Source organism: Lolium perenne, chromosome 5 (assembly GCF_019359855.2).
Source record: "Lolium perenne isolate Kyuss_39 chromosome 5, Kyuss_2.0, whole genome shotgun sequence".
Classification (NCBI taxonomy): Eukaryota; Viridiplantae; Streptophyta; class Magnoliopsida; order Poales; family Poaceae; genus Lolium; species Lolium perenne.
This window is the reverse complement of record NC_067248.2, coordinates 202,309,569-202,381,657: the sequence shown is the minus strand read 5'-3', so window position 1 is coordinate 202,381,657 and position 72,089 is coordinate 202,309,569. Positions and strand designations below refer to the sequence as shown.

At 42.9% G+C, this 72,089-nt stretch overlaps 2 protein-coding genes and 1 pseudogene across 9 annotated transcripts; 2 read left to right on the top strand and 1 right to left on the bottom strand.

Moving 5' to 3' along the window:
* Positions 1-2,218: 2,218 nt before the first annotated feature.
* On the top strand, positions 2,219-4,881 carry LOC127301479 (pectinesterase/pectinesterase inhibitor). Its single transcript, XM_051331737.2, has 3 exons — positions 2,219-3,429; positions 3,677-3,837; positions 3,935-4,881. Exons 1-3 carry the CDS (start codon positions 2,444-2,446, stop codon positions 4,633-4,635), a joined length of 1,848 nt encoding a protein of 615 aa, XP_051187697.1. The 5' UTR covers positions 2,219-2,443; the 3' UTR covers positions 4,636-4,881.
* Positions 4,882-19,590: 14,709 nt separating this feature from the next.
* On the bottom strand, positions 19,591-57,173 carry LOC139831721 (uncharacterized; annotated as a pseudogene).
* On the top strand, positions 51,319-53,116 carry LOC127298142 (pentatricopeptide repeat-containing protein At5g10690-like). 8 transcript variants are annotated; one of them, XR_011746054.1, is made up of 4 exons: positions 51,319-51,413; positions 51,516-51,699; positions 51,780-51,848; positions 51,940-53,115. XR_011746054.1 is itself a non-coding variant. In XM_051328084.2 (4 exons), the coding sequence occupies exons 1-4, from the start codon at positions 51,327-51,329 to the stop codon at positions 51,970-51,972; spliced, it is 351 nt and encodes a 116-aa protein (XP_051184044.1). In that variant the 5' UTR covers positions 51,325-51,326; the 3' UTR covers positions 51,973-53,116. The 8 variants fall into 8 exon arrangements, 4 of the variants coding, with proteins under 4 accessions (XP_051184044.1, XP_051184046.1, XP_051184043.1 ...); XR_011746055.1 differs by having other exon boundaries at positions 51,990-53,114; XR_011746053.1 differs by having other exon boundaries at positions 51,959-53,113.
* Positions 57,174-72,089: the final 14,916 nt, after the last annotated feature.

Sequence of the window (72,089 nt, the reverse complement as noted above, 5' to 3'; positions counted from 1 at the left end):
GGTCTTCTCGTTTATGAAACTTGCGCTAAGATAACTTTCTTAAATGGGGAGCTAGATGAGAAAAATTATATGGAGCAGCTCGGTCAATTTATAGTAGATGTTCAAGAGCAAAAAGTGTACGTGTAAGTTATTGAAGTTTTTGTATGGTATCAAGCAAACCTCTAAGCAGTGGCACGAGAAATTTTAAAGAAATTTAACCACTAAATGTTTTGTTGTAAACTAAGCTGACAAGTGTTTATACTATTGTCATGGTGGGGGCGATAGAGTTATTCTACATCTCTGTCTCGATGACATACTAATAACTAGGACCAATCTTGATGTAATAAAATAGGTGCGGAATTTTTCCCCGTAGTGGGTCAAGGAGTTCATGTCGTATATTTTTATGAAGACCTAGGAGTATCTGATGTAACCTTAAATGTCAAGCTGTTGTAGATGGCAATGGTGAGATTACTCTACTTCAATCTCACTATGGAAAGATATTGAGTGGTTTTGGGTATAGAGGTTGGAAGTCTTCTTCAACGCCTTATGGTTTGAGTGTGCTACTTTCAAAGGATCAAAGGATTTCTAGAGGTCAATTGGGATATTCTAAAATCATTAGCATACTTATATATTTAGCAACGCTATGAGGCCCGACATTTCTTCTGTTGAAAGCCATCTCAGTTGATTTGTGTAAAATCCAAGAGATGCTCATTAGATGCTCTTGAGAGAGCTTTGAGCTATTTGAAAATTGATGCGGGTTTTGGTATTCATTATACAAAGTATTTAAGGATATTTGATGGTTATAGCAACTCAAATTGGATATATGATACTGATGAGATTAAGACCATGAGTGGTTAGCTGTTCACACTTGGTTGTGGCGATGTTTTTTTGGAACTATTGCAAGTAGACCATCTTCACGCGGTCAACAATAAAAGCAGAACTCATAGTGCTAAACACGGACCCACTGTGTATGTTTTTTATGATGCCACCACATCGTATTGAAAATATATTATATAGCTATCACTAAGGAACTGAATTTTATTTCCATTGTGTACGAAACACTACTTTATTTTCATTGCATATGGAATAACTTTTTTATTGCGTTTGGCAAAATATTTTGTTTGCATCTCGTATGGAATAATATTTTATTTGTGTTGCGTACGAAAAAACATTTTCTCTCCTTAATTTTTGTTGCTTATTTTCTCGGTTGTACAATTTTCTTTGTATTTGAATATATTAGTGCATAATTTGATGAAGCTTTCATGAGGAAATTGAAGAAAGCACCACATTTTGGTGCTACTTTTCTGCACATCACCTACTATTCGAGTTTTAGCAAAAACCATCGGTGTAATTTATCGTAGATATATCCAAACATCGGTTGGTTAGTTGATTGGCCGGACTGCTCACATGGAAAATGACAAGTCACATAAATCCTCGAATGTGGCTGAATTTACATGAACGCCCACTTATTTTTGTTGATTTTGGTCAAGGCATCTTATATTTGGAAAAAAATATGCTCAACTGCAAGTTTTTCTTTTTTTTCAAAAATGCCAAAAGTAGGTCAAATTTAACAAAAAAATTGAGAAATACAATTAATTCTCTTTGATTATTATGGGAAATTATGTGACAATTTGGACTTGCCATTTAAAAGTGATACCGTTGTTTAACAAATTTGGCCAAATTTTGATCACAATTAAATCTTTTCAACAGTTCTAAAATCTTAAGTAATTCTAAAAATCTAATCATGAATATATTTTAAAAATTATTGACTACTCCTTTAAAGTTTGTACAGTTATTGGTAGATTTAGTAAAAAAAATAAAGTTCTAAAATTCCATTAGTTGAACTCAATTGCCTTATATTAGATTGTTTGTGCAAAATTAGCTCTGATAACATGAGCATTGCATGCAGGCCTCACCGGGCAGAATCGATGTGAAATGATCTGAACTGAAATCTTGACCTATCAACAAAAGATTACGCCGAAGATTCGTGGTTTTTGCAGCAAACCGTATTGCAAGTGCTCTGCACAAAAGCAACAGAAAAGGATTGTGGTCTTTGTTTTATGCAATTTCATCGCTTTCATCCATGGACAGATGAGCCGATTATTTACCCTCTAGTGATATGGAGGGGACAAATATATGCGGTAAACATGCCTGATAATTTGGAGCTATGGAGAAGCAAGTTAGAGGCCATTGTTTCATGGCGAGGCTACAAGTACTAATCAAGGAACAATGTAAATCCAAACATAGCCTCCACAAACGTCTCCCGGCCCTTCTTTCCTCGGAATCCCGCGGTGCCCAAATAAACAGTCGTTCTCCAATGCCTTCCGCCCCCTTTCTCCAATCCTCTCTGCCATGTCCGGTGTAAGGCAGAGAGCGAGAGAGAGGAAGAAGCTGTAAATAAAGGAGAGAGAGGAAAAAAGGCTTTCCTCCTCAAAAAGGAAAATAAACAGCTACTTCGTCGACCATGTCGTCGGCGTTCGGCGACTTCGGCCCGCTCACGGAGCGCCGCAAAGCCGAGAAGGCGCGGCAGACCCGCAAACGCCTTATGATCGCGGGCGGGGTGATCGCCGTCATACTCATTGTCTGTGGCATCGCCGTCATGTACAACAATAAAAAGGACGAGAAAGGCGGAGGGTCGGGCAGCAAGAAGGGCTCGTCCTCGTCCAAGGGCAAGTCCGGCGGCGGCGACGACTCCGACGCTGATTCCGACGGAGGATCTGGCTCGCCGGCGGACCTAAAAGCCGTGTCGAAGACCATCGCGTTTGTGTGCAAGCAGACGGACTTCCAGGACGTGTGCCAGGATAGCCTGACAAAGTGCGTGAACGCGAGCGCCTCGTCGCCCTTGGACGTGGTGCGCTCTGCCGTGCAGGTGATAGGCGAAGCCATCTCCCAGGCGTTCGACCGCGCCGACCTGATCATGAGCAACGACCCCCTGGTGAAGAACGCCGTGGCCGACTGCAAGGAGTTCTTTGTGTGGGCCAAGGACGAGCTCAACCACACGCTCAGTGGCATGGACAGCAAGGACAGCCTCACCAAGCAGGGGTACCAGCTGCGCATCTGGCTCAGCGCCGTGGTCGCGCACCAGGAGACGTGCATCGACGGCTTCCCCGACGGGGAGTTCAAGGACAAGGTGAAGGAATCCTTCGTCAAGGGGAAGGAGCTCACCAGCAACGCCATGGCGCTCATCGAGAAGGCCTCCACCTTCCTCGCCGGCTTCAAGCTCCCCAAGCGCCGCCTTCTCGAAGCTGAGGAGGAGCCACGGCGTGCCGAGCCGGTGCTCGGGGAGGATGGTATCCCGGAGTGGGTTCCCGAGAGCGAACGGAGGGTTCTCAAGGGCGGCGGGTTCAAGGCCGACATCAAGCCCACCGTGACGGTGGCCAAGGACGGCAGCGGCAAGTTCAAGACCATCAACGAGGCTCTCACTGCCATGCCAAAGACCTACGATGGAAGGTACATATACATTGTCCATGGGTCGTCCATCCGTGCATGTCCATGCTCCCCGAAAAGCGAAACAAAGGTTCAACCTCTGCATCAAAATGATACAGTATATAGAAACCATTCATTGCATAGTTTCAAATTCAGTTTCAATATCGAATATCACAATAAATCATGGATCACTCGAAGTTGTCACATAAATTAACCATCGAAAAATATCTATGCATCTTATATTCTTATGGGTTGCCGTCGTTCCTCCCAGATATATCATCTACGTCAAGGAAGGCGTGTACGAGGAGTATGTTACAATCACAAGACAGATGCCGAACGTGACCATGACCGGGGACGGTTCCAAGAAGACCATCGTCACCGGTAAAAAGAACTTCATCGACGGCATCACCACCTTCAAGACCGCAACTTTCTGTAAGCAAAATGTCGCCGTCAACTCAACACCCTCTCTAGCTTGTCCGTGGTAGCGCTTCGTTAATAATTCGTCGTCGGCAACCGTTTTTATTTGCAGCCGCGCTAGGCGACGGGTTCATGGCGATCGGGATAGGGTTCGTGAACACGGCGGGCGCGGAGAAGCACCAGGCGGTGGCGCTGCTGGTCACGTCCGACAAGTCCATCTTCCTCAACTGCAAGATGGACGCGTTCCAGGATACGCTCTACGCGCACTCCAAGGCCCAGTTCTACCGCAACTGCATCATCTCCGGCACCGTCGACTTCATCTTCGGCGACGCGGCGGCCGTGTTCCAGAACTGCATCATCACGCTCCGTCGCCCGATGGACAACCAGCAGAACATCGTCACCGCGCAGGGCCGCGCCATCGGACGGGAGGCCACGGGGTTCGTGCTCCAGAAGTGTGAGTTCAACGGTGAGACCGCGCTCACGGCGCCGGGGAAACCACCCATTAAGAACTACCTCGGCCGGCCATGGCGCGAGTTCTCGCGCACCATCATCATGGAGTCCGAGATCCCAGCCATCATCGACAAGGCCGGGTACATGCCGTGGCAGGGCGACTTCGCTCTCAAGACGCTCTTCTATGCCGAGTATGGCAACAAGGGCCCCGGAGCCGACACGGCAGGACGCGTCAACTGGCCGGGGTACAAGAAGACGATAAGCAAGCAGGATGCGACGCAGTTCACCTTGGAGAACTTCCTCCACGCGCAGCCGTGGATTGACCCAACCGGCACGCCGGCCAAGTACGACTTCTTCGGATGAAGGGACTGCAAGCACATGCCTTCGTGATGGGGCGATCGAGGAGGCCATAGGGGATTGGAGGAAGGGGTGCGGGGTACAATCTTGGTGGAATTGGATTATTGCCATGCATGTATGCGCGCTTGTTTTTGAGAGGTGTTTAAATCCGGCGATGCACGCGCGCATGTGTGTCTAGTTTTACTTTGTGTTTGTATACTGGCTCATATACGTGTTTCTTGTACTTGTACATGTATTTCATTTTTTTTACGATGACTATTAGCAGATTATTGTATCGAAAACAAACAAATCTCAGAACGCAAGGTCCGTGTCACACACATAGCTCAGGATGTAGGCGGAGACGTCCGTGGAGCGACTGTTGCCTCTGTGCACTAGCTAGCTTAGAGCAACTCTAACAGAGCCCCTATTTATCGGAACCGAAAAAAACGAGTTTAGTCTCCCGAAAAACAATTTGGCTGCGGATTTAGCGATGGCGCAGAACAGAAACCGAAAAGGTGAACCGAACTCGATGAAATCAAACGTCGCGGGAAACCAAATTTTGCAATCGCACTCGATTTCATCGAATGAAGCTAAATTCGTTCATAATTAAACTACAATTTGTACAATACTAGGCAAAATACATGCATATTGCACGTATATTACGATCTAGGGAGCTAAATTAAACTAGAATTAGTCCCCGGAGTGACTATACTGTTAGTTCAGTTCCGACGGGATTTACGGGCTCTGTTAAAGATGCTCTTAGAGCATCTCTAACAGCTTAACCCTTTACAGACGAAAAGAGTTCGTCACTAATACAAATCATGCTTTTAAAGCTCACCATGACACACTGAAGACATTTTCGGCGTGTGATGTGAAAAAATGCTCACGTCCAACAAAAAGTGGACCGTTTGCAAATGTTCCTTTCATTTGCTCCACGAAAAGAGGCGGTCGATAATACAAAACCTCATAAAATCCAAACAATTTTTTCCCAATGTGTTTGTAGGCCGTTTATTTCATACAAAGTGTCTGTGATATATTCCCGCTTGATTCCTGGTTTTCCTGTTGTCTTTCCCTTTTCCCATATATTGTTCTCGTCGTCTAGTTGCATTTGTACCTCCTGCGGCTCGTCTATAAATCTAGTGAGCGTCGCCAGTAGCTTACACCGGCTTCAAAATGGCCGAAAAACTATAGGAACAATGCCTCACAAGGAAGTATTGGCCAATCACAGAGTGCAGATGGGTGTGACGCTAACGGCTCCCGCTCAGTATGCACTGCCGCCTAGCCAAACGCATGACATTAGGTCCCGGCAGTCCTACCGCTTGACGGTGAAGGCGCGCCCCCTCCTCTACCCTCTACCCCCATTGAGTCATCCGTAGAGGTGCCAGACTCCTGGAGATCTTCTTCGTGTCGTGGCACCGTCAATTATGCCCATTGCATGGCGTGAAGGGATTCGATACTATGGGAATACATGCTATACCGAGTGACTGGAGCTCCAAAGAAGGCCATGTTGGAAACATGTCCTAGAGGCAATAATAATTTTGTTAATATCATATTTCTTGTTCATGGTATATGTCTATAGTTCATGCTAGAATTGTATTAACAGAAACATAATACATTTTTCTTTTATAAACAACACTATGTCGTAGTAAAGCTTCTACTTAGCTAGCTTGTTGGTTAGCCATGGTTATGATTTGGATCATATCACTGGAAGAATGATGTGATGATCAGACCCAAATAAGCAAAGCAATTAGACCACATCACAAAGTTCATATGGCTAAAGTTTTTTCATGTCAATTAACCTATTCCTTAGACCATGAGATTATGTTACTCCTTGGCATCGAAAGAATACTTTGCGGCATCAGCTGTCATATAATACCAGGGTGGTCATAAAGGTGTCTTTTAGGTACTTCAGAAGGTACTTGTTAGGTTGCATGAATGAAGATTGAGATTTATCCATCCATGTGAGGGAGAGATATTCTCTAGGCTCACTCAGTTAGCGTTAGGAAAAAGCCGGCAGTTGGATTGCAGAGTATAGTAGAGCCTTCGAAAAAAGATGGTAGCTAGGTAGTAAAAACCTGGTAAGTGTTCAGAATAATCTGATGGCTACCTTCTAAAGAATCTGACAGGTAGCTAGTCAGAACATGGTAAGTGTTCAAGATAATATGGCAACTAAATCTGAGAGCCTAGTAGCTTCCAAAGACTCCAGTAGCTAATCGACCAGAACCTAATAAGTGCATCAAAACAATCAGCCTACTGACTGACTAAAGGAAATCTAGTTGCTAGTGAGAGCCTCATAAGTACTCCCTCCGATACGTAATATAAGATGTTCTACAATTTTTCGACAACACCAAAAACTGCGACAATATAACAAAGTACACTCTTAACTGTCTAAACCATAATATGTGCATCTCCTAGGGAGTCGCAAGCCCAATCGATCCCTCTGGTAATCGATCACCGGCAGCTCACCCAGCACTTCGCCTCCTGATCTGCTCTCCCAATGATAGGGCAAAGGTGTCTGATCTTTTGATGAGATGCTGATACGTCGATTTGTTGGTGGAGTTCGTGTTTGACGATCCAACTACACGTGCAAAGCTCGTGCGCCAATGCAATTGTTAGAACAATCTCCGGGAGTTACTGATCTTGCGGATGCACGATCATCCTGACCAAAAGGTCTTAATTCCTACCTGAAATCGAGAACAGGTAAGAACTAATATTGCAATTAGAATATTGTGGATATTGATGAAAACTGTATTTAAAAGGTGGGATTCCGAATAGTCGGTCTTGTTCTGGGCGTTGGCCTCAAAAGAAGTACAAGAGAGTTGCAGCAATGGCTAACTTTTAGTCTAATCAAAATCCGAGTCTAAACGTGATGGGTAAGGAGGTATTTAAGAAGTAAAAGGAGAGGGTTTCGGTCAGCCCTAGGTATGGTGGCCGAACCGACCTCTAGATAGTCTTTCTCCTTCAATACGGACTCTAAAAAGTAGCTGACTTAAATCCTGAGAATTTGACATAGGCCTCGCCCAAAACTAAAGGTGACGCAAGACCATATCATACTTAGGACAAAATTATGAAGTATCATCTTGAATATTTCATCCAAGCTCTTCTTTCATCACTATGGAGGCTTCGAAGTTCTGAAATCTTCAATCGAAGCGTCCTCTTCAATCCTCACATGTTTGGTGACATCTCCATGCACGATCATGCTCCAAAGCTTGTCCCTCTTGTCCATGCTAGGTCCATCATTCCTAAGAGTAACAAACACATCTGATTTAGGCAGCATCATATGCTCATATACGCGAGGAATAGTTCCAAGAAATGAAAGTGCCTGATAGTTAAGTTATTTGCCACGAGCTCGAGTGATTGGTCCTTGTATTTGTGAAGCTGTAGGTACAGCAGTTGTATCAATAGATGGGATGTCCTTATCATTCTCCCCTTCTTGAATTGAAGTCGTCATCGACGCAATCTCATCTTTTTCACCAGAGTACAAATCTACAATGTTAAATGTAGGACTAACCGAACCAAAATCTGCAGGAAGCTCAAGTTATATGCATTATCATTTATTTTCTCTAACACCTTAAAATAACCAGAAGCGCATTGCATTAACTTAGACTTGCGCAAATCGGGAAAATGATCTCTGCGCAAATGCAACCAAACAAGATCACCAACATCAAACATAACATGCTTTCTCCCTCTATTCCCAACAATTTCATAGTTAGCATTCATGTGTTCTATGTTGTCTTTACTAGTCTCATGCAATTTTAATATCAATTCAGCACGTTGAGTAGCATCCACATTATTTTGCACCGAAGATGGCAATGGCAACAAATCAATAGGTGCACGAGGAATAAACCCATAGACAATCTCAAATGGGCAAATCTTAGTGGTAGAATGTTGCGAATGATTCTAAGCAAATTTAATATGAGTTAAATATTCTTCGACAATTTTAAGTTCTTCTTCAAAATAGCCCGCAACATATCTGACAAAGTTCTATGTACTACTTCAGTTTGTCCATCAGTTTGGGGATGGCATGTAGTACTAAATAGCAATTTAGTCCCCAACTTATCCCATAAACATCTCCAAAAGTGGCTAAAAAAACTTAGTATTGCAATTAGAAACAATAGTATTTGGCACACCATGTAAACAAACAATTTCACGAAAGAACAAACCAACAACATGCGTAGCATCATCAGTCTTGTGACAAGGAATAAAATGTGCCATGTTAGAAAACCGATCCACAATAACAAAAATGTTATCCCTCCCCTTATGTGTACGATGCAATCCCAAAATGAAATCCATTAAAATATCCTCCCAAGGTACTAGTAATAGGAAGAGGCATATATAAACCATGTCGATTAAGTCGAGACTTAGCTTTTGACAAGTAGTGCAGCGTGTCACGAATCTCTCAACATCTCGACGCATGGGTGGCCAAAAGAAGTGTGCAGCAGGTACATTTTCCATCTTCTTCACACCAAAGTGGCCCATCAATCCTACTCCATCTGCCTCCTGCAACAATAAAAGACAAACAAAACTATCTGGGATGCATAACTTGATAGCACGGAACACAAATCCATCATTAAGGACGAATTTGTTCCATGTTCTACCATCTCTACAATTCAGCAACATATCTTTAAAATCAACATCATACAAGTATTGTTCATTTATAGTTTATAATCCAAAAATCATGAAGTCAAGTTGAGAAAGCATAGTATAACGGCGCGACAAAGCATCAACAATAACATAATCTTTATCCTTTTTGTGTTTGATAACGTAAGGAAATATTCAATAAATTCAATCTAGTTTTCATGGCGGCGATTCAACTTAGCTTGACTACGAATATGCTTCAAAAATTCATGATCAGAATGCATAACAAATTATTTAGGCCATAAATAATGTTGCCAAGTTTCTAATGTCCGAACCAGTGCACATAATTATTTATCATAAGTAGAATAGTTCAGACTAGGTCCACTCAATTTCTCACTAAAATATGCAACAGGTTTACCCTCTTGTAATAACACACCTCCCAGACCAATTCCACTAGCATCAAATTCAAGATCAAAAGTCTTATTAAATTCAGGAAGTCAAAGCAAAGGAGCATGTGTTAACTTATCTTTCAATATCACGAAGGCTTCTTGTTGTGCATCTGTAGGGATTCGTTGCATAGAAAACAAAAAATTTCCTACCGCGAGAACGCAATCCAAGCCAAGATGCAATCTAGAAGATGGGAGCAACGAGGGGATAAACGAGACTAACCCTTGAAGATTTCCAAAGCCTATAAGAGTAGGCTCTTATTGCTGCGGTAGACGATCACTTGCCGCTTGCAAAAGCGCGTAGAAGATCTTGATCACGGTGCCACGATCGGGCAGCACCTCCGTACTCGGTCACACGTTCGGTGTTGATGAAGACGACGTCCACCTCCCCGTTCTAGCGGGCAGCGGAAGTAGTAGCTCCTCCTTGAATCCGGCAGCACGACGGCGTGGTGGCGGTGGCGATGGAGTTCTCCGGCGGAGCTTCGCTAAGTGTTGCGGGAGAGGAGGAGGAGTGGGGCGGCTAGGGTTTGGGGAGAGGGGGTGGCCGGCCACTTAGGGGTGCGGCCAAGCTATGGGCTTGTGGTGGTCAGCCCCCTCCCCTATGCCCCTCATTATATAGGTGGAAGCCCCAAGAGTTGTAGTCCAAGTCTTCGAATAAGACCCCAACACCAAAACTTCCCAAAGGTGGGAAACCTACTCAAGGGGGGAGTCCTACCCAAGGTGGGACTCCCACCTTTTCCTTAGGTGGGGTGGCCGGCCACCTCAGGTGGAGCCCACCTGGAACTCCTCCCTTAGGGTTTGGCCGGCCAAGCTTGTGGAGTCCCTCCGGGACTCCACCTTCCATAGTGCCTTTATTCCGGACTTTTCTAGAACCTGCCATAAATGCACCGGATCATTTCCAAACTTGGAATATGACTTCCTATATATGAATCTTATTCTCCGGACCATTCCGGAACTCCTCGTGATGTCCTGGATCCCATCCGAGACTCCGAACAAAACTTCGAACTCTATTCCATATTCAAGTTCTACCATTACAACATCAAACCTTAAGTGTGTCACCCTACGGTTCGCAAACTATGTGGACATGGGTGAGAACTCTCTCCGACCAATAACCAATAGCGGGATCTGGAGATCCATAATGGCTCCCACATATTCAACGATGACTTTATTGATCGAATGAACCATTCACATACGATACCAATTCCCTTTGTCACGCGATATTTTACTTGTCCGAGGTTTGATCATCGGTATCACTCTATACCTTGTTCAACCTCGTCTCCTGACAAGTACTCTTTACTCGTACCGTGGTATGTGGTCTCTTATGAACTTATTCATATGCTTGCAAGACATTAGACGACATTCCACCGAGAGGGCCCAGAGTATATCTATCCGTCATCGGGATGGACAAATCCCACTGTTGATCCATATGCCTCAACTCATACTTTCCGGATACTTAATCCCACCTTTATAACCACCCATTTACGCAGTGGCGTTTGACGTAATCAAATTACCTTTCCGGTATAAGTGATTTACATGATCTCATGGTCATAAGGACTAGGTAACTATGTATCGAAAGCTTATAGCAAATAACTTAATGACGTGATCTTATGCTACGCTTAATTGGGTGTGTCCATTACATCATTCATACAATGATATAACCTTGTTATTAATAACATCCAATGTTCATGATTATGAAACTAATCATCCATTAATCAACAAGCTAGTTAAGAGGCATACTAGGGACTCTTTGTTGTTTACATATCACACATGTACTAATGTTTCGGTTAATACAATTATAGCATGACATATAAACATTTATCATAAATATAAAGATATATAATAACCACTTTTATTATTGCCTCTTGGGCATATCTCCTTCAGTCTCCCACTTGCACTAAAGTCAATAATCTAGATTACATTGTAAAGATATAACACCTTGGCCTTCCAGTGCTTTATCATGTTTTGCTCACGAGAGAGGTTTTAGTCAACGGATCTGACATGCTCAGAACCGTATGTATTTTGTAATTCATTTGCGTCTCAACTCATCACTCATTTCCAAATGAGTCAGCATTAAATATGTTTGGTCTTCTGGTGGAACCTTAATTCCGCGGTCTGAAATATGTCACTAATATTGTCACACACAATATAGCTTCAAAGTTCTGACTCTGTCGGAACTACACCAAGTTCTAAAAGAACCTCTTGACTTAACATCCTTTGTCATTGTCAAAACAATGACATACTCTGCCTTCTTTTGTAGAATCCGTCACAATATTTAGAACTCTTCTAAATCTAACATAGACAACTTCTAACTCATCGTGCTACCTTTTAAACAACACTTAGTCTAATTTGAGATTGAAATTTTTATTTTCATATGTGACAAAACAAATATCGGTGCAACACCTTACAGTGATTTGTTTGTCATTTCTCCATACAAAACTATATATATATATCCTTGATTCTTCTTAAGAACTCAAGAATATTCTTACTGTTTTTCAATGATCATCACATGAATCATTCTGGTACATGCTCATAACATTTTTAAGAGCACATGACATCTGATTGTGTACATATTATTTGTGATCTATAATCACTCATGTGTTTTTACTCATTGAGTGTCACATACACTCAAGTCTTGTTAAAACTTCACATGACAAGAACATTTTCTTAATATTTCTATATTGAACTACTTCAATATCCATTCTATGTACTTTGACTTAAAACTTATTATGTGTTTCAATCTATCTTCATAGATCTTGACACTAAATATGTTTCAGTCCATATCCTTTCATTGAAGTTAATTTTCAATGAAACCTTTTAATCAAGTATATAATTACATCATTTATAACCAACTATATGTCATCTACATAAAGTATTATAAATATGTCTCAGTGCTCCCACTTAATTTCTTGCAAATGCAAGCCTCTTCATCGTTTCTGATGAAATCAAAAACTCTTTGACTATTTCATCTGGTGAAGATTCCAACTCCATGATAATCACTTCATCCAATTGTAGTTTGTATACCTATCTAATATTCCACGGACTAGCAAAACAATTGGTTGTATCTTGTATACACCTTTATTACATACGTCTGATAAGTAATGTATTTTGCCATCCTACTAGCATATCTCATAAAAAAATATGTAGTGATTACTAGAATAATCCACATAGACTATAAGCATTGCTACGGAAGATCTAATCTTATCATAGTCAACTCTTTGAACTTTGTCGTAAACAACTTTTCGACAAGTCAAGCTTCATCAATTTTTATAGATCCATTTACTTTCAAAAAGTATTCATCTATCTTGGATTTCATGGCGTATAGCCATTTTAACGGAGTCAGGGCCCATCATATCTTCTTTGTTTGTAGTTGGTTTATCATTATTCAAAATCAATCCTTTGTCCACAAATCATTTATTTGATCACAAAGTAAACCATACCTACAAGGTTCAATATGTACTTCGATCTCCATGGCTAAAACACTTTGTAGTCATGGGAGCCATGATCGTCGTGGCCACTTCCGAAACCAATTCCGATGTTGTGCTACTCTGATCATTATGCTCAGGTTCATAAACCTTATCAAGTTCTATTGTCCTCCCACTCAAATACTTCGCTAGAAACAATTTCTCAGAAATAAGAAACATTGACAAACACTTTTGTCTTTGTCTCCATAGTGGGAAGAATTCCCAATCAATTCTCTGGGATAACCAACAAAGACATTCATCCGATTTTGGTTGTAAACTCTTATTTACTTATGCTATGCATACCAAAATTTAAGAAAAGACTATTAGGGTTCATACCCATGCCATAACTTGTATGGTGTCATTTCAACGGATCATGATGATGCTCTATTTAGTATAAAAGCGATAGTCTCTAAAGCATAATCCACAAAAATATAATGGTATAAATATTTTATCTCATCATTGATCCAACAAAGTTTGGATACATCTCTTGGATACTTCATCATCACTATGATACTCCAAGAAACGTGAGTTGTAGAACAATTTCATAACTCTCTTAGATGTTCGCTAAAACTCATAATTCAAATATTTTCCCAATGATCCAATCAAAGATATTTGACTTTTCTATTACGATGATTTCCACTTCATGCTGAGATTTATTTGAATCTATTCAAATGTTTCAAACTTCTTCCTTATTGAATATATCCACATATATATACTCAATTCATTGTTGGAAGTTTTCATGAAGTAGAAGAATCTCCCGCACACAACTATGTCCAGTGAACCACAAACATCATCATGTATGTTTTCACTAAATTAGTTGCCCGTTCAACTCTTGGCCTATGAACGGTGTTTCAGTCATTATTTTTAGAAAAGATTTTGCAAGCGCCAAACGATTCAAAAATCAAATGACTCCAAAAATCCATTTGCATGGAGTTCCTTCATGCGTTCCTTTCCAACATGACCTAAATGGCGGTTCCACAAATAAGTGGAATTCAAATCATTTGCCTTATGGCATTTTAGCGTCAGTGTTACGTGTTGTGTGTTTCACCATTAAGATTTATAATAACTTATCCATCGTACATGGAGTAATGTCATAATTTAAACAACTCATTGTTTTTATTTGACCAGAGCAAAATAACAATTATTAAGTTCTTTATTATAAATCCTAAGGGCTAGATAGAATACCAACGACGAACATAATAACACTTTATTTTGTTCCAGACGTGTATTCCTATCATATTCCTTGTCAGTCACTTAGGCCATTGTATTCTTGTATTGCGTTGTTTTGTATGACACTTCATACCAACCAATATAGTACAAATACCCAAGAATTTCATTGTGTGACCAAACGAGGAATACATCCATAACATGTATATCATTTATATACACCTGAGCTAGACTTTCTAGTCTTTTCTTTCTTTATGCCAATAATCTTTTGTAGTTTCTCTTTTAGGTTTCCTCATTATTCAGAAAAACACTTCAACATCAATAACTTCTAGGTTTGTTGGTCAAATAACAATAACCTTGAGGTTCTTACTATGAAGTTGATCATCATATGACAAGTGTTCCGGATTTTACTATTAGTAACCTTGTAATATGATGAACAATTTCACTCATAATTTTATCCATTGTATCATGATGACTTTCTGAGACCATGTCTGTACATGCTAGGCTCATAAAGTTTAATCTTAGTATTCGCATGTGCAAATCTGGCTTGCACCCGTTGTATGCACACGTAGAATCTATAACACCCGATCATCACGTGATGCTTCGATACGACGAGTCTTAGCAAAGGTGCATACTAAGGATGATAACTTCATGGATATGCAAATATTATTAGTTCCCCAATAGTTGGAGGATTGGGACGCCTGGCGTCTTCAACCTTCATACATTCCCATAAAACTTATGAGTTTATGTAATCTCACCAAATTATATTCTATCATGTTGCAATAAGGTCTTAGATATCACATATATCTCATACCTTGACTATTTCTGAAAACTAAATTTTCAGCTCCTTACTTTTCAAACAGATTTGAACGGAGACAAGATAACTTTAGGTACTAATTGAAAACATAGCTCTTTGAATCAACAATGTGAGGTTTACTAAAAGTTTGCAATAGGATCTAATTAATTCTTGATTCTTAACAATACGGTACCAATCCGTAAAGTTTCTTGTCAGATTTTAACAGTATTTCTATCTCAATTACAAGACTAGCGCATTGTAGTAAACGGATGCCAATACTACAAAATTAATTCAAAATACTACTCAAACTAAGTTTATGATAATTAGTTCATGTTTTAATCTAATTACTAATGAACTCCCACTTAATACAACATCCCTCATAGTTGTTAAGTGGTACACGATCCAAATCCACTACACCAAAACCGATCATCACGTGAGATGATGTAGCTTCAATGGTGAACATTGTCATGTTGATCATATCATCCATATGACTCGTGTTCAACCTTTCGGTTTCTGTTGTCCTGAGGCCATGTCTGTACATGCTAGGCTCGTCAAGCAAACCCAAGTATTCCGCGTGTGCAACATGGCTTACACCCGTTGTATGTGAACGTTGAGTCTATCACATCCGATCATCACGAGATGCTTCGAAACGACGAACTGTACAACGGTGCATACAAGGGGAGAACACTTTATTATCTTGATATTAATGTGAGGGATCATCTTATAATGCTACCGTCGCGATCTAAGCAAAATAAGATGCATAAAAAGATTAACATCACATGCAGTTCATATGTGATATGATATGGCCCTTTTGTCTTTGCGCCTTTGATCTTCATCTCCAAAGCACAGACATGATCTCCATCATCTTCGGGCATGATCTCCATCATCGTCGGCGTAGCGTCAAGGTTAATGGCGCCGTCTTCATGGTTGTTCACCTCATGTAGCAACTATTACAACTACTTTGAAATACTACTCAACATGAAATTTAAAGACAACCATAAGGCTCATGCCGGTTGCCACAATACAATAATGATCATCTCATACATATTCATCATCACATTATGGCCATATCACATCACCAAACCCTGCAAAAACAAGTTAGACGTCTCTAATTTGGTTTGCATATTTTACGTGGTTTAGAGTTTTCGATAGAGATCTAATCTACCTACAAACATGAACCACAACGGTGATACTAGTGTTGTCAATAGAAGAGTAAATTGAATCTTCACTATAGTAGGAGAGACAGACACCCGCAAAGCCTCTTATGCAATACAAGTTGCATGTCGAACGAGGAACAAGTCTCATGAACGCGGTCATGTAAAGTTAGTCCAGGCCGCTTCATCCCACTATGCCACAAAGATGCAAAGTACTCAAACTAAAGACAACAAGAGCATCAACGCCCACAAAACCATTATGTTCTACTCGTGCAACCATCTATGCATAGACACGGCTCTGATACCACTGTAGGGATTCGTTGCATAGAAAACAAAAATTTTCCTACCGCGAGAACGCAATCCAAGCCAAGATGCAATCTAGAAGATGGGAGCAACGAGGGGATGAACGAGACTAACCCTTGAAGATTTCCAAAGCCTATAAGAGTAGGCTCTTATTGCTGCGGTAGATGATCACTTGCCGCTTGCAAAAGCGCGTATAAGATCTTGATCACGGTGCCACGATCGGGCAGCACCTCCGTACTCGGTCACACGTTCGGTGTTGATGAAGACGACGTCCACCTCCCCGTTCCAGCGGGCAGTGGAAGTAGTAGCTCCTCCTTGAATCCGGCAGCACGACGGTGTGGTGGCGGTGGCGATGGAGTTCTCCGGCGGAGCTTCGCTAAGCGTTGCGGGAGAGGAGGAGGAGTGGGGCGGCTAGGGTTTGGGGAGAGGGGGTTGCCGGCCACTTAGGGGTGCGGCCAAGCTATGGGCTTGTGGTGGTCAGCCCCCTCCCCTATGCCCCTCATTATATAGGTGGAAGCCCCAAGAGTTGTAGTCCAAGTCTTCGAATAAGACCCCAACACCAAAACTTCCCAAAGGTGGGAAACCTACTCAAGGGGGGAGTCCTACCCAAGGTGGGACTCCCACCTTTTCCTTAGGTGGGGTGGCCGGCCACCTCAGGTGGAGCCCACCTGGGACTCCTCCCTTAGGGTTTGGCCGGCCAAGCTTGTGGAGTCCCTCCACCTTCCATAGTGCCTTTATTCCGGACTTTTCTAGAACCTTCTAGAACCTGCCATAAATGCACCGGATCATTTCCAAACTTGGAATATGACTTCCTATATATGAATCTTATTCTCCGGACCATTCCGGAACTCCTCGTGATGTCCTGGATCCCATCCGAGACTCCGAACAAAACTTCGAACTCTATTCCATATTCAAGTTCTACCATTACAACATCAAACCTTAAGTGTGTCACCCTACGGTTCGCAAACTATGTGGACATGGGTGAGAACTCTCTCCGACCAATAACCAATAGCGGGATCTGGAGATCCATAATGGCTCCCACATATTCAACGATGACTTTAGTGATCGAATGAACCATTCACATACGATACCAATTCCCTTTGTCACGCGATATTTTACTTGTCCGAGGTTTGATCATCGGTATCACTCTATACCTTGTTCAACCTCGTCTCCTGACAAGTACTCTTTACTCGTACCGTGGTATGTGGTCTCTTATGAACTTATTCATATGCTTGCAAGACATTAGACGACATTCCACCGAGAGGGCCCAGAGTATATCTATCCGTCATCGGGATGGACAAATCCCACTGTTGATCCATATGCCTCAACTCATACTTTCCGGATACTTAATCCCACCTTTATAACCACCCATTTACGCAGTGGCGTTTGACGTAATCAAAGTACCTTTCCGGTATAAGTGATTTACATGATCTCATGGTCATAAGGACTAGGTAACTATGTATCGAAAGCTTATAGCAAATAACTTAATGACGTGATCTTATGCTACGCTTAATTGGGTGTGTTCATTAGATCATTCATACAATGATATAACCTTGTTATTAATAACATCCAATGTTCATGATTATGAAACTAATCATCCATTAATCAACAAGCTAGTTAAGAGGCATACTAGGGACTCTTTGTTGTTTACATATCACACATGTACTAATGTTTCGGTTAATACAATTATAGCATGACATATAAACATTTATCATAAACATAAAGATATATAATAACCACTTTTATTATTGCCTCTTGGGCATATCTCCTTCAGCATCGCCCCACACAAAGGGCACATCTTTCACATCTCAAAAAAGGGCACATCTTTCTTTGTAAGCTCATTCAGCGACGCAGCAATGTATCCAAAATCTTTCACAAAGCGCCTATAAAACCCAACGAGGCCAATAAAACTCCTCACTCGTGTGACCGTCTTGAGCTGCGGCCAATTCTCAATTGCTTCAATCTTGGCTGGATCAACTTCAATACCCTGTGCAGTAACAACATAGCCAAGAAACGCAACTCAATTTGTGCAAAAGGTGCAATTCTCAAGATTACCATACAAATGTGCATCACGTGAAGCATTGAAAACAGTACTAAAAGATCCAAATGATCCTCCAAAGATTTGCTATATATGAGAATATCATCAAAGTATACTACCACAAATCGTCCAGTAAAAGCACGTAAAACTTCGTTCATTAGTCTCATGAAAGTACTAGGAGCATTAGTTAAACCATAAGGCATTACTAACCACTCATATAAGCCGAACTTAGTTTTAAACGATGTTTTCCATTCATCTCCTAATTGCATACAAATCTGGTGCTAACCACTACACAAATCAACTTTAGAGAACATAATAGAACCAGTCAACTCATCAAGCATATCATCCAAACATGATATAGGGTGACGACATCGAATGGTAATATTATTAATAGCTCTACAATCAGTACACATGCGTGAGGAACCATATTTCTTAGGTACCAAAATAATAGGAACAACACATGGGCTAAGAGACTGACGAATGTAACCTTCACCTTGTAGAACCTGAATTTATCGTTGAATCTCTTTGGTCTCTTTAGGATTAGTGTGATATGGTGCACGGTTGGGCAGCGAAGCTCCTGGAATCAAGTCAATTTGGTGTTCTATCCCACGAATAGGTGATAATCCAGGTGGAACATCTTGTGAGAACACGTCCATGTATTCCTGCAAAAGGTTAGCAACCGCAAGTGGCAAAGAAGGAGGCATATTCTCAAATGAAAACAAAACTTTCTTACAAATAATTGCATAACTTTGAGTATTGTGCACATCAAGTTCAGCAATATCAGATTTGCTAGCAAGAAAACAAGGATTCTTCAAAGGAATTGCAGTAGCATGATTAGAATCAGATTTAGAAATATTCTTATGTGGTACAAAATCTGCAGCAACAATCTGATTTTCACTCTTATGTTTCTCCTCATTTTTACTCTACTAGCTCTAGCAAGAATTTCTTTAGGATTCACAGGTTTGAGACCAATTTTCTTTCCATCATGCATGATAGAATAGTGATTAGTTTTACAATTACGAACAGATTCTCTATCAAATTACCAAGGTCTACCAAGTAACAAACAACAAGCTTGCATAGGTACAACATCACAATCAACAAAATCAGAATATGTACCAATAGTAAAATGCACACGTGTTGTTGTTGTTACCTTGAGCTTACGAGAACTCTCAAACCATTGAATGTAGTATGGATATGGAGGTTGTCTTGTAGGTAGAGCAAGCTTCTCCACCATGTCAAGGCTAGCCAGATTATTACAACTCCCTCAATCGGTGATGATCCGTATAGCTCGATCTTTTACAACGCCTCTTGTTTGAAACATATTGTTGTGTTGATCATGCTCAGCTCAATTGCACACTTAACACACGTTGTGAAACTAGGCTCTTGTATTGATCAGCAGTTTCAGCTCCCATTACCTCCATCCCTCTTTTAGAATCATAATTGGCTCCATCACGTGCAGCAATAAGGGCCAATGTATCTTCATCAAAATCACTTGCGGAATCATATTCTACATCTTCACGCACTGATACGTCGCAAACGTATCTATAATTTTGATGTTTCATGCTTGTTTTACACCAATTACTATATGTTTTAAGGGACTAACCTATTAATAGTTGCAAAAGTGCACAAGTTCTTGGTTTCAACTTTGTTGTGCAGGAAATAGGCAAATATGGAAGGAAATAGCTCATTATGGTGAAATCTGGAATTTCCCGGAATCTGTCCTTGCTGAACACTTTTCCAAGATCGCTTCTGAACTCCATCAAAAAGACGTCCAATGAAAAAGTCTTAAACTACAAAGTTGTAGATAATTTCAAGCCGAACAATTTGGACATCTTATTCGTCCAGAACGGACAACGGATGCATCCGACAGAGCAGAATTAGTGCGGAGGTTCGTGCAGTCTCGGGACTCCGAAAGTTGGTGACGTATTTGACACAAACTCTTTCCATGCCTGGATATTTCGGCCCAGCCATGACTTGTGAGGCTCATGAAGGACATAGGGGAGTCCTAAGAAGGTTCTAGAGGTGCCCAAGAGCCCTTGGATCAAAGGGGCATCCATCCCATGGCCTAGATTGCATCTCCAACACTATATATTGATGGGAAACCCTATTTTTGGAGGCCCCCAAGTATTGTCACGAAAATCCTCCTCCTTGGCAGCAGCCAAGGAGGGGGAAACACTCATCTACACCAGCATCAACTCAAGTAAGAAGAAGGCTAAGGGGCGGCGCTCCCCCATGATGCCGGCGGCGGGGAAGAAGTCCCCCGCGCCGCCGCCGGCGCCGCCCACGCCTCCGCCTCTCGGCGCTCCTCGCTGAGCCCTCCAACGTCTTCACCGCCATCTCCATCACCAACTCCTCATTGTATTCAGTGGTCCATCCTCTCACAAACCTCTGTACCGCCCTATGTAAACATGGTGTTTGATGCTATAAGTTATAATCCTATGATCTATGTCATGTTGCCATAGTTTATTTGTTCTTTGATTGATTGGTTGTTTCTCTTTCGTTCATTAGAGTTGTATGTTGATATGTTACCGTCTTTGGTGCCCATTATATTTGTGTGCGCATGGATCAAGCACCATAGGGCTGGTAGTACTTGTATACTAGAAGGGGGAAGTTCTGCCGGAGTGACAGAAGCCTAAGGACGCGAACCAGATAGTTGCATGTATGGGAGTAAGAGGACCATTTACTTAAGGCTATGGTTGGGGAAACCTTAATGCTTGCTAGTATTTACGGATGTTTGCTAGCAAGCCAATCATATAGTACTTGCAATCCCGGAGGGAGAGCATGTATATTTAGCCTCTCCTACATAGAAAGCTGCATCGAAGACATTGAACCCAAGATCTTAATTAATTGATCTTGGACAAAGCCACCACTATTACCACCGCCTTTCCACACTCATGGTACTGTTAGTTTAGTTTGTTTTATTGCTGCAGCACTAACATTTATTCCGTGTATTTTATTGTTCTGCAAAGTCACCTCTCATACCCGTTATCGCTCTAGTTTTATTTCCTAGATATTGCAAACGCTTAGTGTGCGTAGAGTTGTATCAGTGGTTGATAGAACTTGAGAGAATGTTTATCCTACCTTTAGCTCCTCATTGGGTTCGACACTCTTACTTATCGAAAAGGCTACACGCGATCCCCTATACTTGTGGGACATCAAGACCTTTTCTGGAGCCGTTGCCGGGGAGCCATAGTTAGGTGAATATTTTCGTGTGCACTTGTTTGCTTTATCTCTAACTAGTTTTACTTCCTGTACCTAGTTATTCTCTATCTCTTGTATGGATAGGAAATGCGAATTACAAAAAAAAAATAGTTGTACTTCTTATATAAAAAAATAAAAAAAATGTTTTCAGAAAAGAAAAGTGATTGGAAAGATGAGTAATGGTGAAGTGGGGGTCGACCTTGAACACTTGTGTTCATGCCTGCGAAACCAAAACAATTCTTTACATGGAATCTTTTCATTAAAAACTTGTAAATAGTGTATATAGTGTATATAGTGTACATATCCCGCTGTAAATAGAATGTATAGATAACCCCTAGTTTGTTATGCAAGTTTGTCACTATGCTGCCTAGAAAACAGATTTCCTATGCTCCACTGTAGAAAATTTGAAAAATCACCAGAACGTGATATTGATCTAAAATTTCTTGAGTGCATAGTAGTGCTTCTATCTAACTTTCGTTAGTTCTGACTTTTCTGATTTGAGGTACGTAGACAGATCTAATAATTCAATCTTTACGGAATGATTCTGTTGAGACAGATTTCCTGTGCTGTGCTGCTATATTCGTGAAAAATCTCAGTATGGCATTTTGATATGAAATTTTTTGTGCATAGACCTGAGGTTATGATCTGTCTTTCATTAATCATGAGTTTTTCGATTTGAACTACGTAACTATCTCATTGAGTGACATCTTTACAGAGTGTTCAGTTTTGACTGATTTCTATTCTCTTTGTTTAAATATTGTACTTAGGATACAAAAAAGTTTCCTTCGTTTTCGACGTACGATTGTAATAATAAGAAACCTCAGTATTACAGTGGCTAAATATTTGATAGATTTTATAGAAATTAGGGATACTTGAACACTTATGGATTTTATTTAATGAGTACTAACCTACTAATGAGATTTGTGAAGCTTTATGTGGATGCAGTTTTTAAGTTCCAATCAATATGGTGATATGAGATGAGCAAGAGGATGCAAGAGCTCAAGCTTGGGGATGTGTAGATGGATCCCAAGAGAATATTCAAGAAGATGCAAATATCTAAGCTTGGGGATGCCCAAGGCATCCCCCTATTCATCAACCAACATGAGGTTGTCTCCTTCAAACTCAATATTATCCATCCACATGTAAGCATTGTATATAGATGCTTTTATTATCTTTGGTTTTATCCTATTTAGTTTTATTAGGTTCTTTATTTGGTTCTTGTTTCTTTATCAGTTTCACTTATAATTGGAAAACAACAAAAAAAAGGGCGTTTGAGAGCTCCATCAAATAATCATGCCCATCTTAAATGGCTATAAAGAAAGAGCTTTATGGGAGACAACCCAAGATGTTTATATTTCTGTTATTTACTGTTTTGTTGAGTCTTGGAAGTCATTACTACTGTAATAACATCTCCTTATCATGTTTTTTTTTGTTTTTGTGCCAAAAATTTAAAAAATGGGCCATTACTCCTGGTGCTATGTGAAAAAAATTGATTAGATGTGCCGTTTCGGCAATATATATGGTGTACTATGCAGTTTACTCTAATTATGAATTCTTCTGCTGGTAATATGTATATGAGTTTGAGTTCTGTTTATTCTACATTGCACTGTAAATTTAGTAGTATAATGTACGCTAATGCATTATTAGACAAATGTAGAATAAACATCGCCAATAGGGTGGTCTGAGAGGGAGATGAGATTGCAGATAAATCTGTCTTTCTCAGTTTTCCGCTATCTTTTGGAATGAACCAGTATGCCTCCTTTTTAAATTGGGAGACCCTAACAAATAGCTCTAGCCTCAATTTTCGGTTGCTAAGTTGTGCTGTGCTGAACATATTTTATAATCTGCTGTGGAAAAAAGCCATGGAAGAAGGAAAAAATTCACCACATTGCCAAATGGAGCACAGAGAGGTCGTAAAAGAGAGAATTTAAGCAGATAAGTTGGCTGTTAAGCCACTATCAATCAAAAGAGAAGGCTGTTTAAACTGGCCATGGGCTGCCTTTCTTGCAGTTTCGATATGAATGAATGATATAACTGAATGCTGACTTGTATAGTGGAAATAACAAAAGGAGATATCACTAAATAAATATGTACTTGGGTTTCGGGTATGTTTTTTCATGTTGCATCCGAAGTATAGTGGGCACTAAGTTTGATCAGTTTCTGGTAGATATGCTCATGTGCACGCTCTTGTTACAGTTTACGCTTCTTGGCCACATATTCTATGCATATCTGTTTACACTGGTGGAAAAAGGGCCTTTGGTCGCGGTTCGCAACTGCCATTAGTCGCGGTTGCGCAACCGCGACCAAAGTAGCGCGACTAAAGGCCCCCCCTTTAGTCGTGGTTCCTTACGAACCGCGACTAAAGGCCCGTCCACGTGGGCGCCAGGCGGCCGTCGGGGCGGAGGACCTTTAGTCGCGGTTCTTCTGCCCAACCGCGACTAAAGGCCGCCGCAGGTTTAGGGTTTTAGGCCCCCCCTAAACCTGCCCCCCCCCCCCCCCCCCCTAAACATATTTTCTGTTTAATTTGTATATTGTTTTATTTCTTTTGTGCTTTATTGTAATTTTGAAGGAGTTTCACATATTCTACGGTACTACATATATACATGCATATGAATGTACAATTTCAAACAAATTTGAAATTAGAACCAAAAAGAATTCAAGAGGAATATACAATATATATTCAATATCATCGGATGACCATATACAAGTTTGAACAAGTTTCCATACATAATTTAATGCATGTATAGTTCTACGTCCTCGCAATGGTGTTCTCCTTTAGGATCGAGGACTTCCCTCCTGAACCATCCAGCTAGTTCCTCTTGAAGTGGTCGGAAGCGAGCTTCTGGACTAAGCATCATCCGGAGGTTATTCCTCTGAGCATTGAGATCACTCGGAACGCGCTCAGAGGTGTATCTCCGGATCATCTCACAGACATAGTATCCACACAGATTGGTTCCCGGTGGCTGCATATCGCTACCATTCTTAGCCTTTGACCGCATGAAATTTAGCTCTTTTTTGAATTCACCGACCTTTGTATCTGAGAACCGTCTCCAAACCCTACGAGGCAAAGAAAATTAAATGAACAAGAGAGTTATTAGTTAATTACTTGAAGCCTAATTAGGAAATGAACGAAATAGGCCGATCGATATAGAGCGCAAATGAATGAAAACAATTACTTTTGAATCATTTGTCTCATGTCGGCCCACTCCGCCTTATCTATATTCAGAGAGTCGTGGACGATACATTCTGATTTGTCAACTTTAATTACTAGCAGAATCCAGTGGAACCTGCGGACACGATACATGCACAATACGTCATGCATAACTCATCGATTAGCCGGCCACATACCATGCATGGAGTAAACAAAAGAGAATGTACTCAAGACATAAACACTCACCCAAAATGGTAAGGAAATAGAATATCACTTTTGAGTTCCTGCTTATCAAGAAACCGCCACAGGTCTTTCTCCACGTCGGCGGGGTGATGCTTTAACGTATATCCATTAACGATGTGTGGGTCAATGAACCCAACATCATGGATGCTCCTTACTCTGCATTCCTTAATCTTCAATCTGCATGTATAATAGCGGACACAACAATATAGTTAGGACATATATATATATAGTGCAGGCAATATGAACGAGATGGGGTAGAAATAAATCACTTACAGAACGTAGCAACTGATGATAGATTTGTCGAGCTCGCGCAGATTGAAAAGCTGGAACAATTCACTCAGATGAATTTGTACAGAGTATTGTTTGAAGTGATGCTCATATCCAACTTCCGCATAAATATAATCTTTGGCGTTTTTATGTTTTATGTAACCCTTGTACCAGTTCAGCAGACCTTTCATTTGTGGAGGTAGATCCTCTTCCTGCGCAGGCTCGACGAGAGGCCCATTCTTCACATATGTAAGTACTACCTCCTTCACTGGCGCCTCATCAAGGCCTAACAGTTCACGAAGAGTAATACCTAAGTTGGCCGCTTGTTCTCTGGCACTCGTTACAGTCAATCCCTGTGCTGCCGCAGCTTCTATGATTTCGGGGGCATCCGGACCGGCGGCTGTCACTATAAGCGGGGCAATCGATTGTTTACTTTGTTCCCCGAGCTGGGCAACAACTCGTTTCCCGCTTTGTGCACTTTGTAATTCTGCTTTATCGGCCTCCTCATTCTTCTCCTTGAACATGCGTGCCTGATTCTTTAGTTCACGTGCATAGTCGTCAGGCAGATTCTTCGCGGCTTGGTACGGTGCATTCAAAAATGACTTAGCCCACTTCTTTTGCTCATCAGAATATACTGGCTTGGGCTCGGGCTCTCTTTTCTTCTTGCAGGCCGCCTTCCATTTCTCTAAATCAGCAGTCGCGGCCGCCTCGACTTCCTCGGCACTACGTTCCCAAGGCCTCGTGGGGAGAGGCTTCAGTGATGGCTCCGGTACCTTTGTTTTCTTAGGTACGTAAGGGTCCGGGTTAATAATCCAGGACTGCTGCTTCTGCTTCTTCGCCGGAGGTGGATTGGGGGGCGGCGTCTGCTTACCCGCCCGGGGCGGACTAGGGGGCGGCGGCTGCTTACCCGCCGGAGGTGAATTGGGGGGCGGCGTCGGCTGACGTGAAGGAGGTGTAGGTGAAGCACCACCACCACCACCGCCACCGCCGCCACCACCACCACCGTAGGGGGTGGACTTGTTGGCGCCTCGCCTGGAAACTTGATAAACTTCTTCTGCCATAGAATGAACTGGCGCTTGACATCTCCAAGTCTTGTCGCCCCTTCAGGTGTAGCAATGTCAATGTCCAGGTCCTCAAACCCTTGGACTATGTCCTCCACCGTGACACGAGCATAGCCATCTTGAATGGGGTTGTTGTGGTGGAGTGCTCCAGGTGGTAAAGCACTGCCGATGGCTACCTTCATGGACATGTTCCCGATAGGATAATACAGATGACATGCTTTCATCTCCTTTATATCGTCCACGAGGTAGCGAGGAGGCTCCGGTGCATTAATTTCGACCACCTGTTGCGGTCAGAAACCCACCGGCGAGCAACGACGGGCAACACAGTTGAGCCGGGAACAACTTAGGGCTGCGGCTGGCCCTGGTCCCTCCGAGCGACGGCCCGCAAAGCCTCTGGTACACACGTCCGATGCTGGTGCAAGGGCGTGCCACCTGACCTATACCTGGTCAGGAAGGTGATGGAGATGCCTCGCTTAGTTTCCTGCATGGCATACACGTAAACATTAAATACGAGCCTCGATCGGCTCTCAGGTTATCCTGTGAATCGGCTCAAAGAGCCGATCCACCCATGATTCGTACGAGGTGCACGAATATATGGTGGTCCTGCTTGATCAAGATAAAGCTAAAGCGATATACGATGATTTAGGGTTTTCACCGCATAATCGGATCATCCTACTCACGATTGGGCCTCGCGGTCACGCACGGTGATCGTAAGCCGGTCCTAGACAAGGCCTAAAAACCAACACGAGGTTGATCCCCGGAACATCCTGTCTAGGGCTAGCAAACGACACCCTACGCGTCGCTGGATCCTCCAACCCTTTGTAAGGCCTAACTATTGCAGATATTAAACTAATCCTTGAAGAACAAGGAGCAACCGTAACGGATCGGATCTACTAAATAATGATCAAGCGGGGTGCCGCCCCTACACCTAAGATAGGTGTAAGGGCGGCTAGATGCATAAGGGTTGTACTATGACAGCATATGATACGAAGAACAATACTAACCCTAACACATCTAAGATAACTACGTTGCTCGCCATCAAAAAGGCTTCAGTACGAGCAACGCATGAACAACGAAATAAGCTTGTGCTGCCTAGATCGCAAGATGCGATCTAGGCAGCATGATGCTTACCGGTAGAAACCCTCGAGACGAAGGAGTTGGCGATGCGCCGAGATTGATTTGTGGTGAACGTTGGTTGTTGTTTATTCCATAAACCCTAGATACATATTTATAGTCCAGGGGACTTTCTAATCTAGGCGTGCACCTAACCGTGCACGGGTCAAACTCTATCTTCTAATCTAAGATGCGATCTACTATATTACAGATACAAGGGCAAACTAGCCCAAACTTTGCATATAAGGCCGATTCACGTATTTCTTCCATGTATATTCTTCAAATCCATCTTGTTCGCGGCCCACCTCTGACTCGGTCAAATTCTGGTGATAACACATGCCCCCCTGGTTTTGGAATTGATAATTCCAAAATCACTCTGCTTTTTCTTCGTCGGGTCATGTTGTGGCAGAACAGAACCGTCGCAGTATTCTTCATCATGAGGACTTGCCTTCTCAACTTCTCTGCACGATTTGACAATTTTGGCTCCACCTCCTCGGAAACTGCTCGAGCAATAAATCTCTATTCCATCCCCTTTTATTTAAAGCATCGAACAGTTCACCTCTTCATCCTTCTGCTCCAAATTAGCCGTTAGCCAAAAAACCCTCTCCTTCCATAGCCATGTCGTCTTCTTCCTCCTCTTCCGTTTCTCTCCAATCCTCGTCCTCAAGCGAGTCGATTCCAGGGCACAACCAGATGGAGGCGCACAACAAGCGCGCTCCCAAGCATTGGGACGAACGGGAGTGGGACTTCGATTTCGTGCCAGAGGGCGAGGACCTCGTCTGGTCAGATGGGGCCATGCCCCTAACTGACGGGGAAGATGACCTCCGGTTCCTGATTGACGGAACACTGGAGGCGGAGAGCGACGACGACGACCCTCCCTTCCGGGGTAAATTCACCTCCGTCACCAAAGAAGAAGAAGAGGATGACGAAGACGAAGACATCTCCTCTGACATGAAGAAGGAACAGGAGGACGACACCTCCTCAGACGAACCGCCGCCAAAACGCATCCGGGGCTGGGCTTGGTCAGACGAGGACGATGATGATGACGAGGAAGAAGCCTCTGCTGAAGGTCACAGTAGCAGCAACGAGGAACTCGTCCACAGCAGCAATGACGGCAGCTACCCCAGCGACGGCGAAGACAGCAACAGCCCTTAGAGTAGGGATCCACTAGCATAGGATTAGCAGTAGTAATCTGTTCCCTTTTGTTGAACAATCGGCTTCTCTTTGTAAGAAATCTTATTATTAATGAAAACTTCCTTTGATTTTGCCGATGTCCTCTATGCTGATTTAGCCGACTCTTCCTCATCTGACTTTGTCGACTGTTAGCCTAATCAATGCTCAAGGACTGATGGCAACGCATCGGTCTCTCACGATAATCTGCGAAACAAGCCGATGACGACAGCACTTGGCACAGCCGATCGCAGCAGGCCTGCGATTTGGTCTTGAACAGGCGTCTTTAAGAGAAACCTGGAACTGTCGCTGAATCAGCTTGGATGCTGAAACTGATAACTCTGTAACAAAAGCACCACCCTTCAGGACAGTTGCGATGTAGAGCCAGCCGATTCCAACCAAATTGGCTCTCCAGGGCCAAGAACTTTTCGGGCGAGTTGCCCCCCAAGCCTCATCTAAGGCGAGAACAGTGATGAATCAGCCAAATGTGTTACCATCGGCCTCCAAGTTATAATGCATAACCAGCCGATTCCAACAAAATCGGCTCTCCAGAGCAAAGATTTTTCAGGGCGAGCTGCCCCCCGAGCCTCTTCAGCTCCCATCAAAACGTGGCAGGGAAGCTTATGCCCAAAGAACCGACGCACTGAAAGGGTTCGGAAAGATCAGCAAATTCATACCTTGAACTTAAGAAGTCTTAACATAATGGCTTTCCGACTCCCCCTAGTTCAATCCTTTGCGCCTTGCTGATCAGCTCGGCTCCTCATCTTTGGCAGACTGATGCAACTTCCGGTGAGGATGTTCTGAATTTCTGATACCCTCCAAGACTCTGGACGCAACAACCTCTGAAAGTGACATCGACCAAGCCGCCACCTTAACCCACGCCAGGCAAAAAATGCCATAGCCGCCTGATCCGTTATCGGCTGTGCTCATGCTTCTAGGATAGGTATGCTCCCTTTGTTGGACTCACCCTTAACCTGATCTGCATGCTTACACTGGCACTGCTGAACTTGAAGTCTTGCAGAAGGAGTTGGAGGTCTTGAGAAGGAATTCATCCAGTAGAGCCTCTCCTTGTAACTCAACCACTGCTCCATCGGGCTTCTGCTTATATCAGCTGTACCTCTTGAGTCGATGGCCATGCATCGGCTGGCCGATTTTTCTAATCGGCCCCCAATGTTTCACTGCACACTGCACACATGTTCATCTGACTAGGTGCCCCCCCCGAGCCGAATCTGTCAAGTAACTGCAGATATCGGCTCTGTAGTTTAGCCAAGGCACCGCATTTGCACGTCGGCTCTGGTAGGACCAATGTTGATTCTTCTTAACTCATCAGCCGACGTAAAACCGCTGCCAAGTAGATTGATGTTGAACACAAGCAGAACATGTGGTGAGGATAATTTTGGCCGATTGCTGGAATCGGCCTCCATATTGATCGAAGCGCTCAATGAAGGTTTCGTAACGTTCCTTCATAGATCTTTGGGGCCGATCCAAAGGATCGGCCTCGCCACATTTGCTCATCGGTTTGTTCTTGCTACATGGTCAGGCAAGTGGATAAGACTAGCCTAACTTTGCCCTTCGTCACGTCGATGCGCTCGCAGTCGTCCAAATTGATACCTGAGAGTGGCTCTTGGCCTGCTGCTTCCCAAGCGTTCATGCCAGCCGTTGAAATTTCAGCTGAATCATCGGCCTGGACGACCTCTACCTCATCTCCATCCCACTGTATTACGCATTGGTGCATCGTGGAGGGAATGCAACAGTTGGCGTGGATCCAATCTCTTCCTAGCAGAACAGCATAGGTGCTCTTGCTATTGACGATGAAGAACGTCGTAGGGATAGTTTTCCTTCCTACGGTCAAATCCACGTTCAGAACACCTTGTGCGTCAGACGCTTGGCCGTTGAAATCGCTCAATGTCACGTTGGTCTTGATCAGATCCGAGCTAGAGCGACCCAACCGACGTAGCATAGAGTATGGCATGATGTTGACTGCCGCTCCGGTGTCCACCAGCATCTTATTGACAGGCCTCACATCGATATAACCTCGCAAGTACAGGGCCTTCAGATGTCTGTAACTTCTTTCTCGTGGCTTCTCAAAGATAACCGGCCGGGGGCCGCAGTCAAGTTGTGCCACAGGTGCCTCGTCTAATCCTGGAGCACTGAACTCCGAAGGAAGGATGAACACCATGTTTGTGCCAGCCGATGTTTCATCATCGGCTTTCCTTTGCTTGGGGCGCCACACCATTTTTTGTGGTCGACCCTCTTCATCCAGGGTTTGCTGAATTTTCGCGGCCAGATCAGGCCGCGCCTTTCTTAGCGTGTGCAGGTATAACCTTTCGGTTTCCTCCAAGCCGCGCAATCGCTGAACCCTACGCTTTTGGGAACGGCTGAGTCCATCAGGGCACCACCTTGGCCGGTGGTACCTGTCTTCTTCTTCTTCTCCCTCGTCTTCCAGATCCTCGAGATCTTCCATCCGAGGGGACTCAGCGCGTTTGCTTCGAGGCGGGAGAGGCCCTAAGCGTTGGAACACGGACATGTTGGCTGCCTCCTTCTTCTTCTGGTTACATTCTGGGCAATTGCCGATTGTAGGCAATCGGCTCATTCCTGAATCCCAGCAGTGTCTGAAGAAGGGGCAGTCCCAGTGCCTATCTTCGTCGTCTTGCTCCCTTGATTTTTCTTTGGCACGGCGCTCGTACTCCTCCTCATCGCGATCATGCCGACGATGTCTCCTGGTGTCCCTAGCCAGACGGTCTCTATCATCATCGTCGCTGGATCATCGGCGTTGGCTATACTGACTGACGTACTTGTTGAGGAGGTGATCAGAGAGAGGTCGCTGATATCTTATGTTCTTCACTTCTCCCTCTGTGACGTAGCGCTTGCCATCGTGACGGAGCCGATCGCGTGGAGCGGCCTCCTCTGTGTCCTTGCTACGAGAGCAGCTGCCCTCGTCTCCATCCTTGCCAGAGTGGTGTCCAGGTCCTACCATGTTGATGCTGAACGAGGATCCTGGCTGGCAACCTTCAGGGTAAGTGCACTCCACCATGTTAACGGCGGGGAAGGGGTGGGTGTCGACCTTCATGGCGTACTGGTTGAAAATCAGACGTCCTTGTTCTATCGCCATTTGGATCTGCTGACGCCACACCCTGCAGTCGTTGGTGGCATGGGAGAGCGAGTTATGCCATTTGCAGTATGGCTTTCCGTTCAGCTCCTGTACCGTGGGGAATTTGAGGCCTTCGGGTATCTTCAACTGCTTCTCCTTGAGTAAGAGGTCGAAGATTTGCTCAGTTTTGGTCACGTCAAAATCAAACCCTCTGGGCGGACCTGGTGGCTTAACCCATTTGCAGGACACGGGGGTTGCCCCCCGAGTCCATTCAGCCACTGCTACCTCTTGATCTCCCACAGAGCCTTCGTCTTCATCCGCCTCAACCAGGACTACCGCACGCTTGAATTTGTCCTGGTACAAGTCCGGATGGCGTTGTTCATATGCCGACAGTTTCTGAACCATGTGCGCCAGTGAAGGGTAGTCTGCTTGGGAGGCCATATCCTTGATTTGTGAGGCAAGGCCCACCACTGCCAACTCGACTGCTTCTTTTTCAGTCACACGAGCCGAATAACATCGGTTCCTCAGATTTCTGAAGCGCTGGATGTATTCCGCCACGGTTTCTCCACGCTTCTGACGTATTTGAGCTAGATCGGCAATGCCGGCCTCGGAAGCTTCTGAGTGAAACTGCATATGGAAGTGTTCTTCCAACTGCTTCCAAGTCCGGATCGAGTCCGGTGGCAACGAAGTGTACCACCCGAAAGCCGATCCCGTGAGGGACTGTGCGAAGAACCTCACGCGCAGTGGATCCGACGCTGAGGCCGTTCCTAGCTGTGCCAAATATCGGCTCACATGCTCGATGGAGCTGGAACCATCTGATCCGCTGAACTTGGAGAAGTCAGGGAGCCGATACTTGGGTGGTAGCGGGACCAACTCGTATTCATCGGGGTACGGCTTGGAATAGCCGATTGTCCTCCTTTTCGGCACCATGCCGAACTGGTCCCTCAGGATCGTGCTGATCTGATCCACGGTGCTGGCTGTAGGATTCGAACTCTGAAGATTCGCCGGGGTGGCGTACTTAGCCAGCCATGCTTGCTTTTCCAGCTCTGAGCCAACTGCAGGAGCTGAGCTCTGGAGGTTCGTCGGGGTGCCATATTTAGCTAGCCACGTCTGCTTCTCAAGATCTGTCGCTGACGTTCCTCCTGCTTTCCTAGAAGTCCCTGCTGTCGCGGCCTAGTTTGTGAGTGCCCAGTTACCGTAGTCTGGCACGTATGTGCACGTGTACCCGTGAGGGATCTCCTTAGGCGCCTCATGCAAGAACTGGCAGTCACTAGGGTCACCACCGATCTTGTAGACGACGAATGCCGGTGAATTCGGCACTTCTGGTGCTGCCAACGCAAATGGCAGCGGTGGACGGGACTGGAGTGGCATCTCTCCTTGGTGTGTCCCGAGAGCTGGTCCTGACGGAGAGTACTGGTGCCTCATGATCTCCTGGATCACCCGGAGAGCGACACGCTCCAAAGTGTTCACCAGGTTCTCAGAGTGGCGGTGCAGCGAGTGAGCCACCAAGTAGTTGATCTCCTGACGTAGGGACCTGGTGCGTTCTTCTGACGGGGCAGAGAGGTCTATCCCATCGAGCGCACCATCAGGCGAGAACCCCTTCCACCTGATGCCATGAGAACGGGTTCTGTGAAAAGAGCCGATGAGGTCGGCTTCGAGGATTGCTTTGACCTCGTCATACTTCTTCTTGAGCTCGTCGGTCAGATCCTCGTACGTGACTGGGGTGCCGTCCGCCATCTCAGATGTAGATGGCGATGTGGTTGATGACGAAGCTTGTCCCACCGGGCGTGCCAGAATGTGTTGCGGTCAGAAACCCACCGGCGAGCAACGACGGGCAACACAGTAGAGCCGGGAACAACTTAGGGCTGCGGCTGGCCCTGGTCCCTCCGAGCGACGGCCCGCAAAGCCTCTGGTACACACGTCCGATGCTGGTGCAAGGGCGTGCCACCTGACCTATACCTGGTCAGGAAGGTGATGGAGATGCCTCGCTTAGTTTCCTGCATGGCATACACGTAAACATTAAATACGAGCCTCGATCGGCTCTCAGGTTATCCTGTGAATCGGCTCAAAGAGCCGATCCACCCATGATTCGTACGAGGTGCACGAATATATGGTGGTCCTGCTTGATCAAGATAAAGCTAAAGCGATCTACGACGATTTAGGGTTTTCACCGCATAATCGGATCATCCTACTCACGATTGGGCCTCGCGGTCACGCACGGTGATCGTAAGCCGGTCCTAGACAAGGCCTAAAAACCAACACGAGGTTGATCCCCGGAACATCCTGTCTAGGGCTAGCAAACGACACCCTACGCGTCGCTGGATCCTCCAACCCTTTGTAAGGCCTAACTATTGCAGATATTAAACTAATCCTTGAAGAACAAGGAGCAACCGTAACGGATCGGATCTACTAAATAATGATCAAGCGGGGTGCCGCCCCTACACCTAAGATAGGTGTAAGGGCGGCTAGATGCATAAGGGTTGTACTACGACAGCATATGATACGAAGAACAATACTAACCCTAACACATCTAAGATAACTACGTTGCTCGCCATCAAAAAGGCTTCAGTACGAGCAACGCATGAACAACGAAATAAGCTTGTGCTGCCTAGATCGCAAGATGCGATCTAGGCAGCATGATGCTTACCGGTAGAAACCCTCGAGACGAAGGAGTTGGCGATGCGCCGAGATTGATTTGTGGTGAACGTTGGTTGTTGTTTATTCCATAAACCCTAGATACATATTTATAGTCCAGGGGACTTTCTAATCTAGGCGTGCACCTAACCGTGCACGGGTCAAACTCTATCTTCTAATCTAAGATGCGATCTACTATATTACAGATACAAGGGCAAACTAGCCCAAACTTTGCATATAAGGCCGATTCACGTATTTCTTCCATGTATATTCTTCAAATCCATCTTGTTCGCGGCCCACCTCTGACTCGGTCAAATTCTGGTGATAACACCACCAGAGGCTCCGGTGCAGTAATTTCGATCGTCGGTGCACCAGCCGGTGGGGCCTCCGTGGAAGCCACGCTGCTTCTCCGCTGCTGGCTTCCGAGATCCAATGGATGATCTTCATGCTGCGCCCGAGCTGCATCTCTTTCGGCTACTAGTACACTCACGGTTTTCTTCATGACATCCATTTCCGATGCCAACCGCGCCACAACATCTGCTTCCCGATCCATCTTTCTCTTACGGCTTCTGTAACCGTACGGGTCATCGTTCTGGGGGAACCCTACTTTCCACGGAATGTGCCCCATGCCTCGTACACGTCCTCCGTGTTCAGGATTCCCGAGGGCTTTTGTCAGGGCGTCGTTCTCTCTGTTGAACTTGATCCTCCCCTCTTGAGCATCCCTCATTGCCTCAATAAGCTTTTGGGTGGGTTTAATTATTTTGCCCTGGTAAACACACTCCCATGTCTCCGGGTTCAGCGATCCCCCATGCCCGTACCACCAGCTTTTGGCCCTTGGGTCCCATCCCTCCGTACCTGGATGGATTCCTCGCGCCCTCAGCTCGTTCTCCATCTTCTCCCACCTAGGCTGCCAAAAGCGATACCCTCCTGGCCCCATAATATGATTGTACTCCTTCTTGGCCGCATTATCCTTATTTTTTTCGATATTTCAAGGAACTGCTCCGATTTCTTTTGCTTCACAAATTCTGGCCAATCATGTTGCAGTTTCTCATATTGTCCTTTGAAATCCGGAGTCTTGCCCTGCTTGACAAAGTCATGGGCTAGATTTTTCTTGTATTTCCGGAATGCGTTGGACATCTTAGAAAGAGCGAACTGTTTGACTAGCTTACACCTCTCCTTGTTTTCCTCAATCTTGTTACCCTCCTCATCGTATTTGCGGTATTCCGGAGGTAGCACGAAATGTTCCATAAGCTTGTTGAAGTAATCTTTTTTTGTTCTCTTATCGACAAAAGTGAAACCAAGACGTGCCTTCTTTGGCTCATTTCACTCCTGGACGGTGATCGAGACGTTGTCTCTAACAACGGCTCCGCATTGGCTGATAAACTTGGTGGCGTTCTTGCGGGGCTCCAGCGGCCTGCCGGTTGCTTCCTCGACAACCTCGATGGTGCATGTTTCTCCTGGTTTCATCGTCTTGGTTGCGCCACGCTTTGATGACGTACTCGATTGTTTCGACGATCCGGCCGAGGGCTAAAATAAGAAAGAGAGTCGCGCGCGTTAGTACACACATATTTATTCAAATCAGTTAGTTTGTATCACCAGAGCTCAATGTATATATATACCTCGGCGCCGGAGGTGGTTGCTACTTCCAATTGAAGATCGTTGTTTATCGACGTTTCTTCGGCATCATCTTGCTGACGGCGCCCTTCATCTTCACCCTCAAGGTTCAGATAAGAAGAGATATCATCTTCTTCTTGTCCGGTCGGCACATATAGAATATCGCCTTTTATGATGCCGAAAATATGGTCTTCAGCGTCCGGATCATAGTTGTCCATAATCGGGTCAGCTCTATCGTCCGCCATATGTCAGTCCTGAAAACATGTAGTCAAAACAAATTAATTAAGTGAAGAAGGGGGGCGGTGGCGGTGGCGAAAGGGCGGTGCCAAAAGGAGGGGGCCGGCGAGCTGGAAGGGGTGGGAGAGGGTGTCGCGGAAGAGCGCGTGTGTGCACCGGGAGAGATTGGAGGGGCCGGGGCGCCGCCCTAGCTATTGCATGTGTGCGTGTGTGGCGCGCGCCCCCGGCCGGCCGCCGGCCTCCCTCTCCCCCTGTCTGTGTGGCGCGCGCGCGGCGGCGCCGGTGGGGAAGGACGACGGTACGGGGAAATTTTGTAGTTCTTTTTGACACAAAATTTTAAGTCTCAATTATTTATTTTTTAATTCAAATTGTAGTCTCAAATTATTTAGTTAATTTTAAGTCTCAAATTTTAAGTCTCAAATTTTTAAGTCTCAAATTTTAAGTCTCAAATTATAAGTCTTCTTTTAGTTTTTTAAGTCTCAAAATTTTAAGTCTTGATGGCGTGTATTTCACACGTTCGTTGGGCAACCCCAAGAGGAAGGTATGATGCGCACAGCAGCAAGTTTTCCCTCAGAAAGAAACCAAGGTTTATCGAACCAGGAGGAGCCAAGAAGCACGTTGAAGGTTGATGGCGGCGGGATGTAGTGCGGCGCAACACCAGAGATTCCGGCGCCAACGTGGAACCTGCACAACACAACCAAAGTACTTTGCCCCAACGAAACAGTGAGGTTGTCAATCTCACCGGCTTGCTGTAACAAAGGATTAACCGTATTGTGTGGAAGATGATTGTTTGCGTAAAACGATAGAAACGATGTTACAGTAGATTGTATTTCAGTAAAGAGAATTGGACCGGGGTCCACAGTTCACTAGAGGTGTCTCTCCCATAAGACGAACAGCATGTTGGGTGAACAAATTACAGTTGGGCAATTGACAAATAAAGAGAGCATGACCATGCACATACATATCATGATGAGTATAGTGAGATTTAATTGGGCATTACGACAAAGTACATAGACCGTCATCCAACTGCATCTATGCCTAAAAAGTCCACCTTCAGGTTATCATCCGAACCCCCTCCAGTATTAAGTTGCTAACAACAGACAATTGCATTAAGTATTGCGCGTAATGTAACTAGTGACTACATCCTTGAACATAGCACTAATGTTTTATCCCTAGTGGCAACAGCACATCCATAACCTTAGTGGTTCTTGTCACTCCTCCAGTTTCAATTAGGCTTTAAACCACTATCGAGCTTAAATACTCCCTCTTGGAGTTACTAGCATCAACTTGGCCAGAGCATCTACTAATAACGGAGAGCATGCAAGATCATAAACAACACATAAGCATAGCTTTGATAATCAACATAACAAGTATTCTCTATTCATCGGATCCCAACAAACGCAACATATAGAATTACAGATAGATGATCTTGATCATGTTAGGCAGCTCACAAGATCCGACAATGATAGCACAATGGGGAGAAGACAACCATCTAGCTACTGCTATGGACCCATAGTCCAGGGGTAGACTACTCACACATCACACCGGAGGCGACCATGGCGGCGTAGAGTCCTCCGGGAGATGATTCCCCTCTCCGGCAGGGTGCCGGAGGCGATCTCTGGATCCCCCGAGATGGGATCGGCGGCGGCGGCGTCTCTCGGAAGGTTTTCCGTATCGTGGTTCTCGGCTTGGGGTTTTCGTCACGGATACTTTTTATAGGCGAAAGGGCAGGACAAGAGGCGGCACGGGGCCCCACACCACAGGGCCGCGCGGCCAAGGGGGGCCGCGCCGCCTAGGGTGTGGCCCCTCCGTGGCCCCTCTTCGTCTCTCCTTCGGACTTCTGGAAGCTTCGTGAGAAAATAGGCCCCTGGGCTTTGATTTCGTCCAATTCCGAGAATATTTCCTTACTAGGATTTCTGAAACCAAAAACAGCATAAAACAGCAACTGGCACTTCGGCATCTTGTTAATAGGTTAGTTCCAGAAAATGCACGAATATGACATAAAGTGTGCATAAAACATGTAGATAACATCAATAATGTGGCATGGAACATAAGAAATTATCGATACGTCGGAGACGTATCAGCATCCCCAAGCTTAGTTCTGCTCGTCCCGAGCAGGTAAAACGATAACACAGATAATTTCTGGAGTGACATGCCATCATAATCTTGATCATACTATTTGTAAAGCATATGTAGTGAATGCAGCGATCAAAACAATGTATATGACATGAGTAAACAAGTGAATCATAAAGCAAAGACTTTTCATGAATAGCACTTCAAGACAAGCATCAATAAGTCTTGCATAAGAGTTAACTCATAAAGCAATAATTCAAAGTAAAGGTATTGAAGCAACACAAAAGAAGATTAAGTTTCAGCGGTTGCTTTCAACTTGTAACATGTATATCTCATGGATATTGTCAACATAGAGTAATATAATAAGTGCAATAAGCAAGTATGTAGGAATCAATGCACAGTTCACACAAGTGTTTGCTTCTTGAGGTGGAGAGAAATAGGTGAACTGACTCAACATTGAAAGTAAAAGAATGGTCCTCCATAGAGGAAAAGCATCGATTGCTATATTTGTGCTAGAGCTTTGATTTTGAAAACATGAAACAATTTTGTCAACGGTAGTAATAAAGCATATGTATCATGTAAATTATATCTTACAAGTTGCAAGCCTCATGCATAGTATACTAATAGTGCCCGCACCTTGTCCTAATTAGCTTGGACTACCGGATCATCACAATGCATTGTTTTTACCAAGTGTCACAAAGGGGTACCTCTATGCCGCCTGTACAAAGGTCTAAGGAGAAAGCTCGCATTGGATTTCTCGCTATTGATTATTCTTCAACTTAGACATCCATACCGGGACAACATAGACAACAGATAATGGACTCCTCTTTTATGCATAAGCATATAACAACAATTAATAATTTTCTCATTTGAGATTTGAGGATTGTTGTCCAAAAGTGAAACTTCCACCATGGAACATGGCTTTAGTTAGCGGCCCAATGTTCTTCTCTAACATATGCATGCTTAACCATATGGTGGTAGATCTCTCTTACTTCAGACAAGACGAACATGCATAGCAACTCACATGAAATTCAACAAAGAGTAGTTGATGGCGTCCCCAGTAAACATGGTTATCGCACAACAAGCAACTTAATAAGAGATAAAGTGCATAATTACATATTCAATACCACAATAGTTTAAAGCTATCTGTCCCATGAGCTATATATTGCAAAGGTGAATGATGGAATTTTAAAGGTAGCACTCAAGCAATTTACTTTGGAATGGCGGAAAATACCATGTAGTAGGTAGGTATGGTGGACACAAATGGCATAGTGGTTGGCTCAAGTATTTTGGATGCATGAGAAGTATTCCCTCTCGATACAAGGTTTAGGCTAGCAAGGCTTATTTGAAACAAACACAAGGATGAACCGGTGCAGCAAAACTCACATAAAAGACATATTGAAAACATTATAAGACTCTACACCGTCTTCCTTGTTGTTCAAACTCAATACTAGAAATTATCTAGACCTTAGAGAAACCAAATATGCAAACCAAATTTTAGCATGCTCTATGTATTTCTTCATTAATGGGTGCAAAGCATATGATGCAAGAGCTTAATCATGAGCACAACAATTGCCAAGTATCACATTACCCAAGACATTTATAGCAATTACTACATGTATCATTTTCCAATTCCAACCATATAACAATTTAACGAAGGAGAAACTTCGCCATGAATACTATGAGTAGAAACCAAGGACATACTTGTCCATATGCTACAGCGGAGCGTGTCTCTCTCCCATAAAGTGAATGCTAGGATCCATTTTATTCAAACAAAACAAAAAACAAAAACAAACCGACGCTCCAAGAAAAAGCACATAAGATGTGATGGAATAAAAATATAGTTTCAGGGGAGGAACCTGATAATGTTGTCGATGAAGAAGGGGATGCCTTGGGCATCCCCAAGCTTAGACGCTTGAGTCTTCTTGATATATGCAGGGGTGAACCACCGGGTGCATCCCCAAGCTTAGAGCTTTCACTCTCCTTGATCATGTTGCATCATACTCCTCTCTTGATCCTTGAAAACTTCCTCCACACCAAACTCGAAACAACTCATTAGAGGGTTAGTGCACATTATAAATTGACATATTCAGAGGTGACACAATCATTCTTAACACTTCTGGACATTGCATAATGCTACTGGACATTAGTGGATCAAAGAAATTCATCCAACATAGCGAAAGAGGCAATGCGAAATAAAAGGCAGAATCTGTCAAAACAGAACAGTTCGTATTGACGAATTTTAAAATGGCACCAGACTTGCTCAAATGAAAATGCTCAAATTGAATGTAAGTTGCGTACATATCTGAGGATCATGCACGTAAATTGGCTTAATTTTCTGAGTTACCTACAGGGAGGTGGACCCAGATTCGTGACAGCAAAGAAATCTGGAACTGTGCAGTAATCCAAATCTAGTACTTACTTTTCTATCAACGGCTTAACTTGGCACAACAAAACACAAAACTAAGATAAGGAGAGGTTGCTACAGTAGTAAACAACTTCCAAGACACAAAATAAAAACAAAGTACTGTAGGTAAAAAACATGGGTTGTCTCCCATAAGCGCTTTTCTTTAACGCCTTTCAGCTAGGCGCAGAAAGTGTGTATCAAGTATTATCAAGAGATGAAGTGTCAACATCATAATTTGTTCTCATAATAGAATCAAAAGGTACCTTCATTCTTTTTCTAGGGAAGTGTTCCATACCTTTCTTGAGGGGAAATTGATATTTTATATTACCTTCCTTCATATCAATGATAGCACCAACAGTTCGAAGAAAAGGTCTTCCCAATATAACGGGGCAAGATGCATTGTATTCAATATCCAAGACAACAAAATCAACGGGAACCAGGTTATTGTTAATGGTAATGCGAACATTATCAACTTTACCCAAAGGTTTCTTTGTAGAATGATCAGCAAGATTAACATCCAAATAACAATTTTTCAGCGGTGGCAAGTCAAGCATATTATAAATTTTCTTAGGCATAACAGAGATACTTGCACCAAGATCACATAAAGCATTACAATCAAAATCTTTAATCTTCATCTTAATGATGGGCTCCCAACCATCCTCTAACTTTTTAGGAATAGAGGCTTCACGCTCTAGTTTCTCTTCTCTAGCTTTTATGAGAGCATTTGTAATATGATGCGTGAAAGCCAAATTTATAGCACTAGCATTAGGACTTTTAGCAAGTTTTTGCAAGAACTTTATAACTTCAGAGATGTGGCAATCATCAAAATTCAAACCATTATAATCTAAAGCAATGGGATCATCATCCCCAATGTTGGAAAAAATTTCAGCAGCTTTATCACGGGCAGTTTCAATGCTTTAGCGATTTCGAGGCAGTTTTCGCGCTTTGCATTCGAAGTGGAAACATTGCTAACACCAATTCTTTTATTAGTATGAGTAGGAGGTGCAGCAACATGTGTAGCATTAGCATTACTAGTGGTGGTAATAGTCCAAACTTTAGCTATATTCTTCTCTTTAGCTAGTTTTTCGTTTTCTTCTCTATCCCACCTAGCACGCAGTTCAGCCATTAATCTTATATTCTCATTAATTCTAACTTGAATGGCATTTGCTGTAGTAGTAATTTTATTATGATGATTCTCATTAGTCATAACTTTCGATTTCAAAAGATCAACATCAGCAGCAAGACTATCAACTTTAGAAGCAAGTATATCAATTTTCCCAAGCTTTTCTTCAACAGATTTGTTAAAAGCAGTTTGTGTACTAATAAATTCCTTAAGCATGGCTTCAAGTCCAGGGGGTGAACTCCTATTATTGTTGTAAGAATTCCCATAAGAATTACCATAGCCGTTGCCATTATTATAAGGATATGGCCTATAGTTGTTACTAGAATTGTTCCGTAAGCATTGTTGTTGAAATTATTATTTTTAATGAAGTTTACATCAACATGTTCTTCTTGTGCAACCAATGAAGCTAATGGAACATTATTAGGATCAATATTAGTCCTATCATTCACAAGCATAGACATAATAGCATCGATCTTATCACTCAAGGAAGAGGTTTCTTCGACAGAATTTACCTTCTTACCTTGTGGAGCTCTTTCCGTGTGCCATTCAGAGTAGTTGATCATCATATTATCAAGAAGCTTTGTTGCTTCACCAAGAGTGATGGACATAAAGGTACCTCCAGCAGCTGAATCCAATAAATTCCGTGAAGAAAAATTTAGTCCTGCATAGAAGGTTTGGATGATCATCCAAGTAGTCAGTCCATGGGTTGGGCAATTTTTAACCAGAGATTTCATTCTCTCCCAAGCTTGAGCAACATGTTCAGTATCTAATTGTTTAAAATTCATTATGCTACTCCTCAAAGATATAATTTTAGCAGGGGGATAATATCTACCAATAAAAGCATCCTTGCATTTAGTCCATGAATCGATACTATTCTTAGGCAGAGATAGCAACCAATCTTTAGCTCTTCCTCTTAATGAGAAAGGGAACAATTTTAGTTTAATAATATCACCATCTACATCTTTATATTTTTGCATTTCACATAGTTCAACAAAATTATTAAGATGGGCAGCAGCATCACTCGAACTAACACAGAAAATTGCTCTCGCATAACAAGATTCGATAAAGCAGGTTTAATTTCAAAGAATTCTGCTGTAGTAGCAGGTGGAGCAATAGGTGTGCATAAGAAATCATTATTATTTGTGGTTGTGAAGTCACACAACTTAGTGTTTTCAGCGTTGGCCATTTTAGCAACAGTAAATAAAGCAAACTAGATAAAGTAAATGCAAGTAAACTAATTTTTTTTGTGTTTTTGATATAGCAAACAAGATAACAAGTAAAGTAAAACTAGCAACTAATTTTTTTTGTATTTTGATTTAGTGCAGCAAACAAAGTAGTAAATAAAACTAAGCAAGACAAAAACAAAGTAAAGAGATTGAGAAGTGGAGACTCCCCTTGCAGCGTGTCTTGATCTCCCCGGCAACGGCGCCAGAAAATATGCTTGATGGCGTGTATTTCACACGTTCGTTGGGCAACCCCAAGAGGAAGGTATGATGCGCACAGCAGCAAGTTTTCCCTCAGAAAGAAACCAAGGTTTATCGAACCAGGAGGAGCCAAGAAGCACGTTGAAGGTTGATGGCGGCGGGATGTAGTGCGGCGCAACACCGTAGATTCCGGCGCCAACGTGGAACCTGCACAACACAACCAAAGTACTTTGCCCCAACGAAACAGTGAGGTTGTCAATCTCACCGGCTTGCTGTAACAAAGGATTAACCGTATTGTGTGGAAGATGATTGTTTGCAGAAAACAGTAGAACAGTATTGCAGTAGATTGTATTTCAGTAAAGAGAATTGGACCGGGGTCCACAGTTCACTAGAGGTGTCTCTCCCATAAGACGAACAGCATGTTGGGTGAACAAATTACAGTTGGGCAATTGACAAATAAAGAGAGCATGACCATGCACATACATATCATGATGAGTATAGTGAGATTTAATTGGGCATTACGACAAAGTACATAGACCGTCATCCAACTGCATCTATGCCTAAAAAGTCCACCTTCGGGTTATCATCCGAACCCCCTCCAGTATTAAGTTGCTAACAACAGACAATTGCATTAAGTATTGCGCGTAATGTAACTAGTGACTACATCCTTGAACATAGCACTAATGTTTTATCCCTAGTGGCAACAGCACATCCATAACCTTAGTGGTTCTTGTCACTCCTCCAGATTCACAGAGGCATGAACCCACTATCGAGCATAAATACTCCCTCTTGGAGTTACTAGCATCAACTTGGCCAGAGCATCTACTAATAACGGAGAGCATGCAAGATCATAAACAACACATAAGCATAGCTTTGATAATCAATATAACAAGTATTCTCTATTCATCGGATCCCAACAAACGCAACATATAGAATTACAGATAGATGATCTTGATCATGTTAGGCAGCTCACAAGATCCGACAATGATAGCACAATGGGGAGAAGACAACCATCTAGCTACTGCTATGGACCCATAGTCCAGGGGTAGACTACTCACACATCACACCGGAGGCGACCATGGCGGCGTAGAGTCCTCCGGGGAGATGATTCCCCTCTCCGGCAGGGTGCCGGAGGCGATCTCTGGATCCCCCGAGATGGGATCGGCGGCGGCGGCGTCTCTGGAAGGTTTTCCGTATCGTGGTTCTCGATGCGGGGTTTTCGTCACGGAGACTTTTTATAGGCGAAAGGGCAGGTCAAGAGGCGGCACGGGGGCCCCACACCACGGGGCCGCGCGGCCAAGGGGGGCCGCGCCGCCCTAGGGTGTGGCCCCTCCGTGGCCCCTCTTCGTCTCTCCTTCGGACTTACGGAAGATTCGTGAGAAAATAGGCCCTGGGCTTTGATTTCGTCCAATTCCGAGAATATTTCCTTACTAGGATTTCTGAAACCAAAAACAGCGAATGACAAATCGGCACTTCGGCATCTTGTTAATAGGTTAGTTCCAGAAAATGCACGAATATGACATAAAGTGTGCATAAAACATGTAGATAACATCAATAATGTGGCATGGAACATAAGAAATTATCGATACGTCGGAGACGTATCAAGTCTCAATTATTTAGTTAATTTTATGTCTCAAATTTTAAGTCTAAAATTTTAAGTCTCAAATTTTTAAGTCTCAAATTTTAAGTCTTCTTTTAGTTTTTTAAGTCTCAAATTTTAAGTCTCAATTTTTAGTTAATTTTAATTTCGAAATTAACAAGAACTAAAACTAAAAAAAAAAGAAAAAAAATTGGCCGGGTACGTGCGCCGCGCGCGCGGCGCCCCTACTGTGGCCGGCGCGCCTCTCTCTGGCCGGCGGCGCGTCTCTCTCTGGCCGGTGGCGCGCGCGGCGCCCCTGTACTGTGGCCCGCGCCTCTCTCTGGCGGCGCGCCGGGGGTACGTGCGCGGCGGCTGCGGCGACACGGCGCGGCGCGGGCACGGGCGGCGGCGGCGGTTTGGATTGGATCGATCCTTACGGGCTACGGCGAGCTGGAAGGGGCGGCGCGGTCTTCGCGGGTGGCGGCGGTCGATGGCGCGCGGCGTCGTCGAGGCGGCAGAGATCGTCTCTCAGTACACGAACGGGCGGAAGAAGAAGAGAACTGGCGCGGCCGTTCGGCCGCGCGATATTTATAGCGAGAGGGATTTAGTCGCGGTTGGGGTCACCAACCGCGACTAAAGCCTTTTTTCGCCCCATTTGAGGTTCCCGCGGAAAATGACCTTTAGTCGCGGTTGGCCTGGCCAACCGCGACTAAAGGCTTTTTTCGAAATTATTTCATTTTCTATATGTGAAAAATAAAACTAATTCATGTCTAAATGTAAAAAATAAAAATAATATACCAAAAAATTCAGAAAATAAAACTAATTCATTTCAAAATATTAAAAATACAAATTATATATCAAAAAATTAAGAAAAATAAAACTAATTCATTTCAAAATGTTTAGAATACATATAATATATCAAAAAATTCATAAAAATAAAACTAATTCAATTCAAAATTTTAAAAATACAAATAATACATCAATAAATTCAGAAAAATAAAACTAATTCAATTCAAAATGTTAAAAATACAAATAATATATCAAAAAAATTAGAAAAGTAAAACTTATTCAATTCAAAATGTTAAAAGTACAAATAATATATCAAAAAAATCAGAAAAATAAAACTAATTCAATTCAAAATCTTAAAATACAAATAATATATCAAAAAATTTAGAAAAATAAAACTAATTCAATTCAAAATGTTAAAAATACAAATAATATATCAAAAAAATTCAGAAAAATAAAACTTATTCAATTCAAAATGTTAAAAATACAAATAATATATCAAAAAATTCAGAAAAATAAAACTAATTCAATTCAAATTCTTAAAAATACAAATAATATATCAAAAAATCAGAAAAATAATATATCAAAAAATTCTTTCTTCCCACCACTTTCTTCCCGCCTCTTTCTTCCCGCCTCTTTCTTTCCGCCACTTTCTTCCCGCCTCTTTCTTCCCGCCACTTTCTTCCCGCCTCTTTCTTCCCGCCACTTTCTTTCCGCCTCTTTCTTCCAGCCTCTTTCTTCCCGCCACTTTCTTCCCGCCTCTTCTTCCCGCCAATTTCTTCCCGCCTCTTTCTTCCCGCCTCCTGTCTTCCCGCTCCCATTTTTCCCGCCATTTGTCACTACATATAGGTAGCCCGGCTTGGCCAGCATTATCACATCTCTACAATCTCTCATCACTCTCTCATGGCTTCCACCGCACCCACTCTAACCTACCAGCAGGTGGAGGAGCTTTGCGCCTCGAACTACCCTTGCCCACCGGGCTACCGCGTCCCTGCCGGCTGGAGCCTAAGCACCGGCGGCGTGCCGGTCCCTCCCGTCCCTTAGGGTACTGCGCGCCGGGCGGCCATCACGAACCACTACTACCTCGACCTCACGCCGGAGCAGCGGATGAATCCCCGCTGGCATCCCGATAACCAGCATACTTGGGACGCCTTCTTCATCAATCGGCGTGAGAGGGCGCTCGCCAGGTATGAGGAGGACGGTCTGCCTCCTGGAAACTTCCACGAGGCCGGCCGTCGGCTATGGTGGTACGGCCGGACTCTGCAGAGCGTCATGGACTACATCACGGCCGGCGATATCCCCCGCCTGCGCTACCCTCAGTTCGAGCCACGAGCGCCGCCCGACGACAGCAGCGACGACGACGGCGGCAACTTAGAAGGCGACGACTACCAGTACAACGGCGGCGGCTATGAAGACTACGAGTATGCATATTATACGCCTAGGCAGGAGTATGACTGAATCACTCCAAATTTCATGTATCATCAGTGCTATCTCGAGTCAATTGAATCATTCGAAAATGGGCACCAAACACATCACGGGTAATATAATTCACATGATCCATTCAACAAAGTTTGGTACAATAAATTATTACACATCATTTCTTTCCTTGTGTCCCTGCTTGCTTACGATTGTGCCGTATCCATGGAGCATCCTCATCATTTAACTTAATGCTTGGATCGGTGTTCACTTTGAAGGGCGGAATTTCAGCAAACATATTATAATCTTCTGACATGTCTGTCTTGTCCTCCACTCCCACGATGTTTCTTTTCCCTGAAAGAACAATGTGGCGCTTTGGATCATCGCATGATGTACTGATCGTTTTCTTATCTTTCTGTTTCCTCGGTTTGCTACTCATGTCCTTCACATAGAAAACCTGAGCGACATCTTTCGCTAGGACGAATGGTTCGTCAAGGTAACCAAGATTGTTGAAATCCACCATTGTCATTCCGTATTGCTGGTCCACATTTACCCCACCTCCTGTTAGCTTGAACCATTTGCACCGGAACAAAGGGACCCAAAAGGAGGGTCCATAGTCAAGTTCCCATATCTCCTCTATGTAACCATAATATGTGACCTTTTGCCCATTCTCGGTTGCTGCATCAAAGCGGACACCACTGTTTTGGTTGGTGCTCTTTTTATCTTGGGCGATCGTGTAAAATGTATTCCCATTTATCTCGTACCCTTGGAAAGTCGTTATAGTCGAAGATGGTGTCTTGGCCAACATGTACAGCTGATCTACAACATGATCGTCATTCATTAAATGTTTTCTCAACCAACTGCCGAAAGTCTCCATGTGGGCCTTCCTAATCCAGGATTCGGGCTTCCCAGGGTTGTCCGAGCGTAAAATATTCTTGTGTTTCCCAAAGTACGGAGCCACCAAGCTGGAATTGGTCAGAACTGTGTGGTGTGCTTCAGTCAGAGAATGGCCGTCCATACATATCGTTGATTTCCTTCCGATCGTGCCTTTTCCACTTAGTCTCCCCTCGTGCCGCGATCGAGGAAGACCAATCGGCTTAAGGTCAGGAACAAAGTCAACACAAAACTCAATTACCTCCTCATTTCCATAGCCCTTGGCGATGCTTCCTTCTGGCCTAGCACGGTTACGAACATATTTCTTTAATATTCCCATGAACCTCTCGAAGGGGAACATATTGTGTAGAAATACAGGACCGAGAATGGAAATCTCATCGACTAGGTGAACCAGGAGGTGCGTCATAATATTGAAGAAGGATGGCGGGAACACCAACTCGAAACTGACAAGACATTGGATCACATCGTTCTGTAACCGTGGTAGAACTTCTGGATTGATTACCTTCTGAGAGATTGCATTGAGGAATGCACATAGCTTCACAATGGCTACTCGAACATTTTCCGGCAGGAGCCCCCTCAAAGAAATTGGAAGCAGTTGCGTCATAATCACGTGGCAGTCGTGAGACTTCAGGTTTTGGAACTTTTTCTCCGCCATGTTTATTATTCCCTTTATATTGGACGAGAATCCAGACGGGACCTTCATACTGCTCATGCATTCAAAAAAGATGACCTTCTCTTCTTTGGTCAGAGCGTAGCTGGCATGACCTTGAAACCGTTCCGGATGCCGGTTATCAGGGTCTTTCAAACTTTGCTGGTCCTGCCGTGCTTCCTTTGTATCATTTGTCTTCCCATACACGCCCAAGAAGCTTAGGAGGTTCACGCAAATATTCTTCGTAACGTGCATCACGTCGATTGCAGAGCGGACTTCTAGGACTTTCCAATATTCTAGCTCCCAGAATATAGATTTCTTCTTCCACATGGCTGCGTGCCCGTCAGCTCCCTTCGGAACTGATTGTCCGCCAGGACCCTTTCCAAAGATGACTTTCAAATCCTTGACCATATCAAATACCTCGGCACCAGTGTGTTCCGCAGGCTTCGGCCGGTGATCTGCCTTGCCGTTGTAATCCTTGCCTTTCTTTCTTACTGGATGACCTTTCGGAAGAAATCGACGATGCCCAAGGTACACGTTCTTCTTACAATTTGGCAAATGTACACTTTCAGTCTCATGTAAGCAGTGCGTGCATGCATTGTATCCCTTATTTGACAGTCCCGAAAGGTTACTAAGAGCAGGCCAATCGTTGATGGTTACGAAAAGCAACGCTCGTAGGTCAAATTCCTCTTCTTTGTGCTCATCCCACACACGGACACCAGGTCTGCCCCACAGCTGTAAAAGTTCATCAACTAATGGCCTTAGGTACACATCGATGTCGTTGCCGGGTTGCTTCGGACCTTGGATGAGCACTGGCATCATAATAAACTTTCGCTTCATGCACAACCAAGGAGGAAGGTTGTAGATGCATAGAGTCACGGGCCAGGTGCTATGGCTGGAGCTCTGCTCGCCAAAAGGATTCATGCCATCCGTACTTAGACCAAATCTTATGTTCCTTGCGTCAGCTGCAAAATCTTTGAACTCTCTGTCGATCTTTCTCCATTGCGTTCCATCTGCGGGGTGTCTCAACTCCCCGTCCGACTTACGGTCCTCTTTGTGCCATCGCAACAACTTGGCATGCTCTTTGTTCCTGAACAGACGTTTCAACCGTGGTATTATAGGAGCATACCACATCACCTTGGCGGGAACCCTCTTCCTGGGTTTCTGGCCCTCAACATCGTCACCAGGGTCATCGCCTCTGATCTTATAACGCAATGCAGTGCATACCGGGCATTCATTCAAATTCTCGTATTCACCGCGGTAGAGGATGCAGTCGTTGATGCATGCATGTATCTTCAGAACCTCTAAACCTAGAGGGCAGACAACCTTCTTTGCTTCGTACGTACTGGCGGGCAACTCGTTATTCTTTGGAAACATATTCTTCAACATTTTCAGCAAGTTTTCAAATGCCGAGTCAGCTACACCTGCCTGTGCCTTCCATTTCAGCAAATCCAGTGTGCAGCCCAGCTTTTTCAGACCATCATCGCATCCGGGGTACAGCGCCTTCCTGTGATCCTCTAACATGCGATCCAAATTTTCCCTCTCCTTTTCAGTTTCGCAGCGTCTCCGTGCATCAGCAATGGTCCGACCAAGATCATCAACGGGATCATCACGTGCCTCTTCTTCACCTTCCCCTTCACCTTCCCCTTCACCTTCAGCATCCTCCATGAAAGTATCACCGAAATGAGCAAGATAGCTTTCATCGATGAAATCATCCCCTTCTTCATCTTCTTCCATTATAACCCCTCTTTCTCCATGCTTGGTCCAACAATTATAGCTTGGCATGAAACCGTGCCGAAGCAGGTGCATGTGAACATCTCTTGAGGAAGAGTAACCCTTCTGATTCTTACAGTTAACACATGGAAAGATAACAAAAACCCCCTGCTTGTTCGCATTAGCCACTACGAGGAAATCTTTCAAACCTGTAGTGAACTCGCCGGAGAGTCGGTTACCGTACATCCATTGCCGATTCATCTGCATTATTATAATATAAAATATATAATTAACCATCATGCATTTGTTAAACTAACTAGCTATAAACAATATAAATTAAACAATGAACTACACACATGCATATTTTATCAATGACACATCAAAGGTTCAAGTTGCTAACCGCGATCGAGGAGGAAAAAATAAATGAGAAAGCTCAAGTGTGGCTCCAACACTTCATATCATGTTTGTTTCATGCTCTTGGGGCATTTCATCAAACACCTTATGTGCATAAGAGGAACCAAAAGCAAACCTAACACCCACTTGTGAAGTTTGTGAAGAGAATGGCTCCAAATGGCTAAGTGTTGGCTGCTGGATGGGTATATATAGGGTAGGGGCTTTAGTCCCGGTTGGCCTGGCCAACCGCGACTAAAGGCCTTCGGGCACCTTTAGTCGCGGTTGGCCAGGCCAACCGCGACTAAAGCCCCCCACGTGCACCAGCTGGCCACCGAGCGCCCTGGGCCCAGGCCTTTGGTCGCGGTTCGCCTCCCGAACCGCGACTAAAGGTCCCATTAGTCGCGGTTCCTATAGCTTCGCGACTTATGGGGCTGGACGGAAGCCTGTTTTTCTACCAGTGTCACCACCGAAAATTCTTGGACCCACACTAGCTTGCTGGTTGCTTCAGGAGTTTAACTTTAATTTGACCAGGAGATATGAGGCGTGCCAATGCTCTTGTTGCCCATTTTCGGCAAGTCCTTTATGAAGGCCAATCTGTGTTACTATACAACTTACTGATGAAGGTATCTCTTAGTCGCCCTTGCATATCTTTTTCTAAGATGGCTCTCCTTTTTCATTACTATCACAGTAGCAGTTTGTAAATTTTTGAATTGAACTTCCTCCAGGGATACATAAAAAGCAACTTCCCTCTGGGAGCTTTGACTGTTAAAGATGAGATATTGCGCCAAGGGTTGAAGCCTGATAGATTGACATACAACACCATCATTTTTGCTTGCGTGAAATCAGAAGAGATTGAGAAGGCTTTCCAGTTTCTTAAAGATATGAAGGTGTCACACAAGTGTTGGAAAGGCCAGTTTTAGCCACAAAATTGTTTTGCATATACATGTTGCCTCGCATGATGACAGTGAGTTGCTTTCGTTACAATGCAGGAAGAAGCTAAAAGGGATGGTAATCCTGAACTCCTCCCGGATGCTGTTACCTACACAACATTACTTAAGGTGATTCAGTGATTGCCTTACATAGGCTCACATGTTTTTTTAGCTGTTTTATGAATTCAGTATTGTTTTTAATGGTTTTTAAATGTGCAAGTTATTGAAGCATGTTGCAGGGTTTAGGAAATAGCCAAGATCTTTATGCAGTTTTGAAGATTGTGGTGGAGATGAAATCGTCACTTACATTAATTGATAGGACTGCATATACAGCTATGGCAGATGCCTTTCTAGCTTGCGGGTCCATTGATGGTAAGCTATATAGCATGTTTCTAGTGGGTCAATTTGCTTGGTGATACTACGTCTTTTCAAGTTGAAAAATAACAGTGGTATCCTTGCATTTGATGTTATTTTCTATCCACACGCCTTAGTAGTGCTACTACCCATTTTTAAAAGGTGATTTTATCTTTTTTTTGTTTGGTATATCTGATTCGCAAAAACTCTGCTTGTGCCATTTTAGGAATAGCCATTCTCAAGCCTAGGTAAAGGAGGGTTGTGTTGGCAAGCCAACGTTAGTTGGAGCGTAACCCTCTCAGCGACACGCCATATTGGAACCTGAGTGTGGTGTTAAGTAAGCAAGGGCCGGGCCGCCACCGTTATAAGCAGACAAGGGGTTTTGCATCTCACCTGACGAATGTGAAGAGTAAGGAAGCAGCCGAGGCAAATAGGTTGGGTGTGGGTAGTTGGAATGTAGGATCCTTAATGGGGGAATATACAGGAGTCAGTGGATGCTGCGATTAGGAGGCGTGTAAATATTTGTTTCATCCAGGAGACTAGATGGGTGGGTCAAAAGGGTGAGGGAAGTTGAGAATACCAGTTTCAAGCTTTGGTATTCAGGGTCAGCTGGTAATAGGAACACGGCGTAGACTTCCTAATAGACAAGAGCCTCAAGAATGGAGTAGTGCATGTCCGGAGATAGAGGATAGGATCATCCTAATCAAGCTAGTTGTTGAGAATCGTGTCCTGAAAGTTATTAGTGCTTATGTCCCACCGGCGGGGCTCGATATGGGTGCTAAGAGCAAATTTTGGGATGATGGAGGACGTGGTTAGAAGTGTACCGACAAACGAGCAGCTCTTCAATTGAGGAGATCTGAATGGCCATGTGAGTACAACTAACATAGGGTTTGAGGAGGTGCATGGGGGCTTTGGGTATGGCGACAGAAACCAGAAGGGTAACGACATCCTAGACTTTGCGATAAGCTACAACCGTTTCGTAGCTAGCACTTTCTTTAGGAAGATGCAATCTCACCTAGTGACCTTCAGTAGTTCCCAACACTCTAGCCAGATTGATCTTGTCCTTATTAGAAGAATGGATAGGAGGGCTTGTTTGGATTGTAAGGTGATTCCTAGAGAGAAAGTGGTATTTGGGAGATTTGCAATCTTGTTTACTGTTTCTGGTTCGACACGAGAAAAATCGCCAAAAATTACCAGAACGTAAGTTTGAGCTGCCAATTTACGAGCATCTTTTCCAGGTATTTATCTAACTTTCATTAGTTCAGAGTTTTTAGAGTTACGCAGCGTAACTATTTTTCAAAAATCAATTTTTACAAACTGTTCTGTTTTGACAGATTCTTGCACTATTTTGCATCTGCATCTTTTTGCCCATCTTTTTGAGTTCTCTTGATCAAAGAACCTTATTGAAGTTGTGCTACAGTAGCTAATGCTTATTAAAATGCTTTTCATATGTCATACTGAACTTTGTAGATTAGATTAATATTATCATTGCACTAACGCTGGTAATGAGATTTATGATGAGTTTTGTATGAAGGAAGTTTTCAAGTGTAGGAAAGAAGAATGATGAGATGAGATGAAGAATGGACAAAAGCTAAAGCTTGGGGATGCCCATGTCACCCCAAGATATATTCAAGAAGTACAAGCATCAAAGCTTGGGGATGCCCAAGGCATCCCCTTCTTCATCAATAAAAATATCAGGTCATGTTTCTGTTCACTATATTTTTATTGCTTCATATATTATGTGTTATTCTTCGAGCGTCTTTATTTTCTGTTGTGTATTTTATTTTAAATAAAGTGGACACCATCATACCATGTTTGTTTGGGAGAGAGACACGCTCCGTTTTAATTGTATGAACGCTCTAGTTTTCACTCTTATTGTTCAACGAGCGTTTCATTTTTGCTAGTACTGCGTTTAGCTCTGGTTTTTCACTCCTATTTTGTTCAGAGCTTGCTAGTATGCTTCAGTTATATATGATTAGCTCTCTGACCTTTAATGAATATTATAAATGAGAGTTGTTTCAAATAAGTTGATTGGTGTTGGATACGAGTAAAAAGGTTTCATATTAATAGTGATGCAAATGGAAGATCTCCTCTGATGTTTCAATTGGGTTGAATTGATCATTTAGTTTAGACTTTTAATATCACCATATGCTTTAATTAATAAGTTTTGTCGCTATGCATGATTATGACCATTATTGCTCTCTTAGTTGGTCGCTATCTTTCTTTTTGCTAGCCTTCATTCTGTAGTGAGTATGATCTCTACTCGTGCATCTAACCACCAAAAACCAAAAAATGCCAAAAGTGTCCACCATACCTACCTATATGTGGTATTTCACCACCACTCCAAGTAAATTTACATGTGCTACCTTTAAAACCTTCAAAATAATTCCTTGTTTTTGCAATACATAGCTCATGGGAAAGTAGCCTAAAAAATATTGTGGTGAGAATATGTCACTTATGTATCTTAGTTCTTATAAGCTGCTTGTTGTGTGGCAACCATGCTGACATGGGGACACCATCATCATATTTTTCATAAATATCATGTGAGTTACTATGCATGTCCGTCTTATCTGAAGTAAAGGAGATAACCATGATAAAATGTTAGAGTATGCATATTGTTAGAGAAGAACATTGGGCTGCTAACCAAAGCCATGTTTACATGGTGGAAGTTTCAGCATGGACATTAAAACCTCAAAAATCTCTTATGAGAAATTTATGTTGCCAAAAGCTTTAAGCTTAAAGAGGAGTCCATTTGTCTGTTGTCCATGTTGTCCCGGTATGGATGTCTAAGTTGAGAATAATCAAAAGCAAGAAATCCAATGCGAACTTTCTCCTTATACCTTTGTACAGGTGGCATGGAGGTACCCCTTTGTGAAACTTGGTTGAAACATATGTAATGCGATGATAATCCATGGAAATCCGAGCTAATTAGGACAAGGTGCGGGCACTATTAGTATTCGATGCATGAGGCTTGCAACTTATAGGAAGTTTTATACATAACCTATATTACTTATTGCTACCGTTGACACAATTGCCTCTCTTAAAATTTTATATCTCTATGTTTTCAAAATAAAAAGCTCTAGCACATGTTTAATCTCTGCTTCCCTCTGCGAAGGGTCATTCTTTTACTTTTATGTTGAGTCTTCATCTTCTAAGTTATATGCACCGTCTTATGAGAGCATAGTTGTCATTCTTAGTTCTATGTGCATGGTCCCAAAATTATTATTGACTGAATCATGAATGTGTTATTAATTGTTCTTAAATTATTTGTATCTAGTCATCCTTTGAACTTTGAAGGTGCATGTCACCTCAAAAATTATTCTTTTTATCACTTACCTACTCGAGGACGAGCAGGAGTTAAGCTTGGGGATGTTGATACGTCGCAAACGTATCTATAATTTTTGATGTTCCATGCTTGTTTTACACCAATTACTATATGTTTTAAGGGACTAACCTATTAATAGTTTCAAAAGTGCACAAGTTCTTGGATTCAACTTTGTTGTGCAGGAAATAGGCAAATATGGAAGGAAATAGCTCATTATGGTGAAATCTGGAATTTCCCGGAATCTGTCCCTGCTGAACACTTTTCCAAGATCGCTTCGAAACTCCATCAAAACGACGTCCAATGAAAAAGTAGTAAACTACAAAGTTGTAGATAATTTCAAGCCGAACAATTTGCTTATTCGTCCAGAACAGACAACGGATGCATCCGGCAGAGCAGAATTACTGCGGAGGTTCGTGCAGTCTCGGGACTCCGAAAGTTGGTGACATATTTGACACAAACTCTTTCCATACCTGGATATTTCGGCCCAGCCACGAGTTGTGAGGGTCATGAAGGACAGAGGGGAGTCCTAGGAAGGTTCTAGAGGTGCCCAAGATCTCTTGGATCAAAGGGGCATCCATCACATGGCCTAGATTGCATCTCCAACACTATATATTGATGGGAAACCCTATTTTTGGAGTCCCCCAAGTATTGTCACGAAAATCCTCCTCCTTGGCAGCAGCCAAGGAGGTGGAAACACTCATCTACACCAGCACCAACTCAAGGAAGAAGAAGGCTAAGGGGCGGCGCTCCCCTATGATGCCGGCGGCGGGGAAGGAGTCCCCCGCGCCGCCGCCCACGCCTCCGCCTCCGGGCGCTTCTCGCTGAGCCCTCCAACGTCTTTACCGCCATCTCCATCATCAAATCCTCATTGTATTCAGTGGTCCATCCTCTCACAAACCTCTGTACCGCCCTATGTAAACATGGTGTTTGATGCTATAAGTTATAATCCTATGATCTATGTCATGTTGGCATAGTTTATTTGTTCTTTGATTGATTGGTTGTTTCTCTTTGGTTCATTAGAGTTGTATGTTGATATGTTACCGTCCTTGGTGCCCATTATATTTGTGTGCGCATGGATCAAGCACCATAGGGCTGGTAGTACTTGTATACTAGAAGGGGGAAGTTCTGCCGGAGTGACAGAAACCTAATTAAGGACGCGAACCGGATAGTTGCATGTATGGGAGTAAGAGGACCATTTACTTAAGACTATGGTTGGGGAAACCTTAATGCTTGCTAGTATTTACGGATGTTTGCTAGCAAGCCAATCATATAGTACTTGCAATCCCGGAGGGAGAGCATGTATATTTAGCCTCTCCTACATAGAAAGCTGCATCGAAGACATTGAACCCAAGATCTTCATTAATTGATCTTGGACAAAACCACCACTATTACCACCGCCTTTCCACACTCATGGTATTGTTAGTTTAGTTTGTTTTATTGCTGCAGCACTAACATTTATTCCGTGTATTTTATTGTTCTGCAAAGTCACCTCTCAAACCCGTTATGGCTCTAGTTTTATTTCCTAGATATTGCAAACGCTTAGTGTGCGTAGAGTTGTATCAGTGGTTGATAGAACTTGAGAGAATGTTTATCCTACCTTTAGCTCCTCGTTGGGTTCGACACTCTTACTTATCGAAAAGGCTACACGCGATCCCCTATACTTGTGGGACATCACGCACCAACATAACACGTTTGGTTCTGCATTCTTTTTCTATGTGATCAGGTCTCAAACATTTGCGACATTGAATGTCTCACGTCTTCTCCGTGGAGGTCATCAAAGATGAACTCCGAGGAGGACCAGCAGATGGTGGTGGAGTAGCAGCAATTGGCGCTCGTGATGCAGGAGTGGTGTACTTGGAGGTAGTAGGCGCTGGTGTAGCCCCACGAGTGGGTGGATCTGATTGTCACGAAGACCATGATGATGTACGACTTGCAGAAATATTAGCTCTTCTCCATGGTGGTTGACGATAATGCACTTCACGTTCAGCTTTGCAAGCAAGGTGAAATAAATGAGTAATGGTGTTGTACTCTTTATAATCTAAAATATGATAAATCTCTTTATTAAAACCACCAATAAAACATGTAAGCATAGCTGCATTATCCTCTACAATACCACAACGAATCATGCCCGTTTGCAATTCTTGATAATAGTCTTCTACATAATTTTTTCCTTGTTCTAAACGAGAATTTTTTTAAGCAAATCACGTTCATAATATGGAGGAACAAAACAAGTATGCATAGAAAGTTTTAAACCAACCCAAGTAGTAGGAATATTAGCATGATGTACTCTACAATGTTCAGACCACCAAATATATGCAAAATATGTGAACTCACAAGTAGCAGCACTAACAAGCTCAAATGATCAGATATCGTAAACATGTAAGATGTTGCTCTACTTCCAATTCCCAAGTAAGGTATGCATCAGGATTATAACTACCCTCAAATTTAAGTTTTGCAACATGATCATCATCACGTACCGGTCGTGGAGGTGGACGAGCGTTGCGGTTGTATTGTCATGGACGACCAGGTGGAGGTTGTTCTACCTCCTGGCCGTCAAGCATGTTCTCGTCTACCAACTCGTCATCCCCTCCATAATCGTTGTATCTTTCATCAGTGGCCGCTTCAGGAGCGGCTGGTGCAGCAGCAGCGGTACCTGCAGGCAAATCCACATGAGGAAAGCGGCGTGCGCGGCGCGCGTCATTACGGGGGTGCGGTAACCCGGTCAAGATCTCCTCGAACTTGGCATCAAGTTTGGAGTTGAAAGCTTCCTCAAGACCATCGATCTTCTCCAGCGCGTCGGTGAGCTTGGAATCATTGTCACGAAGGCACGCATCCATGTCGTGTGCATGCCTCCCAAAAGGTGGGTGAAGTGAGCATGCAACTCCGCACTCGTCATCTTATCCGGGTCAACAACGTCCGTCGTGATTCCTGTCATGATTAATACTCAAAAAGCACAAATGTATATGCCTACAAACTTCAGAATATGGTGGTTCACGCACAATTCGTCAAGCAAAATACAAAGCTCTTGCAAGTTCTTACCAAACAGGGGAAGGCGATATGGAAACCAACAAGTATCAGTGTTGCCCCAAAGATTGTCAAAACGATTACCAGATGTTGACACAGAGCACATGAAGAAAATATGTGGAGCTGTAGGAAGGGTAATATTGTAGCAAAAACAACAATTATCAAAATAGCAATGCAATATTGAAAGTATGCTTGATACGTCTCCAACGTATCTATAATTTCTTATGTTCCATGCTACTTTTATGATGATATACACATGTTTTATACACACTTTATGTCATTATTATGCATTTTCCGGAACTAACCTATTGACGAGATGCCGAAGTGCCAGTTCCTATTTTCTGTTGTTTTTGGTTTCAGAAATCCTAGTAAGGAAATATTCTCGGAATTGGATGAAATCAACGCCCAGAACCTTATTTTTCCTGGAAGCTTCCAGAGCACCGAAGAGATTACGAAGTGGGGCCACGAGGCGGTGACACATGGTGGCGGCGCGGCCTAAGGGGGGGGCCTATTGTCAGGCCCCACTAGGGCCCCTCCGAGGCTGCCCTTCCGCCTACTTAAGGACTCCGTCGCGAAAACCCTAGCGGAATAAGCCACGGTACGAGAAAAGTTTCAGAGCCGCCGCCATCGCGAAGCCAAGATCTGGGGGACAGGAGTCTCTGTTCCGGCACGCCGCCGAGACGGGGAAGTGCCCCCGGAAGGCATCTCCATCGACACCACCGCCATCTTCATCAACGCTGCTGTCTCCCATGAGGAGGGAGTAGTTCCCCATCGAGGCTAAGGGCTGTACCGGTAGCTATGTGGTTAATCTCTCTCATATGTACTTCAATACAATGATCTCATGAGCTGCCTTACATGATTGAGATTCATATGATGAGCTTTGTATCACTATTAATCTATGTGCTACTCTAGTGATGTTATTAAAGTACTCTATTCCCCCTCCATGATGTAAAGGTGACAGTGTGTGTATCATGTAGTACTTGGCGTAGTTTATGATTGTGATCTCTTGTAGATTATGGAGTTAACTATTACTATGATAGTATTGATGTGATCTATTCCCCCTTTCATAGCCGGTCGGTGACGGTGTGCATGCTATGTTAGTACTCGGTATAATTGTGTTGGTCTATCATGCACTCTAAGGTTAATTAAATATGAACATCGAATGTTGTGGAGCTTGTTAACTCCGGCATTGAGGTGCTCTTGTAGCCCTACACAATTAGTGGTGTTTTTCATCCAACAAGAGAGTGTAGAGTAGTTTCAGTTATGTGATCAATGTTGAGAGTGTCCACTAGTGAAAGTAGGATCCCTAGGCCTTGTTTCCAAACATCGAATCTCCGTTTATTTACTGTTCCATTGCATGTTTACTCGCTGCCATATTTTATTCAGATTGCTATTATCACTCATATACATTCATACCACTTGTATTTCACTATCTCTTCGCCGAACTAGTGCACCTATACATCTAACAAGTGTATTAGGTGTGTTGGGGACACAAGAGACTTCTTGTATCGTGATTGCAGGGTTGCTTGAGAGGGATATCTTTGACCTCTTCCTCCCTGAGTTCGATAAACCTTGGGTGATCCACTTAAGTGAAAACTTGCTGCTGTTCTACAAACCTCTGCTCTTGGAGGCCCAACACTGTCTACAGGAAAAGAAGTGTGAGTAGACATCAAGCTATTTTCTGGCGCCGTTGCCGGGGAACGAAGAAAAGCTACACCATAGAGAATTCTACCTCCCACGTCAACCACGCGCCAGTTGTGGACAGCAAGTATTTTCTGGCGCCGTTGCCGGGGAGGAAAGGTAAAAGGCACTCACACTCCGGTCCCAGGTAACTAAGTTATTTTCTGGTGCCGTTGTAAGTGCTCGAAGCTATTTCCTTTAGATCCTGCAATTGCATCTTTTTGTTTCTTGTTTTTATTTCACTAGTTTGGCATAATGGAAAGCAACTATGAGCTTTTTAATCTATTTCCTGATTTAAGACATGGCTTGTTTGCTGCGAAAATTAAAAAACCTATGGAATCTTATTTGCATGCTAGTAGCAATAATATTAGTATGAACGCTTTGAACACCATTGTTGCTAATGATATGGAAAATTCTAAGCTTGGGGAAGCTGGTTTTGATGAGCATGATATTTTTAGTCCCCCAATCATTGAGGAGAAAATTTTCTTTGATGATACTTTGCCTCCTATTTATGATGATTATAATGATAGTGGTCTTTTGGTGCCACCTACTATGGAGGATAAATTTTATTATGATTATACTATGCCTCCTACACTTGATGAGAATAACAATGATAGCTACTTTGTTGAATTTGCTCCCACTACAATTAATAAGAATGACTATGCTTATGTTGGGAGTAGTAATAATTTTATGCATGAGACTCGTGATAAGAATGCTTTATGTGATAGTTATATTGTTGAGTTTGCTCATTATGCTACTGAAAGTTATTATGAGAGAGGGAAACATGGTTATATGCATCTTAATAATATTAAGTTCCCCCTCTTTATGTTGAGAATCTTGAAGTTACTTGTGTTTTATCTTCCTATGCTTGTCACTTTGTTCTTCATGAATTCATTTGTGTACAAGATTCCTTTTCATAGGAAGTGGGTTAGGTTTAAATTTGTTTCATATTTGATTTTTGATGCTCTCTTTTGCTTCAACTCTTATTTCTTGCGAGTGCATCATTAAAATTACTAAGCCCATCTTAATGGCTATAAAGAAAGCACTTCTTGGGAGATAACCCATGTTTTTATTTTGATACTGTTTTGTTGTGTCTTGGAAGTTGTTACTACTGTAGCAACCTCTCCTTATCTTTATTTTATTGCATTGTTGTGCCAAGTAAAGTCTTTGATAGTAAGGTTCATACTAGATTTGGATTACTGCGCAGAAACAGATTTCTGTCTGTCACGAATTTGGGCAGGGTTCTCTGTAGGTAACTCAAAAAAATCTGCCAATTTACGTGAGTGATCCTCAGATATGTACGCAACTTTCATTCAATTTGAGCATTTTCATCTGAGCAAGTCTGGTGCCTCTAAAAAATTCGTCTTTACGGACTGTTCTGTTTTGACAGATTCTGCCTTTTATTTCGCATTGCCTCTTTTGTTGTGTTGGATGGATTTCTTTGTTCCATTAACTTTCAGAAGCTTTGGGCAATGTCCAGAAGTGTTAAGAATGATTGTGTCACCTCTGAACATGTGAATTTTTATTATGCACTAACCCTCTAATGAGTTTGTTTTGAGTTTGGTGTGGAGGAAGTTTTCAAGGGTCAAGAGAGGAGGATGATATATGATCAAGAAGAGTGAAAAGCCTAAGCTTGGGGATGCCCCCGTGGTTCATCCCTGCATATTTCAAGAAGACTCAAGCATTTAAGCTTGGGGATGCCCAAGGCATCCCCTTCTTCATCGACAAATTATCAGGTTCCTGATGACCCACAAGTATAGGGGGTGTATCGTAGTATTTTCGATAAGTAAGAATGTCGATCCCAACGAGGAGCAGAAGGTGTTGACAAGCAGTTTCGATGAAGGATTCACTGTAAATGCTCACAGACAAGTATTCAGGGGTTTTTGATGTAACAGTTGAATAAAGTACGAGTAAGTAAAGTGCGAGAGTAACAATTGCAGCGAGTGGCCCAATCCTTTTTAGCACAAAGGACAAGCCGGTTTGTTTACTTATAATGACCAAACGTTCTCGAGGACACACGGGATTTTATCCTAGTGCTTTCGCTACATACGGCTAAATAATCTTCATTGTTATGATAAGTGTTGTGTGGGTGAACCTATGCTAATGTACCGCCCTTCCTAGGACTAATACATACTTGTGATTATACCCCTTGCAAGCATCCGCAACTACAAGAAAGTAATTAAGAATAAATCTAACCACAGCCTTAAACTCTGAGATCCTGCGATCCCTCCTGCATCGATATACCAACGGGGGTTTAGGTTTCTGTCACTCCGGCAACCCCGCAATTGGCAAACGAATACAAGATGCATTCCCCTAGGCCCATAAATGGTGAAGTGTCATGTAGTCGACGTTCACATGACACCACTAGAAGAATAACACCACGACTTAAATATCATACCATTGAATATTACTCAACCATAGTTCACTACTAACATTTAGACTTCACCCATGTCCTCAAGAACTAAACGAACTACTCACGAGACATCATATGGAACATGATCAGAGGTGATATGATGATGAATAACAATCTGAACATAAACTTGGTTCAATGGTTTCACTCAATAGCATCAACAACAAGTAGAGATCGATACCGGGAGAGTTTCCCCTATCAAACAATCAAGATCAAACCCAAATTGCTACGGCGGTGACGGTGTCCAGCGGTGGAGACGGCGGTGATGATGGTGGAGATGATGATGATGGTGATGGAGATGATGTCCAGCTTGATGACGGTGGACGATGGCGTCGATTTCCCCTCCCGGAGGGAATTTCCCGGCGGATTCCTGCCCGCCGGAGAGCTCTTTTCTCTCTGGTGTTCTCCGCTCCGCAGAGGCGGCTGTAACTCTTCGCGAGGTACCCTCTGTGGCTTAGGTTTTCGGGACGAAGGATTTCGCGAAGAAAAGGAGGCGAAAGGGGCTGTGGGCCCCCCACACCACATGGTGGCGCGGCCAGGCCATGGGCCGCGCCACCCTATGGTGTGGGCCCACCCTGGGTCCTCCTGGCTCCTCCTTCTGGCTTCCTTCGTCATCTTGAAAAATAGGATTTTTGGTATAATTTCCTTCCACAGTTGATCTTCCGAAATATTGCGTTCTGACGGTGCTTTTTCCAGCAGAATCCTGGCTCCGGTGCTTGATCCTCCAATAATGATGAAACATGCAAAATAGATGAAATAACATAAGTATTGTGTCCCAATATGAAATATATCAATGAATAACAGCAAATTATGATATAAAATAGTGATGCAAATTGGACGTATCAACTCCCCCCAAGCTTAGACTTCGCTTGTCCCCAAGCGAAACTGAGCTCGATAAACAGGACCACATGTTTATGGAGTGAAGAGTCGATAAATAAAATACGGACAAGAAGCATCATATTCATTCGCACAAGACATTATAGTAGTCAACTTCCTCTTATAACTCAACTTGAAACAAGTATAAGGTAATCACAAATAAAGGTGCATAAGAAATCATAATTGGTGATGGCAAACTTCGTTCTTGGTCAGAGAACAATTAACAGATTATACCTATCTCATTGAGCAGCGCTCTCATGTTAAACTTTATAAGGCACAACTTGCATACTCAATCATAATGGTCTCTTCATGATCATTGATAACTTGCAAAGCTATATTCATTCAGATAAAACTTGTACTAAACAAGGAAGAATAAAAGACATGACGAAGCAAATCACAATATAATGGTTTGATCACAACTACTCAAATGCTTGCTTGAGATGGAGGGAAATAGGTTTACTGACTCAACATAAAGTAAAAGACAGGCCCTTCGCAGAGGGAAGCAGGGATTAAATCATGTGCTAGAGCTTTTTCAGTTTTGCAATCATATAAAGAGAATAAAAGTAACATTTTGAGAGGTGTTTGTTGTTGTCAACGACTGGTAGCGAGTACTCTAACCCCCTTGCCAGACAAACCTTCAAAGAGCGGCTCCCATTTTATTTTTATTTTGTGTGGCACTCCTTCCAACCTTTCTTTCACAAACCATGGCTAACCGAATTCTCGGGTGCCTGCCAACAATCTCATACCATGAAGGAGTGCCTTTTTATTTTAGTTTTATTATGATGATGACACTCCCCCCAACCTTTGTTACACAAGCCATGGCTAACCGAATCCTTCGGGTGTCGTCCATCAATCACATACCATGGAGGAGTGTCTATTTAGTTTAATTAATTTGGGACTGGAAATCCCATTGCCAGCTCTTTTTGCAAAATTATTGGATAAGCGGATGAAGCCACTAGTCCATTGGTGAAAGTTGCCCAACAAGATTGAAAGATAAAACACCACGTACTTCCTCATGAGCTATAAAACATTGACACAAATAAGAGATACTAAGTTTTGAATTGTTTAAAGGTAGCACATGAAGTATTTACTTGGAATGGCAGAAAATACCATGTAGTAGGTAGGTATGGTGGACACAAATGGCATAGGTTTGGCTAAGGTTTGGATGCACGAGAAGTATTCCCTCTCAGTACAGGTCTTTGGCTAGCAAGGTTAATTAGCAAGCATAAGAGTCGAGGGAAACAAACAAATATACATGTGATAGAAACAATCATGCATCTTCCTTGTAAGCACAAACAATTTTAACTTCAGAATAAAAAGCTATGAGCTAACAAGAAAGAAAGACAATGAAACATCTACATGTATTTCTCTTTTCTACTTAAACCTCAAAGTGTTGTTGCTATTGACCAATGCTAAGTTTGCCAAAACCAAATAGATTTATTCAATGCTCCCAAAGTGATACCAATACTAATGACAAGGTAAATCATATAATAGAGATTGCAAACTAAAATAAGATGTGCAATATGTAAATGATAAGACTTCTCATTAATATTCTATAACGATAACTCACACCAAAGGATACATAGACAACCAACTAAAGGAGAGATACTTCCAACTGCAACCCATCTTATATGATAACTTCCCTACTCATGATATGACACTACTTGACAGTAAAAAGTAAAAGGTAGTGATGATGTGATACCGTGGCACTCCCCCAAGCTTGGAACAAACCAAGGGGATGCCAATACCGATGATGAATTACTCCTTTGGCGATGATGGTGATGAACTCCTCCCGCGCTTCTTACAGAACTCCTTCAACTTCAGTTTCTCGGCTTGACAATTCTGCACTAAGATTCGAAGAGATTCATTGTTATCTGAAATTGGCGATGATGACCTTGTGATGCGAATCGAGTGGTATTCCAGCATTCTTCGGAGACGGCAATTCTCCTCTTGGAGTATCTCCACTTCTCTTCTTAGAGCCCGATATTGATCACAAAACTCATCGGTAGTCCGTAGAACTTCTTCCAACATAGGGAAGGAGTCGAGGCTCAGAGCGGGTGGTAAAGGTCCCTGCAGGTTATGAGAAAAAGAACGTCGAGTATCAACAGATCCCACCAAGATTTGCTTGCTCCCGCCGGCTTGCTGCTCTTGTCTTGATGGCACCTTCTTCACTTCTTCCTCCGAAAGCCCCTTGCCCTTGTTGTTGGAGGCCATGGTGCTTCTAGACCGAAAACAGATCCTGGCAGAAACAGCTCGAAACAAAACACGTCGAGAAAACGATATACGGACCTCCAGGGGTCCGGGGGATTATATAGCAAAAAATTTCACGACAAACGGAAAGTACGAGATCGAACCAGAGTCAGAAAGGGGCGACGAGGCGGCCAAACCATAGGGCGGCGCGGGCCCAGGCCAGGCCGCGCCGGCCTTTGGTGGCACCCCCTCGTGCGTCCTTTCCACTCCGTTTCGAACTCGTAATTTTTCATATTTTCCAAAAACAGCAAAAATATTGTTCGGAAGGTAAATTGCGTACTTTTCATTACCAGTACTGTTACCTATTCAAAGTCGAGTTCTGGCGGACTGTCAATTTGCCCTTTGATGAAAGCCTCCGGTGTTTCCACTTGAATAATATCAACATCAACATTATAAGAATCACCTGAGATATAATGCTTGAGTCTTTGTCCATTCACCACTTGCGTAGCATTGCCTTGGAGAGAGCTAATTTTGATTGCTCCTGAACGATACACCTCCTCGACAACATATGGTCCTTCCCATTTCGAGAGTAATTTCCCTGCAAAGAATTTGAGACGAGACCGATACAATAGGACTTTATCCCCAATATTAAATTCTCTTTTGATAATCCTCCTATCATGCCATTTTTTAACTTTCTCTTTAAAGAGTTTAGCATTTTCATAAGCTTCACTTCTCCATTCATCTAGAGAACTTAATTGCAACAACCTCTTATCACCGGCAAGTTTAGGATCTTTATTTAATTCTCTAACAGCCCAATAAGCTTTGTGCTCTAGTTCTAAAGGTAAATGACAAGCTTTCCCATAAACCATTTTATAAGGTGACATTCCCATGGGATTTTTATAAGCAGTTCTATAAGCCCATAGTGCATCTTTCAATTTACTAGCCCAATTCTTTCTAGTTTTATTAACGGTCTTTCCCAAAATAGATTTAATTTCTCTATTTGATAATTCCACTTGACCACTAGTTTGAGGATGATAAGCGGAAGCAATTCTATGATTAGTACCATACTTAGCAAGAGTTTTTCTAAAACCTCCATGAATAAAATGAGAACCTCCATCAGTCATAATATATCTAGGCACTCCAAATCTAGGAAAAATAATGTCTAAAAGCATTCTTAAAGAGGTCTCACCATCAGCACTTTTTGTAGGTATGGCTTCCACCCATTTAGTAACATAATCAACAGCAACAAGTATGTGAGTGTTACCTTCTGAAGACGGAAAAGGTCCCATGAAGTCAAATCCCCAACAATCAAACGGTTCAATAACAAGAGTATAATTCATAGGCATTTCATTACGTCTGGAGATATTACCAACCCTTTGGCATTCATCACAAGATAAAATAAACTTTCTCGCATCTTTGAAGAGAGTTGGCCAATAAAAACCTGATTGTAGAACCTTTTGCGCGGTTCTTTCTCCGGCGTGATGTCTTCCATAAGCACTACCATGACATTTACTCAATATCTCTTGTTGTTCATATTCGGGAACACACCTTCGCATAATACCATCCACTCCTTCTTTATATAAGTGTGGGTCATCCCAGAAATAATGCCTCAAGTCATAAAAGAATTTCCTCCTTTGCTGAGCTGAAAAGGTTGGAGGCAAGTACTTGGAAACAATAAAGTTAGCATAATCAGCATACCAAGGACTGTCTCGCGAGCTCACCTTTATTACAGCCAATTGTTCATTTGGAAAACTATCATTAACAGGAACAGGATCATAAGCAATATTTTCCAATCTAGACAAATTATCGACAACGGGATTATCAACACCTTTCCTATCTACAATATGTAAATCAAATTCTTGCAAAAGAAGTACCCATCTAATAAGCCTCGGCTTAGCATCTTTCTTTGTCATAAGGTATCTAATTGCAGCATGATCAGTATGAATAGTAACTTTTGAATCAACAATATAAGATCTAAATTTATCACAAGCAAAGACTACAGCTAATAATTCTTTTTCAGTTGTAGCATAATTTCTTTGAGCAGCATCAAGAGTTTTACTAGCATAATGAATAACATTCAATTTTTTATCTACTCGCTGTCCAAGAACAGTGCCTACAGCAAAATCACTAGCATCACACATAATCTCAAAGGGTAAATTCCAATCAGGAGGTTCAACTATAGGAGCAGTTGTTAAGGCTTTCTTTAGAGTTTCAAAAGCTTCCTTACAATCATCATCAAAAACAAATGGTTCATCTTTTTGAAGAAGATTAGTAAGAGGTTCTGAAATCTTGGAGAAATCTTTAATAAATCTCCTATAAAACCCAGCATGACCAAGAACACTACGAATACCTTTAACATCCCTTGGATAGGGCATCTTCTCAATTGCTTCAACTTTAGCTCTATCAACTTCAATACCTCTCTCAGAAATTTTATGTCCCAATACAATTCCTTCATTAACCATAAAGTGGCATTTCTCCCAATTAAGAACAAGGTTAGTTTCTTCACATCTCTGCAAAACTTTATCAAGGTTTCGCAAGCAACTATCAAAAGAATTCCCGTAGACGGAAAAATCATCCATGAATACCTCTACAATACTCTCACAAAAACCATGAAAAATAGCAGACATGCATCTTTGAAAAGTAGCAGGAGCATTACATAAACCAAAAGGCATGCGTCTATAAGCATAAGTTCCATAGGGACAAGTGAAAGTAGTTTTCTCTTGATCTTTAGCTTTAACAGCAATTTGTGAAAACCCAGAATAACCATCAAGAAAGCAAAAATGAGTATTTTTAGACAATCTTTCTAGCATTTGATCAATAAATGGTAAAGGGTAATGATCTTTCTTAGTAACTTTATTAACTTTTCGAAAATCAATGCACATTCTATACCCTACAACTACTCTTTGAGGGATGAGCTCATCATTATCATTTGGCACAACAGTCATTCCTCCTTTCTTGGGAACGCAATGCACAGGACTAACCCATCTACTATCAGCAATAGGATATATAATACCAGCTTCAAGAAGTCTTAATACCTCATTCCTTACCACTTCCTTCATCTTCGGAATTAGACGACGCTGATGTTCAACAACAGGCTTTGCATCATCTTCCATATTAATAGCATGTTGGCAAATAGAAGGAGAAATCCCTTTCAAATCATCAAGAGTGTAGCCAATAGCTCCTCGGTGCTTCTTCAATATTTCCAATAACCTTTCTTCCTCAATCTCTGAAAGCTTAGAACTAATAATAACAGGATATATTTTCTTATCATCAATATGAGCATATTTAAGATTATCAGGCAAAGGCTTTAAATCAAAAACAGGATCTTCCTTTGGTGGCGGTGTTGTACCCAAATCTTCCACCGGTAAATCATGCTTGAGAATAGGTTGGCGAAGAAAAATTTCCTCAAGCTCATCTCTTTCTTTCCTAAAAACTTCACTCTCGCTATCCTCCAAATGTTGCTGCAAAGGATTATTAGGAACAAGAACAATAGATGCACACTGTTCCATTTTAAAATCATCACTAGGCAAATCAGCTTTATAAGGAGTTTTGGTAAATTTAGAGAAGTTAAACTCATAAGATTCACCAGAAAATTTAGTCAAAATTTTCTCTTTCTTCCAATCTATAATAGCTCCACAAGTATTTAGAAAAGGTCTACCGAAAATAATAGGACAATAATCACTAGCAGCAGAACCAAGTACCAAAAAGTCAGCAGGATATTTAATCTTACCGCATAAAACTTCCACATCTCGAACAATACCAATTGGAGAAATAGTTTCTCTATTAGCCAGCTGAATAACCACATCAATATCTTCAAGTTCACAAGAATCAATTTCGTGCATAATCTCCGTGTAAAGCTCATAAGGAATAGCACTAACACTTGCACCAATATCACATAATCCATAATAGCAATGATCACCAATTCTAACAGATAGCATAGGAACACTAACTTGTTTGGGTTTATTAGGATGTGAAACAATATTAGATGCATCTTCACAGAAAATAATATGACCATCCTCCACATTTTCAGTCACAAGATCTTTAACTATTGCAACAGCAGGTTCAACTTTTATTTGTTCTTCAGGTTCTACAGGTTTCTTTTCACTTTTATGAACCGCACTATTTATAACAGAGTACTCCTTCATTTTAGCAGGGAAAGGAGTTTTTTCAATATAAGCTTCAGGAATAACATGATCAGCAGTTTCAACTACAACGCATTTATTAATAGATGAATCAATTTTATCTTTATACGGTTCATGATACTTATCAAAATTCTTCTTAGGCAATTCATAATGAGAGGCAAAAGCTTTAAAAAGATTTGCAGCAACTTGAGAATCAAGACCATATGTAGCACTCATATTACGAAATTTATCAGTATCCATAAAAGCTTCAATGCATTTATAATCATAAATTATACCTAATTCTCTATCCTTGTCGTTCTCCCATCCTTCAGTATTTTCTTGGATCCAATCAAGAAGGTCCCTTTTAAACTCTTCTTTGTTGCGTGTAAATGATCCAGAACAAGAAGTATCCAGCAAGGTCTTGTCTTGAAAAGAAAGTCTTGCATAGAAATTATCAATAATAACATTACCAGGAAGCTCATGAATGGGGCATTTGAGCATTAAAGACTTCAATCTCCCCCAAGCTTGGGCAATACTCTCTCCATCATGAGGCCAAAAATTATATATGCGATTCCGATCCTTGTGAATTTCACTTGGAGGATAGAACTTAGAATAAAACCGGGGCACAATATCATTCCATTCAAGAGAGTCCCCATTATCCAGTAATTTATACCAATGCGCCGCTTTACCAGACAGCGATAAAGAGAATAGTTTCTTCCTCACTTCATCCATAGCAATACCTGCACACTTGAATAAACCGCATAATTCATGTAAGAACAATAGATGATCTCCAGGGTGGACAGTTCCATCCCCTTCATAGCGGTTATCCATAACACGTTCAATGATTTTCATAGGTATTTTATATGGTATCACTTCCTCACCTGGCGCCTCATCCACTACCGTTGCAGTAGTAGTAGATTTCCCAAATAAAAATTGAAGAGAAGATCTCTCCATAATGACTTATAGTAGCAGGCAGAAATAAAATCAGCACAAACAGTAAAGGTTTTCCTTACCAATTCCACTTACCAATAGCGCTTCACTCCCCGGCAACGGCGCCAGAAAATAGTCTTGATGACCCACAAGTATAGGGGGTGTATCGTAGTATTTTTGATAAGTAAGAATGTTGATCCCAACGAGGAGCAGAAGGTGTTGACAAGCAGTTTCGATGAAGGATTCACTGTAAATGCTCACAGACAAGTATTCAGGGGTTTTTGATGTAACAGTTGAATAAAGTACGAGTAAGTAAAGTGCGAGAGTAACAATTGCAGCGAGTGGCCCAATCCTTTTTAGCACAAAGGACAAGCCGGTTTGTTTACTTATAATGACCAAACGTTCTCGAGGACACACGGGATTTTAGCCTAGTGCTTTCGCTACATACGGCTAAATAATCTTCATTGTTATGATAAGTGTTGTGTGGGTGAACCTATGCTAATGTACCGCCCTTCCTAGGACTAATACATACTTGTGATTATACCCCTTGCAAGCATCCGCAACTACAAGAAAGTAATTAAGAATAAATCTAACCACAGCCTTAAACTCTGAGATCCTGCGATCCCTCCTGCATCGATATACCAACGGGGGTTTAGGTTTCTATCACTCCGGCAACCCCGCAATTGGCAAACGAATACAAGATGCATTCCCCTAGGCCCATAAATGGTGAAGTGTCATGTAGTCGACGTTCACATGACACCACTAGAAGAATAACACCACAACTTAAATATCATACCATTGAATATTACTCAACCATAGTTCACTACTAACATTTAGACTTCACCCATGTCCTCAAGAACTAAACGAACTACTCACAAGACATCATATGGAACATGATCAGAGGTGATATGATGATGAATAACAATCTGAACATAAACTTGGTTCAATGGTTTCACTCAATAGCATCAACAACAAGTAGAGATCGATACCGGGAGAGTTTCCCCTATCAAACAATCAAGATCAAACCCAAATTGCTACGGCGGTGACGATGTCCAGCGGTGGAGACGGCAGTGATGATGGTGGAGATGATGATGATGGTGATGGAGATGATGTCCAGCTTGATGACGGTGACGATGGCGTCGATTTCCCCCTCCCGGAGGGAATTTCCCCGGCGGATTCCTGCCCGCCGGAGAGCTCTTTTCTCTCTGGTGTTCTCCGCCCCGCAGAGGCGGCTGTAACTCTTCGCGAGGTACCCTCTGTGGCTTAGGTTTTCGGGATGAAGGATTTCGCGAAGAAAAGGAGGCGAAAGGGGCTGTGGGCCCCCCACACCACATGGTGGCGTGGCCAGGCCATGGGCCGCGCCACCCTATGGTGTGGGCCCACCCTGGGTCCTCCTGGCTCCTCCTTCTGGCTTCCTTCGTCATCTTGAAAAATAGGATTTTTGGTATAATTTCCTTCCA

Bases quoted from the DNA above. Each gene is read 5' to 3' on its own strand.
- LOC127301479 (XM_051331737.2), top strand. From the start codon at position 2,444: ATGTCGTCGGCGTTCGGCGACTTCGGCCCGCTCACGGAGCGCCGCAAA. The intron at 3,430-3,676 runs GTACATATACAT...CGTTCCTCCCAG, and splicing joins CCAAAGACCTACGATGGAAG to ATATATCATCTACGTCAAGG. The intron at 3,838-3,934 runs GTAAGCAAAATG...TTTTATTTGCAG, and splicing joins CTTCAAGACCGCAACTTTCT to CCGCGCTAGGCGACGGGTTC.
- LOC127298142 (XM_051328083.2), top strand. From the start codon at position 51,327: ATGAGGCGTGCCAATGCTCTTGTTGCCCATTTTCGGCAAGTCCTTTAT. The intron at 51,678-51,779 runs GTGTCACACAAG...GTTACAATGCAG, and splicing joins AGTTTCTTAAAGATATGAAG to GAAGAAGCTAAAAGGGATGG. The intron at 51,849-51,958 runs GTGATTCAGTGA...AGCATGTTGCAG, and splicing joins CCTACACAACATTACTTAAG to GGTTTAGGAAATAGCCAAGA.